At 37.0% G+C, this 72,089-nt stretch overlaps 5 protein-coding genes and 1 long non-coding RNA gene across 11 annotated transcripts in view; 4 read left to right on the forward strand and 2 right to left on the reverse strand.

The window, feature by feature from the left end:
• The window catches only part of LOC139114610 (ubiquitin carboxyl-terminal hydrolase 20-like), a 26,981-nt gene extending 24,804 nt beyond the window's left edge, over positions 1-2,177 (forward strand). The window contains exons 22-24 of the mRNA XM_070676425.1: positions 32-134; positions 681-749; positions 1,469-2,177. Of these exons, the coding sequence (XP_070532526.1) occupies positions 32-134; positions 681-749; positions 1,469-1,695 (399 nt within the window). The 3' untranslated portion in view covers positions 1,696-2,177. The remainder of the gene's footprint in view (positions 1-31; positions 135-680; positions 750-1,468) is intronic.
• A 360-nt stretch (positions 2,178-2,537) lies between these two features.
• On the forward strand, positions 2,538-5,937 carry LOC139113985 (myosin heavy chain, skeletal muscle-like). The gene is made up of 6 exons (XM_070675459.1): positions 2,538-2,594; positions 3,066-3,218; positions 3,447-3,611; positions 3,828-3,980; positions 4,330-4,482; positions 5,884-5,937. The coding sequence occupies exons 1-6, from the start codon at positions 2,538-2,540 to the stop codon at positions 5,935-5,937; spliced, it is 735 nt and encodes a 244-aa protein (XP_070531560.1).
• A 4,316-nt stretch (positions 5,938-10,253) lies between these two features.
• Positions 10,254-15,307, forward strand: LOC139114594 (uncharacterized). The gene is made up of 3 exons (XR_011547906.1): positions 10,254-10,356; positions 12,289-12,359; positions 14,618-15,307. It is a non-coding gene; the product is annotated as an uncharacterized lncRNA (long non-coding RNA).
• LOC139114593 (uncharacterized) lies at positions 15,307-39,228 on the reverse strand. Of its 3 annotated transcripts, XR_011547904.1 has the most exons (8): positions 27,599-27,761; positions 27,135-27,324; positions 21,906-22,048; positions 21,220-21,339; positions 19,609-19,866; positions 18,783-18,988; positions 17,102-18,457; positions 15,307-16,945 (listed from the first exon to the last, which is right to left on the reverse strand). XR_011547904.1 is itself a non-coding variant. In XM_070676407.1 (7 exons), exons 2-7 carry the CDS (start codon positions 27,311-27,313, stop codon positions 18,119-18,121), a joined length of 1,245 nt encoding a protein of 414 aa, XP_070532508.1. In that variant the 5' UTR covers positions 27,314-27,324; positions 27,599-27,761; the 3' UTR covers positions 15,307-18,118. The 3 variants fall into 3 exon arrangements, 1 of the variants encoding a protein (XP_070532508.1); XM_070676407.1 differs by having other exon boundaries at positions 15,307-18,457; XR_011547905.1 differs by lacking the exons at positions 15,307-16,945; positions 17,102-18,457; positions 18,783-18,988; ... (3 more) ...; positions 27,135-27,324; positions 27,599-27,761 and adding exons at positions 32,259-35,508; positions 35,990-36,938; positions 39,123-39,228.
• Positions 39,229-48,582: 9,354 nt separating this feature from the next.
• Positions 48,583-49,473, forward strand: LOC139113986 (neuromedin-K receptor-like). Its single transcript, XM_070675460.1, has one exon. The coding sequence runs from the start codon at positions 48,583-48,585 to the stop codon at positions 49,471-49,473; it is 891 nt and encodes a 296-aa protein (XP_070531561.1).
• Positions 49,474-61,682: 12,209 nt separating this feature from the next.
• LOC139114611 (contactin-5-like) overlaps positions 61,683-72,089 on the reverse strand; it is a 48,310-nt gene continuing 37,903 nt past the window's right edge. For 3 of the 4 annotated variants that reach the window (XM_070676430.1, XM_070676428.1, XM_070676427.1), the window contains 4 exons: positions 70,276-70,387; positions 68,096-68,475; positions 67,017-67,153; positions 61,683-64,926 (listed from right to left, as the gene is read on the reverse strand). In XM_070676430.1, coding sequence (XP_070532531.1) covers positions 64,768-64,926; positions 67,017-67,153; positions 68,096-68,475; positions 70,276-70,387 — 788 coding nt within the window. In that variant the 3' untranslated portion in view covers positions 61,683-64,767. The remainder of the gene's footprint in view (positions 64,927-67,016; positions 67,154-68,095; positions 68,476-70,275; positions 70,388-72,089) is intronic. The other variant, XM_070676429.1, reaches the window with a different exon arrangement.

The raw sequence follows: 72,089 nt of genomic DNA on the forward strand, positions 1-72,089 counted from the left end.
GTCACTTATCGTGAAAATTTTCTCTCCGTAGCTGAACACACAGTTCCAGCATGGAGAAGACACCAATGTGATCTACTTCTTGAGCATGTCTTGGTTCAAGCAATGGGAAGGGTTTGTCAAAGCCAAGCAACATGGTATGTACCAATCTGTCAAGTTCTTGTTGAAAGCCTCTGTTATTTGGTATACGCCTTTGTTTAAAACAGTAATTACAGTGCAGAACGTCCAGCATGTTGTTACTATGATTCTTTTCAAGATTTTGTAGTGATCATGTAGAGTACAAGGCTTCCACAGATTGCAGAATCAGCAGAATTGACTCACTGTCTCATTTTTTCAGTCTTACATCGGCATATCATTCAGAATTACCAGTATTGTTGATGAAGTAACCATTGCAGTGCGTACATGTAATTATAACGGTGAATTGATTGTTGAGATGATCCCTTACTCAGGGGATGATTGTTGAGATGATCCCTTACTCAGGGGATGATTGTTGAGATGATCCCTTACTCAGGGGATGATCTACATCACTGGGTTAGATATAGTGTTAAATATTGTCTTCACTACATCTCACCATTCAGTCAATATCAACAGATACTCAGCTATCAGATGTGTATGTTCACCTATCACAAATTTACCATTGAATATTACATATTAATCAGAGAATTTTCTTGATCTGTTCACAGAACCACCGGGACCAATCGATAACAGAGATATCGCTGTAAACAAAGGAGGGCAGTGGTTCAGAAAAAATGGTAAGTCAGTGCTTACAATAACTTTGATATTAAACTCCTACACTAGAACATTTGTATGGTCTTTGTAAGTCAGTGATTACCGTAACTTTGATAACTCCTACTATAAAATGTTTGTATGGTCTTTTGGATTCATATATACATCCAGTGAATGACAGGGAGAATAACAGATTAATTATTTCATCTTGTTTTTTTAATGTTTAATTGATGACAGTAATCATCTTCAATGGAAAATATTTGCAGGGATGAACGACTTCATTCCATCTTTTGATTTGCTGAGTTTACAAACATGATGAATGGTGTCTTCATAGCTGCAATGTGATTTCATTCTGTGATATGATAGAATACTATTTTCTCAGAAAAAAGGATACAGAACTACTGAATCAGAATAAACCAGAATTGAATTACGAGTATAGTGAAATTGATGATATTTCTTACTGCCAAATATGAAGATATTTATTTATGTATTTTATAAATTTTATTTCTTTATCCAGGTTTATGTTTATTCATTCACTGTTATTCAAATTAACTATTTAGATCAAGACTTTTATATCAATTAAATGCAATCAATGTGTATTGGTGAGAACACAAGCTAGACAAAAGACTAACTTTTTTAGGGTGCCAGTCACCAAACATAGTCTTTATTATAATATACTTATCAGTGAAATTTATCTGCACTTCAATTGATTTTAACCCTTGCAATGTTTGCTTTCACCAATCAGATGCTGACTATGGTCAAATCTCAGAAGACATGTGGAACTTCTTCCATTCAATCTACGGCGGAGAACCTGAGCTATTGCAGAGACAGAATAAAGCGCCCTCACCGACGCCCAGTGAGCCGGACAGCGAGAGTGATGAAGCACAGGACAGGGAGGAGGAAGATGCGGAGGTGGAGGAAATGACAGAGAGGATAGAAAAGGGACAAATCGATGAACAAGAGAAGGAATAATGAAAGACGAACTTGTGTAGTAACCCCTGAACCATGACGACATTTTTGTCTGATTTTCATCAGGATACTGCACAATAGTAGTCAAACAATGACCTCCAAGACCGGTTAAAAATGTCTCACAAATGGACTGTATGCACATGAAAACTTAGTGAAATGACTTTGCATATTTCTAAAAATTCTTCAACAAATCAAATCAGTCAGGATCATAAATCTATTTATCGCAATTGATGACATCTCACCTGTAAACATAGACAGCCAGCTTTCACCAATCAGACACTGACTTTGGTCAAATCTCAGAAGACATGTGGAACTTCTTTATTGAATCTATGGCGAGGAACCCAAGCTGTTGTAGATACAGAATAAAGCGCCCTCTTTGACACCCAGTGAGCGGGACAGTGAGAGTGATGAAGCACAGGACAGGGAGGAGGAAGATGCAGAGGTGGAGGAAATGACAGAGAGAATAGAAAAGGGACAAATTGATGAACAAAAGAAGGAATAATGATGGACGAACTTGTGTAGTAACCCTGAACCATGACGACATTTTTGTCTGATTTTCATCAGGATACTGCACAATAGTAGTCAAACAATGATCTCCAAGACCAGTTAAAAATGTCTCTTTGTCTCACAGTGTGCAGAAATGGACTATATGGACATGAAAACTTATGGAAATGACTTTACACATTTATAAAAATTCTTCAAGGAATCAAATCAGTACGGATCGTAAATCTATATATCACAATTGATGATATCTTTCCTGTAAACACAGACAACTAGCTTGAACCATACAGACACTGACTTTGGTCAAATCTCAGAAGACATGTGGAACTTCTGTAATTGAATCTATGGCGGAGATCCAAAGCTGTTGCAGAGACACAATAAAGCACGCTAACCGACGCCCGGTGAGCGCGACAGTGAGAGTGATGAAGCACAGGACAGGGAGGAGGAAGATGCAGAGGTGGATGAAGTGATGGAGAGGATAGAAAAGGGACAAATTGATGAACAAGAGAGGGAATAATGATAGATGAGTTTATGTTAGTACCCTGGGAACTATGACAATGTTTCTCTGAATCTCATTAGGATCTTGTTCAACAGTAGTCACACAAGAACTCCCAAGACTGTTTGTCTGACAATGTGCAGAAATGGACTATATGCACATGCAAACTTCATGAAATGGCTTTGCACAATTATAAAAATTCTTCAAGGAATCAAATCAGTCAGGATCATAAATCTATATATTGCAATTGATGACATCTCACCTGTAAAAATAGACAGCCAGCTTTCACCAATCAGACACTGACTTTGGTCAAATCTTAGAAGACATGTGGAACTTCTTTTATTGAATGTATGGCGAGGAACCCGAGCTGTTGTAGATACAGAATAAAGCGCCCTCGCTGTCACCCAGTGAGCCAGACAGTGAGAGTGATGAAGCACAAGACAGGGAGGAGGAAGATACAGAGGTGGATGAAGTGATGGAGAGGATAGAAAATGGACAAGGACTTCAAAGACTGATTATAAAAATGTCTGTTTGTCTCACAGTGTGCAGAAATGGACTGTATGCACATGCAAACTTAGAGAAATGCATGTTTATTGAATCTATGACGGGGAACCTGAGCTATTGCAGAGACACAATAAAGCGCTCTCACCAACGCCCAGAAAGTTTGAAAGTGGACTGAAAATGGACTGTATGCACATGCAAACTTAGAGAAATGCATGTTTATTGAATCTATGACGGGGAACCTGAGCTATTGCAGAGACACAATAAAGCGCCCTCGCTGACACCCAGTGAGCTAGACAGTGAGAGTGATGATGCACAGGACAGGGAGGAGGAAGATACAGAGGTGGATGAAGTGATGGAGAGGATAGAAAATGGACAAGGACTTCAAAGACTGATTATAAAAATGTCTCTTTGTCTCACAGTGTGCAGAAATGGACTGTATGCAGATACAAACTTAGAGAAATGCATGTTTATTGAATCTATGACGGGGAACCTGAGCTATTGCAGAGACACAATAAAGCGCCCTCACCAACGCCCAGAAAGTTTGAAAGTGGACTGAAAATGGACTGTATGCACATGCAAACTTAGAGAAATGCATGTTTATTGAATCTATGACGGGGAACCTGAGCTATTGCAGAGACACAATAAAGCGCCCTCGCTGACACCCAGTGAGCCAGACAGTGGGAGTGATGAAGCACAAGACAGGGAGGAGGAAGATACAGAGGTGGATGAAGTGATGGAGAGGATAGAAAATGGACAAGGACTTCAAAGACTGATTATAAAAATGTCTGTTTGTCTCACAGTGTGCAGAAATGGACTGTATGCACATGCAAACTTAGAGAAATGCATGTTTATTGAATCTATGACGGGGAACCTGAGCTATTGGAGAGACAGAATAAAGCGCCCTCGCTGACACCCAGTGAGTTTAACAGTGAGAGTGATGATGCACAAGACAGGGAGGACGAAGAGACAGAGGTGGATGAAGTGATAGAGAGGATAGAAAATGGACAAGGACTTCAAAGACTGATTATAAAAATGTCTGTTTGTCTCACAGTGTGCAGAAATGGAATGTGTGCACATGCAAACTTAGAGAAATGCATGTTTATTGAATCTATGACGGGGAACCTGAGCTATTGCAGAGACACAATAAAGCGCCCTCGCTGACACCCAGTGAGCCAGACAGTGAGAGTGATGATGCACAGGACAGGGAGGAGGAAGATACAGAGGTAGATGAAGTGATGGAGAGGATAGAAAATGGACAAGGACTTCAAAGACTGATTATAAAAATGTCTGTTTGTCTCACAGTGTGCAGAAATAGACTGTATGCACATGCAAACTTAGAGAAATGCATGTTTCTAAAAATTCTTCAATGAATCAAAGCAGTCAGGATCATAAATACATATATCACAATTGGTGATTTCTGTCCTGTGAACATAGAGAGTGGACTGTCAATGTTGTAAAGCTCTATCATAGTTGGAACAAACTGAGATATTTTGAGACTGATGTATGTATATGTACCATTCAAAGATGCAGTTGGAATAGATATGAGTATGTAAGGAACAAAGATGAGTTTATAAGCTTCTGTGTGTCTTTTTTCTGAATTTTACTCATCCTCATTGGTAACTGTGAGATGTCTACATGATGTATGCATACAGCAGAGAGAGAACCACTAGTTACACTGTCAGTAGCTATGCAGTCAGATGTAAGGCCATTTCTAATTGGTTAAAACAGTCTCTTTCTCCCACCCCCACCCCTTACTGATATAAAGCTATTTCTGATTGGTGTGATCAATCTCTGTATTCCATATTACCATTTGAAAGCCATTCCTGATTGGTGAAATCAGTCTTTCTATCTCAAACAACATTCATATAAGCTGTGAAAATGTTAAGCTGTTAATTTTTTTTTAAATATCCACAAAATTTGTAAGTATCTGACCAATAATATGATTAAGATGGCACTATTTGCGGCATTATTCAATTTAAACCCATTCCCGTTGCCAACTATCATGATGATGACCAATAGAATTTATTCAACAGTATTTCTCATTCCATAAACAGGAACTGTAAATTTAGAATTTCATCAAAATTCAACAAAACCAACTATTCATCCTGTTCGCTGAACAGTTATCTTCAAATCGATACAAATTCTCTTGGTAGATAGTGATTGAATTTTACCTCATTAGAATTCATAGATTGAAAACTTACCTGAATTGATTCCATAGGGTGCTAATATTCATCCCAAATATTTCATGTTTTTCCGTCAAAACGGTGTAGTGAATGTTGATAATGTTAAGTGAACAACATACAATTTCATTCTATCATATGTTTATATTTCTGAAGAATTCTGGAGATTTCTGAAGTGATTTTACTGTCACACATATAGTGAAGTAATAGAATTTAGCAAGTAAACCTGAACTATATCAGTCTTATTTATTTGAAAGAGTTTTATGCTCTGTAGAGCCATTAAGATGTTTTCAAGTGTCTGTAGAACGTCATTGTACTTAATAGTTGTAGCAGTACGCCGTGTGTAAAGCCATTCTGTACAGTTTTTCTGAGGCAATTCATGTGATGGTACCGTCTGTCATTGACACAATATTACAGTCATACATCTGTTTGCTGGATGACCGATTTCAAGAATATCTTTAATGTAACCCTTTCATCATCAGATTTTGGTACATTCCTATTGTTTTCAAGACGTTGGATGGACCCATAGTCAGGGATATGGGGGTGCAAGGGTCAAGCCAATAGGATTATATATCATAGCGTATCATGTAAATTAAGTATCATTTTTGAGATCTGCAGATTTCTTGCTGTGTAAGGACAAATGAGCTTTCTTCTGGCATAAATACAAATGCACAGGATTAGGAATTATTTCTTTCATGTGTCATAAATTCATGGAAAGTTAAGCTTCAAATTCAACTCACCAGTCAACCTGGAGACATCATGGTAGAATCACAAGACTCTGTCAGTCAACATTTCAGTATAATGTAGTGTGGCTGTGTAACACAAACACCACACCAAATTAAACGTCTTACCCTGTTTCCTTGTATATGGGTGCATCTGCCCTTATTAACCCATTCAACCCCAAATATCCCATAAACAGGTCCACAATCACCTTTGATAACAATGGGTTTGGGCCAAACCATGGTGGTGAAGGGGTGAAAATTACTGTCCCTGCAAGTGTTGCTGAGCCCTTTGACCTCTGACCTCCTGGTGACCTACGACATCGTGCTTAGATTTACATAGGACAGGGGTGCAAAAGTTTAATACATAAATAAGCATCCATTTGTGTGCTTTAGCCTGGCAGGAAAACTTAAGATTTTCTCAGCATCATATTTAATTTTCTTAATTTGCAGTTTATAAATAATCCACAGCATTCACAAAAGTGCAGCTTGTTCGATTCTTTTCACATTTAACATATGTTGCTATGTTTTTTACCTGAAATAATATGTTTAACAACGATAAACAATTGTTCTGAAATTATTAACAAAGTGCTGTTATGCTTGAATTTATTATTGATGTAAAGGATCATGGGAAATCACATTGGGGAATCTATTTGACAATTCATTAATATACATGTACAGTGATAGGTTGTAGTGTATTGTGATGTGATTGGATGTCGTGTTGGCGTACTGTGAGGTTGTGCAACTTGATGTAATGTTTATCATATTATATTAATATTTCTCTGTAGAGTTTAAAGAAGTTCATGTAAGCCATTTGAAGTTTGTTATCTTACAACTTAAAATATAATATAAAAAAAAAAATGACCTGTAAAACTGAATCATTCAAGAAGTTACATGGAAAGACCATATATAACAATGATTTTGTGTCTGAGGATGGCATTGAGGCCCTGTACTCTGTATGTAGTTGAATTTTTTACCGCAACTGCAACATTTATGCAAATAGGATACCTCACTAGCAATTATGTAAATAAGCCAAGATGTAAATTACCTTGATCTTGAAAGGTAAGATATTCTAGAGATCTTCTACGTATCATGGTGTCCTACTTTCAGCGTGCAGCTTTTCTGTTTAATGTTAAACAGCAATGTAGATCACCAACTGTTTCCATTTTTAGCTACTATAGACTATAGTCTATAGAAGCTATTGGGATGGGTATCCGTCCGGCGTCCGTCGTCAGTCTGTATGTATGTATGTATGTATGTATGTATGTATGTATGTCCGTCCGTTTGTGAGGCGTCCGTCCACTCAAATATCTTGAGAACCGCAGTACTTACTGATTTGATATTTGTTGTGTAGATGAAAAATACGATTTTGAGAAACTATTTTTTTTAATTTTTTGATATTGTTGAAAATAGGCAAATTAATGCCAAAAAGGTGTTTTGGTAAAAAATCTTCTTCTTCATACCGCTGGTCAGACAGCTTTGTCATTTGGTATACAGGTCCCTAGGGACAACCCAACTTAGATTTGTTCAAATCATGATGAAACATGCAAATCTGTATTTTTAAGGAATTTTTTTAGGTCATTTTTGATCAAAATTTGACTTACATTGTATGTAATTCTTGTACTGTATAAACCCTATCAATTCACCCAGAAAAAAATAATTAATATGATTTTAAATAATTGAATTAATTAGGAAATCATCAAAGCCAAAATAATTTTAGTGTAGAATTATCAGAAAGTTCAACTTTTTTGACAGTTCATAGTGAAATGCTTACCATCTTGGAGGATTAAAACATGTAAAGGCAACTTTCCTGAATCCCAACTTTGACATACATTGTATTCTGAACCGTCATTTATTGTGCCCTGTATGTTATCTAAAAGAAATTGCTCAAAATAGTCAATAGAGATAGAGATAGAGATAGAGAAAGTTCTAATTTCCATTTATGGTTGACTTGGTTAGCATAAAATAAAATTACTTTTTGAGGGAAAAAATAGAGTGGTCAATAAAAGAGTGGTCAAAGTGATAGGGTTTTTATGGTAAAGCTGGGCTGTATAAAGATTCCTCATGTGCTATTTATAGCAATTATGCAATCTGTGTAAACAGTGCAATGAAAGTGTAACATGATTCCTTATAATGCTTTTGATGACCTTGAACTTCTTAAGTTTCAAACCTTTGTCTCTTCAGTGTGCTTTCTCTGAGTATGTACAGTCTCAACTTATTAAACAGAACTCACAATGTTAATCAAAGATATCCACCTTCTTCATCAATACATGTGTCACAAAAGGTTATTCTCTACATAACTCAACAGAGCTCTGTCAACTGTTGAGTTGCTTGTTCTTTCAAAACCGCTGGTCAGACAGCTTTAATATTTAGTTTACTTGTCCGTAGGATGACCTTAGTGAGATAATTTCATACAGTCAGGAAATACTTAATTTTGTATCCATGTCTATAGTAGCTTCAGGGACTTTGGCCCATGTTTCTGTAATGTTGTCACAAAGCAAGTGTACAGTGGCCATATGTAGAAATAATGACATTTTTACATGAGCATTATTGCAGCTTTGAAACTTTGTACCTTCATGTAAAAGAGAGTCAAATTTGCCGAATATTTCGAATCACTAGATGTCAATTTAAAGAGTTTATTGTGTTTGTTGCATTGACGTATTAAATTGTATTTTGTGCAATAGGTATAAAGTCTCATCCCATTGTGAGCGAATTGCAAAAACTAAAATTGTCATTCTGTTGAAATATCTGTTTTGTGTAGCTTTGCTTTTCAAGGATTTGTTTCTGTGTTTGAGTTGAAATTTTGGAAGAGCAATGGAAGTATGCCCTCTATTGGCTGTTTCTACACATAATGGGGCACTGTGCTAATATATATCTGTATTCCAGAGAACGTATCTGAAATGACATTGACAATCTGAGTGGACGTTAATAATTAATGTTGTGGTGTAATGCTGCTTCATGTCAGTAGTCTATTAAAACTATTTATATCAGAACCTGAAGATAAGATTTGTGAAACTCCTAGCTATGTCCATCACACTTGTGGCAAAATTTCAGCTACTTATATCAATTTCTAACTTTACAGCATTGAAATCACTTGGTATCTTGTCCCTTGAAGGCATTACGTTAGGTGTTGAAGGCACCGTTCTCTCTCCTAGGACACTTCAAAATTTGATAAAAAAAAACATTTCAACAAGATTTGGGCCGACTCGCAGCGATTTCGAAGCTGTTATCCAATTGGTTGGCAGAATCGTACCATTATAATGAAATAATACAAATAAACTCCCTAAGTTGCTGTGAATAGTGACAATCGACCAATCCGATATAACCTTGCAAACACGCTGCGAGTCAGCCGCAAGATTTAAAGTCTGTGTGCAGTGGCTCTGATGGTTACAGTAGATTGTAGCTATTCACAGCAACCTAGGGAGTCTGAAAATAGGGCTTCTGTGTAGCTGATTGGCTGTTTGGAATTATTTATGAATGTTAATGATAATTTGGCCAACCAATAAGTTACAAGCTAGCGAGACACTGCACATTGCCAGAAGATTATATTGCTGGCATTCTAGATGTATTTAAGCTGTTCATCTGTGTCACATGACTTTGAAATTGTAGTGATATTCATTCTGTGTTTAGATAGGGCATAGAGTAATTATGTTGAAGACTTACCAGAATACTGTATGACTGGACTGTTGGCGTGAATTTGGTGCGAGGAAATATTTTGAATTTCTGTGAGTGTTCATGCCTTCTGATGAGAAACAAAGTTTGTATGACCACGCAGACTGAAATAAACTTGTAAAGTGAGAAACATGAATGGCTTGGTATCTTCTTTTGAGGAGTGCAACTTCACTCCGTCTGTAACTGTGACTGTGTTAGATCAAATATATGTTGGATTGTATATTAAAGGATGATTTGTTTGGAATACAGAAATCACCAATAATGTAGGCTATAATTGGAAGTGTTAATTTATGTTATGTGAAGTTATGTAATTTTTACAGACATATCGACTATAACTTTACAAAGACATGACACGTATATATATACCCTTCAAGTCTGAGCTTATCAGACAGTGCGATAAGGTCCATGGGAATGAGGAGCGCCCCATTATTCATGCAATTTCACCGCACCTACGTCACTAACAATTAATATAAACCGGACGAAGTCTGAAGTGTACACGGCTGCGCAGTAACATATCAGGCCTCTATCGACGAAGAGTTAATATATACCTAGAAACAAACGACAGATTGAAAACACTTCCAAGGATATCTAGGTATGGTTTGAAATCTGGTGAAATGTACTGACTATCTTTCATCGCCGCAATTTTACTGGTGAAGAAATTTAGTGGTAACACGGCTTAGTATCACAGAAATGCTTTTTTAAATATATTTTGCGTTGTATGAGAATTGTCCGCGGTATCTCGGCGAAGTGATTGTTTCAAATGGTTCAGTCTATAGGGAGTGTTGTTAACATACTTGTATGCCCCTCCTGTTAACATGATTACTTGAAACCACAGTTACGTGTGGTTCGATACATAGCGGCCGCCGTGTGGTATGCATAGAAAAATATTTTTCTATGCATACAATGCGGCGGCCGCTATGTATCGAATCACACGTAACTGTGCTTGAAACATATGAAAAGTTATGCATTTGACTTTTTAAAATTTCCTTCTGTCATGCCATACGAACTGCAAGTCTGCATATAACAATGTATGTTAGCAACACTCCCTATCAATGTTCACTAACTATACTATTGAAATGGTCGGACATACTCTTTACACCAGGCACGTAGACTTGTAAAAAGCTTATGTATTGTTGTTAATACGGAAGTAAAACGTAGATAGGAAAAAGAAACTTAACCGGCATATGGACATACTATGACATTTTGACTCCATAGTACCGCGTTAAAGGTGATGACATCGCTTATCGTATTTTCTTCCGTGACGTTAACGTGGCACCTGCAAGTTATTGCAGCAGCTAATTTAGAACAGCAAGCATCCATTTAGTTCATTGTATACGTAGCCCATTGGCCCGGATAACAAGGTCAACCGGCTAACGAACGTCAACTAAACCATGCAAACGCTTTAAATCGTAATTTATATATAGCTGTCGTAATCATCTCTTCACAAAAGTATTCGAATTCTGAGCCAGTGACACTTAGAAGTTTACATATGAAGGTCACTGTTCAAGAAAGGAAAAAGGAAATTTACATAGCCTGTATGATGAAAGGGGTGTGCCTGCCCAAGGAGCTGTTAAATGTCGTTCAAAAAGATTTTGACGTATCAAAAAAATTACCGTTATAGTTCCCTTTGAGTGCTGTAATTTTCCCACCCAAGTTTTAGCGTAATGTTTTACCAATTTTTATGATTTTTTTTTCTGTAATTGTCATGATAATTTTGGACTGAAGGGACACAACATTAAATCGGCTACAGGGTATTTATCACAACACAACATAATCAATCTGAAACGAAATCCAGTTTAGACCATTAACATGATTGGAACTAATTTGGGATAATTGGATTTCATATTTTGCAAATTTCTCAAAAGTGTTAGGTGCCGTATAGCTGAATGTTGCAATATTGCAAATTACTCATAAAACAAGTGTGTCATCAAAGAAATTAGATGAGGTTAAATTTGTAGATAAAATCGACATAACTTCACCATCCAATTATCCCAAATTAGTCCCGATCGTGTTAAATGAAGAAATTGAGAGCAGATGCACCCTCAAAATTTAATATACTTTTTTGAGCTGCCACCTTTGTGTGGGCTCATTTGAAGCTCGTGCAGTAAATAGAATTTTCATCGTCATAAAATTGAAAATTGTCTTTCCCCAGAGTTCACACGGATACCGCGGTCATTCATGTAAATATTTTGCGATCATTTGTTTCTGTACCATACTTTGCCGTAGATACCGGCTTTTCGTTTATTTCGAAAGAGAGTAGTTGAACGTGTCCTCGAGGGACGTTTAAGCAAAAAATCAAGTCTTTCACTTTCGAGGCACATACGGAATGATTGTAGAAACGCAATATCCAAGGCAACATTACGCTGAAATGGGAGTAATTCTCAACCAAGATATCGGTAGTTTTTCTCAAATAATTGATCTCTTTACTCGACAAAGTTAAAGAACAGGCCTAGGAGCTCATATTATACTCTTTACAATCTTCCATTATTTAATAATAGATTTTAAACATCTTGTTTGTTTCCAGGACAACAAAGGAATCAATTTCATTTGCAGAGAGTGGTAAAAGATTGAAGCATGGGAGGCATTTACTCAAACGTAAGTAAGGGATGGACCATTAGACCTTTGGAGGGGCGGGTGGTCACAATGAAATTGTGAAAATTTTTTTTTTACTATTGTAAATTTCTGAAATTTTTTTTTTCCAATTGAGATTAGCTGTGCAAATTTTTTTTTCAGAGTAAATTTCATATTTATAATTTTTTTTTAGTTCGTCGCTGTCTGAAGATAAAGAGGGCAAAGATGTGGTGTCAAGCCCACAAGCAGCCACGCAAGCGGTCACGGCGGGGGGGGGGGAGGTCAGGAGAGGGGTGTCCCCCTGCTGCTGTTGGAGCTTTTGAAAAATAGAGATTACAATGGTGTTATTTGGTGGCACTTGGGGGGTATTTTTGCGGGGGGGTGGTCAGGAGGGGGTGTCCCCCTGCTACCGTTGGAGCTTTTGAAAAATAGAGATTTAAATGGTGTTATTTGATGGCACTTGGGGAGTATTTTTGCGGGGGGAGGTCAGGAGGGGCGTGTCCCCCCTCCTACTGTTGGAGCTTTTGAAAAATAGAAATAAAAATGGTGTTATTTGGTGGCACTTTGGGAGCATTTCTTTCGGATTACACATCTTCCTCTGAAACATGGTCTTCTTGCTCCTCAGTAGCTTCCTATAGTTTTGAAAATTGACTATTTTGGTTTCCTGGCTTCCCTTTCTACTGCGTGGTGAAATGGCTACATGCACCCCACCAAACATCATGCATATCTCATGATTTACAATTGATTTTGACAAGCTGAGAAGCTAAAATAAGCTAAATAATATAGTTAAATTTGCATATTTGTGTTTTTAGAGCAATTGTTGCCCTTTTTTGATCAAAACATCTATTTCTCTGTAGCAGCATGTCCAAATTGATTGGATGTGTATAGATGTGTTGAAATTTCAATATTTGTCTTTTTAGGGCAATTTTTGCCATTCATGGTCAAAAAATCTGTATTCTCTGAAAGGGCTTGTCCAATTTCTTTGAAATTTGCTACACAAAAACGATTATTCATGCAGATTTATTCAGTATTTGCTATCGAGAAACTTTCAAAGTTCAACCCCTTTTGTGTGTTTTTGTGTTGGGATTTGTTGGATAGATGGCATTCTACGTAGTGTATTGTTGAATGTTAAAACATGTGTTGCTGTTGTTTTTTGAGGCTGTTTTTTGAGAAAAAAGAATTGAAAATGCCTTTTTAAAAACAAAATAATACATAATGACTTGATATGTTGTTTTATCATTATTGACGTGTTTCTACTTGTTCACCCATTCTTGCATTCATCATTGCAATAAAATGCTGTGAAAAAAATGAAACTGATGTGGCCTGCATCTGTTTACCTTGATCTTAAAAGGCAAATACAACTTTCTGTCTTGACAACCATAGCATAGTTTCAATGTTTTACCTAGTGTACCTGCTTGGTTTGTACGCAGGAAACAAGTAGAAAACGGGTTCTATAATTTCATAATTTTCAAGTGATCAGAATACAAAAGTCCTGAAAAGATAAGATAATCACAACTTCCAGTATAAGGGATACAGTCACTCTAAACGTATAAATTATAATTAAAAATGTGCCGGATGTACTAAAAAATACAGAAAGTTGCTTTCTGTCGGTAAAATCTAAAAAAAATTCAAAATTTTAAAGACTTTTGCAGATTTTTTTTTACGCCTTTGTCTTCTTATTATTTATTTTTATTTTGCAAACTAGTTTGAAGATTTTTTTTTCCTAACTTTCTGCTCTGAAAATTTTTTTTTCTGTTTTTGACCACCCCCTCCCAAGATCTAATGGTCCGTCACTAACTGACTGGGGCTAAACATTCTGATATTTTTAACTGTGTCAACAGTCACTTTTGTATAATAAATGGGCTGGGGGTTCGATATAGATAAGTCTGTCGGTAAGTCGTTGCCTAGGTTTGCATAATTGTTCTCATAATTCATGTACATGAGAGTATGTGTACATACATGTGTCTTTGAACTTAGTGAACTTGACTTATAGTAACAAAATAGTCAGTGACCGTCTGCACTATCTTATGTCTAGCCAACAAGTCCCATTTTACCCGATAATCAGCCTGACAGTTTCCTTAATTCAAAATATGTTTATCTGTATCTAATGTGAAGCGAAACTATTCAAACAAATACGGAAAAACTGTGTGAAGGTTCTCTTGCTGTCGACGACAAACACTAGCTACCTCCAGGAAATCGCTTAGAGTGTCCTCACTTTTCTATGCACACATAAAACGCTAGCCTATAAGGATTGTTATCTTGTCATGTTTTTTGTGCGATAGGAGCCAATGGAGGTAGGAGGCGCTGATTGTTTTAAATGCGCGCAAAGAACTTCCATGCAGTCGAGGGTGGCGCGACATTAAAATTAAAACGATTTACGGTAAACCGACACATGAGTTCCTCCTTGAGTTGTACTACAGAGAGAAGATTCCCACTGCAAAACACGTCTGCAGGATCTGCTTCTGGACTCCGGAGCATATCTTGAAAAAGCGTGAAGAGGAAGCCGACGCCGAAGCCGAAAAGACCCGGTCAGAAACCGAGATGGCGACACCAAAGGCACAAGCCGAAGGGGCAAAAGTTGACGGCGCGAATAACCAAGCGAGGGCTGTAATTGCACAGACCGATGCGGCCAAAACTCAGGCCTTGACAGCAAAAGTCAAACTTGTGAACTTGAACGCCGACTCCTCATCGGACATTAAGGCAAAACAAAAGATTAATAAATCTATTCTTCTCAATAGTCCTGAAATCATCGAAATCGAATGAGATGGAATTGCCTGAGATATGAATCGTAGTTGTGATATGATTTTCAATTATTTCATCTGTGTTTCTACTGTTGGTCAATTTTATTTATAGTGTTTACTCACGCTGTTATTCTACCCGAATAAAAAAAGAATACTAAACGGTATTTCACAGAGTCAATAATGTATCATAAAAGAGACTCGACAATATTATCTTATGGGAATTTGTCCGTGCAAGAAGGAGCTTATTTTTATACAAGAATTATTTTTATCGCTCCTGGAGAGTCATGGATATAAAAGATAATTTTAAATATTACGATCAAAATCCATGGATGAACATTTTACCGCAAACATTTATATATTTTTGTGCCTTGATATTTGTGTATCTTTTTGACACTAATGTTCAATATATAGTGTAAACACAATTTCAAGTATAATAGTGTAGAAACCTCTGAACTTGTGACCGGTTCATTGCTTATTCTGGATTGGTATATCCTTCAAATCGGACCAAAACGATGACATTTTGCATGAATTTAAATTTTGCATTTAAGGTAGTATGCGCCTCGAAAGTGAGACTTGAGTTTTTGCTCAAATTTTCCTCAAGGAATCTTTACACTATTCATTTTCAAAATTTATATTACTTTATGGACAAGAATGTGAGAAACGCAATTTGTGCTAAATACTGGAGTACATTACAAAGAAAATTTAGCCGACCCACTTACTTGAATGTCTTCCCGGCGAGATGTATCATACCGCTGTCACTTTACGTGATACGGCTTTGACCTGACTGCATCCTGGAATCATTCCGCACCGTATATACGCCCAGATATAACGACTGAGTTTTGTATTTTGTATTATATTTTAGTTATACATTACATTTGCATAGTAGGCAATTTAAAGAGTCGGAATAATCATCGGAGAGGGTATTCCATGACCTTCCGTTCAGCGTTATCGCTGGCAAAGTTCCGCGTCATATTACATAACAAATTCGATTACATGAATTACATGACAATTCAAAATGACCATCATTCCCGTGCTACCTCTATAGGGAATGTTTAATTTTCAAAAAATATGAGAGTAAAACTTTTCTTACTTGAAGAGCTGTAAACCCCCAAGAAAGTGGTAGATAGAAAAGAACTTGTAAAAATTTGAATTCTAACATCTGTTTTTCAGGTGCACTCCACCTTAGGCTTTAGAACAACAGAAATAGGGCTGGTCAAGTGTTAGAGCACAGACAAATAGAGGGACAGACTGGCAACGGGCATTGTTCAAGGCGTGAAGCGGTTACGTAAGCCCTCCATGTAGTCCTACACCTCGCCTCAGGTAGCTCTCGCCTCTCTTTTCCGAAGAGTGCCGACCATGTACCCTTCGGTAGTTTCTGGATTTTAGCCAATTTTTAAGCAAAAGTATGTTCGGCAAAGTTCGTGTTGTTGTTGTCGTGAGGCGCTGAGCGGAATTGGCGTGCTGGCGAAAACAGGAAAGTTTTGAGCTCCGGGAAGGTGAGTTTTACCATTTTAAAATATCCTCTCACATTTTTATGAATATATAATGAGTGTGTTTGAACCAAATTTGAAAGTCTTTCATCGATACTGTCTGCTTTTACTCAATGGTTTACGGTCATTCACATCGTCTTTTACAAGTTGGTCATGGAAGGACGTAATTATGAAACTGCTGGCGTGTTATGTTTTGATTCGCGTGAAGCAGTGTTTCTGCCCCGAGAGCTCACAAAGTAAGTATGGTTGCTACACGACTGGCAGCACGATGCCATCTCGTCATACTTTTCGCATAACCTCGTGCAATTATCAACCACAAACAAAGTCTCCAAAACGTCTAACACCTGTGAAGCTCATTTTAATATGAAAAGGGGGCCGACTTGCAGCGATTTCGAAGCTGTTATCCAATTGGTCGGCAGAATCTTACCTTTATAATTAAATAATACAAATAAACTCCCCAAGTTGCTGTGAATAGTGACAATCGACCAATCAGATATAACCTTGCAAACACGCTGCGAGTCAGCCGTGAAAAGGCCAGTCTACCGAGACGACAATTAAACAAAAGGCGTGCTATCTGTCCTCTATTTGTCTGTGGTTAGAGCAAGCTCTCTCCCTGACACAAGTGATACCCTGGGCCTGGTCATGCAGGACATTCAATTTTCACAAATACTTCTCAATCACTATTTCTTTAATTCACCACCAGTAGTTGAAAAAATAATTTTAAAAAGATTGCGAGTATTTATACGAAAACTTTTTCTTGAACGTTGCTTTGAAGTACTTGTACTTTAGACCATTGCAAAATCTTTCAAATCTGAAGTTCCCCAACCACCGATTACTATCAAAAACACTGAAGTAGACCTGACTGATATCTATGGCGTTTTTTAACAGATGTATTTGTTACCTAGCTTGAAAACTTTTATGGTAGCAAGTCCTTTTCAAATATTAAATGTGCTGAACGATCGTGGGAGAAGCAAATATCATCATTCATTTGCTAAATGAAAAGACACTAATATGATAGTGTAACATCCATCTCAGATCTTGAAAATAATTTTCTTTTCGTAATGAAGTATCGATATTGTTACAAATAAAATGTGAAATTGATTGTAAATCAAAATCATGGAAAAAAATTACAGGAAAATTCATAAAAGTTGGTAAAATGTTGCCCTGGTATTTTGACGAGGAAAATTACAGTGCTCAAAAGGGTTTTAAAGGTGAACTCGGTGCTATTAAACTGTTAAGTTACAACCTTTTAGAACTGCCCCCAACTTTCAATATGTGAATTCAAGTTATCTATTGATTTTTGACAGGTGTGTGAAATTCTTATTTTTTTAATATTTTGCAGATACTATTTGTAAACCAAAAGATTTGGTTTTTGTTTACCATACAAAGTAAATCGCTCATCACAAGTTCAGTGTGAAAATCAACTGTCCATCACCCAGAAGAATTTATCTTCTGTGTCTTGAATCTAGAGTATTTATAATGACAATCCTAATTTCCTTCCCTATAAAATGTATAACTAAATAATACAAAAATCCAAATACAAATGACAATTTTACTTCTTCGCTCCAGTATTGACGTAGTCAAGCACGGCATCTCTGAATCTGCAAAAATCATCCTTGGTAGTGTAGACATGTCCGGACAAGCGACACCAGAACTGTCCATCTTCAACATTGACAATACACTGTACTTTGTAAATCTCCCAGAGATCTTTCATGATGGCAATAGTTCCATCATATGTCATGGGATGTCTGTCGGTGTACGGAAAACCGATTGCTCTCATAAGCGGAGGTTGCATGTATTTGGGGATTTGTAAATGCTCCGTGCCCCAAGCTTTGGTCAGATTGTCTGCGGCCCATTCCACCAAAGGAGTGATGTAGCCGTACAGAGCATCCTGATATAAATTGAACAAACTTGCAATGAGGAAAAGGATGACTGAGATGTACAAGCGTTCCGACATTCAAAGCCCCCAAACGTTTGGCAACTTTCAAGAAGAGATAATCATTATTTTCTAGAGTGATTATGGTGCAATTGTGTCATTTTCCTGGACAGTGAATTCGACTTTTGCACTACTTTCACAGATCTTGCTCGTGTGGTCTATTCTGTCATACATTGGAATACAGTATTGATATGATGAAAGACTATCGTATATCCTGAATTGTCATCTGAACGTATTGAAAAAATAAGCACAATAACGATGGACAATGACTTATACATACCATACCCCCTATGTCATTGATAAATTTTAGACCATCGCCAGCAGTCAGGAAGACACTGTAGTCCCTAGTTCCTTGGGAAAAGAACTGTTGTCTCCAGTCTTTGTAATAGTTGTTTGAAGTGACAACTGGTCTGACAGTTTTCTGGTGTTTCGGATCAACCCAAAGGAAAGCACAGCGACCGGCCAAACACCATTTGTAGATATCGCCTGTAACATATATATATATATATATATATATATATATATATATATATATATATATATATATATATATATATATATATATATATATATATGTTAGTATACATTGTGACTAGAACAATTCAACCATCTGTTGTTTTGTTTGCTCTAAACTCAAATAATATTCATTTGTTGATATGTTGAAGCGTTGTTACCGAAAGGATCGTTTATAACAAGTGTGTTAACAAGAGTTGTGATTACGGTGGTTGTATCTACCTAGTTGTTTAGACTTAAAAAGGTTGAGTTTACAACTGTTGTGTTTACAAACGTTGCGTTTATGATGGTAAAATGGTAGCATTTACAAGGGCTGTGATAGTACAGATTGTGTTAACAAGGGTTGTGTTAACTGTGTCTGTTTGTAAAGGTTGGATGATTGTGTGTTAAGGGTAGTCTAAGGGTTGTCTATACTACAATTTTGTTTGTATTTACAAAGGTTGTGTTTATGATTGTTGGGTGGTTACCTTTCAAAGGGGTGTGATTTGAAGGGTTGTGTATACAAGGGCTGTGTTTAATACGTTTGCTTTGAAAAGGGTTATGGTTTACAAACTTAAGGTTGTGCGAACCATAAGCTGCATAAGTATTCTTACCAGCATAGTAATCAGCCCCTATGTCAGGTACATTGAGTCTGAGTTGTCCAGGCGCATGCGCACCATCTATGACCACTTCAACTCCTCTACTGTGACACAATTCAACCAAATCCTTGACTGGATTTACATAAGTCATGTAACTGACGATATGGTCAATGACAGCCAATTTTGTCCCAGGGTTGGCATCCAGAGCTGCTCTGTATGCATCTATCACTTGTTCCTTGTTCCTGATTGGGAAAGTGATCTTTACAACGCCAACTTTGTCACAAGTGGAAAGAACGGATAAAGTGTAAGCACAGACAAGAAAAAAAGTATAGCACGGAGGATATAATTTGAAAATTTTATCAATGAAATATCTTTGGGCATGCAACCATTCAGGGGAAAAATCAGATGTAGATATTTCTTTGTCGTGTCCGAGAGGCGAGGACTGCGCGAGAAAAGACCATAAAGCAATGCCGAAAAAAGGCGATCTACATATGATTGTAATTAAATCGTCATTTGCACAAACTTGATGTCAAAGAAGTCGACTTTGCTGAATCTTATATTATAAGGTCCATGTTTGAATGGAACATTGTTTGAACGATGGAATACAATTCGCCAAGATCAAGGCAAACCGAAAGACCTATCTGAACCAGCTTTCTATTAAATAGTATAAGCTCATGTGTTCACAAGAGTGAGCTATTGCCATATCACTGTCTGCCGATCTTCTGTACGGTTGGTGCGATTCCTAAAAATCGGCATGTAATCTGTTACAAAGGGTCAGTAGGTGAATGACATGAACTACATGGGTTTTGATTGGTGTGACTGGCAAACATTCTAATTTGTACCATAATGATATCAGAGAAAAAAGGACTTAAATCGAGAATGACGGTACAAAATATGTTGCGACTAGCTTCAAATATGTATCATACAAGGGTATATAACGTAAATAAAATTTTGTAATGAGGATGACATGGAATTTGATTGCTAATTTGGATATTTAATGAACTATTGCAATTAGGACTTTGAAAGTAAGAAATGCCACATGGATCAGAATAAAATCTGGTAGGTAATCGCAAGAGTTATTTTGTGGGAGTGATTTGCATAATTAATGATAATTTGCATAATTAGTTGTCTCGAAGTAAGATAGTCTCAGAATAAATTCATCAAATCTGATGAATCTTGCGACAGATATCGATCGTAAACGCATAACACAGTTTCAATGGTCATCTAGCAGTTTCATACAAATGATTAGCTGTGGGTCCATAGGTGTGGGATTTTCAGACGGGATTTCTGCCTTTTGCGGGCTAGTTTTGACTCTTACGACTTGTGGTGGCGGGGTTTAAAAGTCGTTAAAGTCAAAACCAGCCCGTAAAAGGCAAAAATCCCGTCCGAAAACACCACAGCTGTGGACCCACAGCTAACAAATGATATGCTCATCTCCATATTTAATGAACTTTATACAATTAGGAATAGACGTATGGAAGGACTTGATCAAAGTTAATTAAAACTTGCCATATATGGTGATGACACAAAGATGTAACAGCAGTGAAGAAAATGTAACCATACCATGTCAATTTGATTTGCTAATGAACATATGGATGATATGTAATAATTGCTATGGTAACTCACCATTTTCTTCACCGCCGCAGATATCATAACAGGTAAAACTGATGGCAGGAAAGGTCAAATTTGTAATGAGAATACTATCGCCAGGTTTCCATTTCTTAGATCTTAGTATACCATTAATAGCTGTGATATAAATATATGCATTCATATTAAATATGTTAATAGGAAAATGAAATCGTCATTGTTACAGAGTATTTAAATAACAATAAGAGAATGCTTTTATGAAAACCAATGTCACGTTTGTGTTTGATTTCTATGAGCAATTACGACTCTATAGCTCAAGTGGATAATATTCTATAAAGGCAAGGCTCCATGGGTGAAGGTAGACTTGAATTGTCATGAACGTACAACTCTCGCCTTTGATTGTTTCAACTGGCGTCATTTGGAGAATAACTTACTGACAAGGTACTGTGCTGCAGTGCTGTACCCAGTTAAAGTACACTATAACCTTAACAATGATTAACTTCTCGATAATTCAGGACTTAACCTCTTAGTTTTAGTCGTTAGTTTTAAACACCGGTATACTTGTTTGAAAACAAAATGGCTGACTTCACACTCTTTTTGTGTAGTAAAAGAAATTTGGAAAATACCTAGTAGTATAGGCAGACTTCAAAGAATGCAATGAAATACATTTAGCACATATACACTGTAAAAATTATTCTAGTTTCAAATATTTTTGGTTTTCTCACCTGTAGTAACGTTATTTGCAAATGCTAAATCCTTAGGGTCGGCACCAACAAAGTCCCCGATTGTTTTCAAAGCATCTTCATAGTAAGTGGGTGTTCGGTGTTTGTAGAAATAATCTGGAGCGCGCTCTGCTTCGTCTTCAAACCTGAAATTTAAGTTTGACGGTGATTTAAAAAAAAAAAACACACATGAAAATATTTTGAATTAAAAAATGCAAATATTGTCTGACTCAGGAAACAAAGAGGAAAATTTGTTGAATGAGAAAGTATGCGTGTATGAATTCTGCTAGGGCTCAGACATCAAACGTACTATTTTCTCGGTCTTTGATCAGTAACCGTAAACATGCATAAGCACGCAACTTTTTTTCGAAAGCGATAGCTGAAAAGTTGTTCAAAACTTTTCCCTCATTGCCAAACCATCTTGCTACCTTATGACAGTATTACACCGTACAAGAACCATGTAGTAAGCACCGCATTGAACGGAAAATTTACTTAAAAATAATTAAAAGTTTATCAATGCTCACATTCGGAATGTGACTCGAAATGCAATTATTCTTTGAAAAATCCCTCAATTATGTATATTGAATACTGTACATACACCAGCATATGAGATTATACTAGAAAGATATATTCATCGGTTGTTGAAATTTTTTTCACGGAATGCAGATTTGTCACACAGAGAAACAAAATTGGATTAGAAAAAATACTTTTCACTGCTCAAATATCTACACCACTGTGAAAAACCATTGTAACCGTGAATAAATTCAATTCGTTCACATTGGTTGTAATTTTATTACAACAGAGGTGTAAAAAGCTAGAGTTTCCTTCACTTAAACGAATAACAGTCATATCCTTGGATAACCCATTTAATACAATCAAGCGTGATTTTATGTTTTTTTTGACATTTCATGGGAGCTGTGACGGTGTATAAGATAAAAAAAGCTTTAGTAATGAAAGTAAAAAAAAATAATTGAAGTATGTGACCATGTCAGCCAGTATCTTTGATTTCTGCAGCTTCACAGAATATTCTTTCATTTTCCCCCGATTCCACTGATCCGATGGTTGTACCATTATATAGGAGAAAGTACCATGAGCATGCTCGGTTTAACCATATTGCATCATGGAACTGTATAGTACACACAATGTTTCTACACTGACTCATGCTATATGAGCATTAAATAAGTGTTTCCACTTCATTTAAAATAATGCTGTGCCGGCACATATGAAGGTATATGTAGTAGCTCAAACCCCTAACTGGGACCACCAACTGGGACTCCCAGTTGGCTCAAAATGCACTCTAGGACCTGTCCCAGTTGGCCTCAAAGACTAGTCCCAGTTCACTTCCAGGACCGGTCCCAGTTAAACTCTGCAACTGGCCACAGGGGTGAACAAGGATGTAGATTAACTGAAACCATGATATAAAATGAGAAAGATGTTTCCCACCCCACTATAATGTGTTTTTTTGTAGCAATAGTGTGCATTTGTTTTGTTCCTGTTCTGTGTGTTGACGTAAAAGTTGTATATGTTGTTTGTGTGGAAGAGCTAAAATCTCCCATTTTCATTCTAGGACAGTGTGGTCTCATTTCAATTCTGGGACTCATAGTTCCATAGAGCTATGACAGACATACAGATGAAATACAAAACAGTGAGACAGCAATTAACATTTGCTACTGTACATATCTACTAGCTATCAATGAAGTTTTGAAGCAGTGCATGTTATTGACTTGTTAATGTGTGTATTAAAAGTCCTTTGTCTTATATTATCACCTTATTGATGTCTCCTTCCATGTAACAGGAAATGATTCTGCTGTACATGCATTTCTATTGTTGTAGACCTAACCACTGATGGTTGCCTCTCTCCTGTTTATGTATATCTGTTCAGAAATAAAACTAGGTCCAAATTAAGATATCACTCATGCTTCAAATGAATTGCAATTCTATTAAACATGGCGAGTTTTTGTTAACTTTTGTTTGTTGTTTTTAATGTAAATTTGTATGCCTTGATGAGTTGTTAATCTTGCAAATTGTTTTCATCTCCTTTTTTCATCAGTACACAGTCTCTCTATGATCATGATCAGTACAATAGGATTTCCACACACACCTAAGGCCAAAGTAATCAAATTCTTTTTGTGCCCTCTCAAATGTTTGAAAATATAAGCGGTACAAAACACACACACACAAAAATTAAAATACACACTTTCTTGATTATTTCCATGTAACTACATAAGTATCCAGTCAAGATTTGTATCAGAAACTTCCTTTCATAACCTAACTTATACTTAAATAACACATGACAGTTAGAGCAATATCACGATTTGTGGCCTGCCCAAGGAATGGTGATTCTGGCCGAAATATCGATGATATCGGAGCCCAGGCGAGGGTACAATCAATATTTCGGCCAGGAGCATGCATCAGCCCGAAGGCAGGCCACAAATCGTGATATTGCCCGATCTTCATGTGTTATTAATTGTATTACACCAAACATTTTGAATCATCAAAAGACCAGCATTTGTACTGTGCGCATCGAACGACAGGTTGAAATTTCGAATGATGCATTTTAAATGTCTCAACAAAGAGTTGTTGGCAGAAAAGCTACACGGTAAAATCATATTTTTCATTTATATCAATTAAATACCAAACTGTACTGGTTTTTTCAATTTTAGACTTTATGCGGATGATTCAAACCTTTTCCACTCTTTTCACAAAAATCTAAATATCTTTACTCTCAACGAAGTTAACTTAGAATTTCAAAGGTGATAAACTAGTGTGATCATTGTAACAAATTAACTATAAATGCTGCTAAAACAGTCTATATGGTAATTGGTAACAAACGAAAGTCCTGCATGGGAAATCGAGGGTTTACTTTATTTAAAAGATACTGTATTAAAAGAAGTTGATTGTACTTCTTTTGTTGGAGTCAAAATGGACAACCAGTTGAATTGGAAACAGCACATCATGGATCTGAAAAACAAGATTTGTAAACTAACTGGTATTTTTTATAAATTGAGATGTATGGTTCCCCAAACAATACTTTTAATGTTGTATAATGCATTTGTTTTACCTCACATCTCTTTTGGTTTAGAGGTGTGGGGATCTACATACCAGTCATATTTATCAGATATTTTTGTCATTCAAAAAAGAATTGTGCGTATCATATCGGGTAGTAGCTATCACGCTCATAACTTAAAATTCTTGATGTGTATAAACAATGCAAGCTTCAGGTCGCAATTTTCGTTTACGATGTTCTACATGATAAACTTCCTATGAATTTCAAATCATACTGTTCCCCGTACAGTACTCGGTCCAAAGACAAAAATGTTCTCAACCCCCCTAAATCCGAAGCAATTTAGGACAAACTTCAATCAAATTTGTTGGTACTGTAGTATGGAACAGCATTCCAGAGGATCTTAAAAACATCACTTCCAGATTTAGATTCAAACGAGAGCTTAAAAATTATTTACTGGAATTGTAGTTTTGTTGATTTTGTAACTCAGACCGTTTTCTCTCACAGTTACTTTTCGCTTTTTTGCTGAAGTTTGTGTTTTTATGTATTTTTCTCCAAGGCTTCATGCCTAGTACATTAACTTTCTGTAATATCTGTCACTGTGATATATCGGAACAGTCGCCACATTTAAAAAACTGTACATCAATCTTTCTTGAGTTTGGGACTGAAGTCGATTAGTGCCTAGAGCAACTCTTTTTCAGTCCTTTTCTCAGTGTATCGCTTCAATGTGTAAAAATTATTGTCTTTTTTCAAAAGAATATGAGAAATAAATTATTATTATATTTAAACACATAGAATTTTTTTAATGAAAACTTCAAAAAACCTAATATGTGCGCACAGATGCAAAACAAAGAATTAAATTACTTTGGCTTGGGGTATATATAATTATTGCAGGTAAAAAAGATAAAAACATTTAACAGATTGTTGGTACGAAGTACCGGTAACTGGGTTCTTTCATAGTGGTCCCAGTTCACAAATTGGACTTGTCCCTGAAGCTAGTGAACTGAGACCTGTCCTGCAAGCGAACCGATCCATGACCAGTCCTGGAGGCGAACTGCATGGGACCGGTCCCAGATAGCCGTGGACCGTGACGCAGCTGTCTGTGCATAGGGTCCTCAATCTCCGACGTAGGGTCTTGCTAGGTGCAATTTTGGCGATGGGAAAAAAGTGTGTTGCAATGAAGTGACATCCGTTGGGTAAAGTTAGGCTGTATTGAATTTTGCAGCGCATAGTATAGTTAGGCTGTATTGAATTTCGCAGCGCATACTTTGTTCTTTTCTGCAAATACTATCAACAACAACAACAATAATAAAAACAACAACAACAACAAATTTACAGAGTCCAAATATATTTTTATTTTTCTCCATTTTTAAATATTTAATCATCATCATCATCAATATCATCGGAGATTGAGGACCCTATGGTCTGTGGCGGAGTAGGCTGTCTATGCGGGTCATCAAAAGGTCAATCCTCCCACGGACAAGAGCACTCAAAGTCCGCTGCCGGATTGAATCTTGAGCACTCCTTGGAAAATCAGCCGAATTACGTAAACGAACAAGAGATTTTGTTCACAAAAGGAGTTAGGGAACGAGCAATAATCAGAGTTTAGGCAGGTATAGGTCATTTTATTGAATTACACTCACTTGTGTTTATTTTGCCGTTCAAAGTCCCGACCCAAGTTGCCATTTTCCCTACCAGACTCAGCTTTCCGTGGCGGGGTTGACCTTTGATGACCTGTATAGCCGCTACAGACAGCTGCGTTTCCACACACAGTTACGAGTGTTTAGATACATAGCGGCCGCAGCGTAATATGCATAGAATAATATGCATATTACGCGGCGGCCGCTATGTATCTAAACACTCGTAACTGTGTTACCACAGGTAGTCCCATAGTGCATTTTGAGCCAACTGGGACTGATCACGTGCACAGAGTGCTTTTTGAGCCAACTTTGATTCCCAGTTGGCGGTCTCAGTTGGGATTTGAGCTACCCTTTCATACCTGACATATGTTAATTTTTGCAAATCAAACACAACTATATGTAGTCATAATATCATAGTGTTTAGTTCAACGTAAAATAATGTTGTATGCACATAATGTTCTAAATAAAACACCACTTTTTACACAGTTGTCATAGTGATTGCACACAATGCTGTTTTCACATAAAGTTTATAGGTCTTGCAGCCATTATAACCATTATCATTTACAGTATTTTGAAAACTACAATTACCATCTCTGTCTTTCCATAACTCGTCTCGGAATGGTTCCTAGAGAGCAGTGACTCGGAAATGCTGCTTCCTCGTCCAGCAAGAACTCTTGCTCTCTCATTTCGCGACCAAAAGTTGGTGGGAACTTCTTCACTTCAGAGGTGACTTTCACGATAGACTCGGTATCTTTGCTGTCAGACATTGTGGTATCCCCTGAAATACAGCACAGGTATACATAGGTATTTGTGAAAAATTTGGGTTGAAATCAGCACTGATATTTAATCAGGTAAAATATCGATGTGTCTTAATAAAGTGGAATGGTAATGTAGTGAAAGTTCATTGTCTTGTCAGTACATAGTAGTAAACTTTTAAAATTGCAAACACTGCCGAGGAACACCTCGCTCCCTAGGTGCTTGACATCCAGAAGCATAAATGAATCAGCCTTTAGAGGTATTACATTTCAAAATCAGCATAAAAACCAAGGTACCTCTGAGATCACTGTGACAATCACTGTAACACACAGTCGCTGTCGGGTCAAATCAGGACAAACACAATTACATGTATGCGTCCGCAGGACCAGTCAATGAAGCAGTAAAGCAGGCCAAAGCTGTGGCGGATGGATCTCGCTCGATATTTCACAGCAGCTCACTGACCTGACACTGTCGCACTCTCTCTTATGTGACCTTTTTCAGGTTCATTTCATTTCAATGGTCGACCCCTGTCATCCAAACCGCTATTCATACGTAGGTCATCCCAACCCTATGTATGTTATCTCAGTAACAACGTATATCATCGTAGAGCCACGGATATAGTGCGTGGAAATTCTTTCATCGTATAGTACGAACGAGAAGGCCAAGATCCTATTCTATTCTATACACGCACGGGCATGGTCATTGCAAAGTCGACATTAAAAAAAGTACGTTCTTTTAATTTTGACATCTAAAACTTTATCAGAAAGAGTAGAATTGACTTTCAACTTTGCAAACAGACTCTCAAGATAAACTGATACATGTCAACTCTTGGCAAGAATCTTTACTCTTGGCTGTGCGGCATTGTCCATTTTCGGAGGGTAGTGAGATCTCTTTGTCTACACATATATTTCCGAGACAGCCACACACACATACGTCTCAAGTGAAAAGCCTTAAATTAAATGTTTTTGCAAGCCAATGTTTTTGTAAGTATGGTAAGCCAGTAAAACTTACTGGGCACACTAAGTCAGTTTTTGCTGCGAAAACGAGCCCTGCCACTCCTTGACATGTTCTCTTGGGCCACTCCAGTAACCAAGCTACCCGAGTGGCAAAGGCCTACTACGGATTCGCAGCAAAGTCAGTTTATGATACTTTCTGAATGGTGTTATCTGTCCATCAGCTTACAGGAATATTTTGTAAACTGTCCCTTCAAGAAGTTTCAAAATGATAACCGACGTCACCAACTTTCCACAATATAAAGAATAGTCAACAAAAAGAGATTTTGTCAGTTTAAACAGCTGTGGACATATGCCGCCTGCACTTTCCTGGCGAAATGACGTACCTTCCTAAAGTGTATAAGTGTCGGCCTTATTGAACAAAGAAATAAATTACCCTTTTGAATTATTGTTGTCGTAAGTAGTCGCACACATGTTTTCAAATAAAATATTCTTCACGTACTTTAAGCAAGAATAAGCAAGAATGAAAACACTGTTGAACGGAATTGTTATATTAAATCCCTAATGCGATTGCAGAAAGATGTTTTTGCCGTTGTGATATTTCTGACTGAGGTGAGGGAAAATTTCTAGGAATATTTAACGATCCATTGCTGAGGGTCCCTGCCCGAATGAACATCCTTTGCAAGCGAAGTTGCAATATATTAGTGCATGATGTTCGATGACTCAGCCTGATTGTTTTAATGCTTGGACAACTTCAACACGTACAGGCCATTGAACTGACAATAGCAGTTTGTGGTCAAATGACTATTTAGGGGAGAAAAGAACGTCGGTGGCACATGCAAGCCTTTTACTAGAGATATCAAGAATTGAAGAGAGAAAGTAGTACCCATTCCTTCCCAGGGTCCTCTCTACAGCTCACTGGGATTCAACGGGCTCACATCCAATAAATCTGTACCTTTTGTATGTTTTGCCATAGGATTTTTTTCCTCGAAAAATCCCTTTTGTTCAAAACTTGAAAAATGAACCGAGTTTCCTCAAGCAAGTCAATAATCACTCACCCGATTCTTACTCACCTGCAACAAGTGCCGCTGTCGAACTATGCTTTGGATTTTGTACTTCTCCACTCCTAAATGAGAACGAGTTCACATGATATTGACCTCACCCAACCTGGATTTCGCGTAGAAACACGAACACAAGCGAGACGCGCATCAATAGAAACCATTGTTGTATAAGGCAGTTGGACGCCGACACTGACATTGAGATACTGAAATAGCTGAAAATGGTGCATGGCGCGAATGATACTTCCAAATGGCCGCTCTACTCACAATCATGATTATTGTTGTACATACGCGCATAACAATAGAACGACAAAATAGCATTTTTACGAAATAACGAGACGGTTGGACTCTCAGCTTCGTGAAAATTCTGATATTATTTGATATGTCATACTTTCTAACAGTGAGAGATGACCTAGCCCATTCTACTCAACCCAAATCCCAATCTTTCCGTCCCTTAACCGCTGCCTATTGGGATGTGCCATGTTATACCGAATGTAAGGGCGTCGTCATTATTTACGGCCGGGGGTGGAGGAATTTCATGGGAAACTCCGAAATTTCGAGTAACCCCCCCTGCCGACCACGATGAATTTAAGTAACCTCCCTTTCTAACGCTGAAATGTTGACTGACCCCCCACCCACGTAGAAAAGTTAAATACCAATACACGTAGGCCCATTTGTTACAAAATACAGCAATAGTAAAGACCTTTCAAATCCTGATCTACCCTGCAAGACTATGATCGGTTATCTTATGGTGTTTGAAAAAGGTGAAACAATCAAAACAAAATTCAAAGTCACAGCAAAATAGAGATATTAAAGCTCACGCTATAACAAATATCCAACAATCTAGTATCTTCTTGTAATTTGGTTGGCCATCATGACAGGGTATTCATTAGGATATCTGGCAGGGCAGCATTTGAATGTACGGGGGGGGGGACACGCGAAAGTCTGAGGGAGAAAGTGTCAGAGGGGGCTGTTCCTATCTTGCGTGGAATTGATGTGTGTAATGGTGCAATCTGACAGGTGTTTCAATTTAATTTGCACTGAGTAAAACTGTTTGAAAATGACATTGAGCACCGATATTTTTATTACAGTTTTTGCATGATCAGCTTTTGAGTCACAATATATTCAACAACCAAACAATGACAATACATCTTGTAAAAAAAAACAGTTCTCAGTTTGCCAGAGATTGAAGACAAAAGAATATGCAGGAATGGAAAATCTGTGACCTTCTTGTGTCATTTCTCCAGCTGCCAGCTTCTAATGAAAAGCTTAAATTTGGTATGGTTAACTGTCAAAATGGTTATCGAACTGAATCATTTAAAATATAATAATGTTTCCATGATAATAAATTATGAATTCACAACAGTTTAGTTTTGTCCTAGATCCTGTGAAAAATTTGAGAAACTGATGTGTGCAATGGTGCAGTCTGGTGCAATCTGAGAGGCATTTTCAATTTGTCTCTTACTAGTAAAACTGTTAAACACCCTAAGGGGGAGAGCACGAGAAAGGGGTCCCCTCTCGCATCGAAAATATTGAGAAATTGACGTGTGCAATCGTGCAATCTGAGAAGTGTTTCAATTTATTTCGCGCAAAAAATTGAGTTACCCCCTTCTTCCTCTCCACATTTTGAGCAACCCCCACTTGACATTTTCAAGTTTTTAAGTGACCTCCTCACATTCCTCCCACCCCCAGGCCGTAAATAAAGACGGCTCCCTAAAGTGCCATAATCAATAATTCCAGTGTTCGTGTCGATCTATGCGGACGTCAGCACGATTCCATGTATATGTACCTCTCAGACTGAGCGAGATCGCTCTACCAGATGAGTGACGTTCCTCCGTGACATTCCCCATTTGAACCTTCCCACGTGAGTATGTCTCTCCGATCCGCACTTAGAGAAAATACCAAAGATCCACATTGAGCAAATCCCCGATAAAAGGACATTTTGAAGACGGAATCTACACTATACTAGGTTAAAAGCGACCATGTATTTGGCATGTGTTTCAAACTTTCTTTTAGAGAAATGTACTTTTGCAGTAATTCTTAACTGAGATGACGGACGAACCATTTTGAAAACGAGGTCATTTTCTGTATAAAAAAAATCGGTCCATATCATAATTCTACACTGAGGGGACAGGAAGATGCCACGATTCTGCCATTTTCTTGAATTTTTATGAAGCAGTCTTCTAAAAATTCTAAAAAGTCGATATTCGCGCTGAACGGGAAAGATTTAATACATTGCTACATACGCGTCAAGAAAAAAGTCATTCAAAATTGGCGCCAATATTCAAAGTCAGGTTTTAATGTTGTTTCAATTTCAATGACGACAACATATGGGTACACACATCGCTGATATCTCAATTAAATGGACAGAATCAAAGTCTGTATGCAAAAGAGCAATGGAATTCTTGATCACATGATGTATATTTTGTGACATCTTTTACATTTGTATGTGACCTTTGACCCTAAGGAGATGTGATAAAACCAAAGACAATTAAATTTTAAAATAATATGATAATATGCACATATTGACCAGCCGTGAGGGTAACACCAACCCATATATTGGTTGCCTGAGGCCCTGAAGTTGCCTCAAAATAGTCTGAAGGGAGACTGTTTTAGGCAACTCTCAGGCCAGGGGGAAGACAAACATACATTTAACTGAACTCTAATTCCTTTGCTATCACGTCTTACTCACAGACAACACTTCTTCATATGTGTTCCAGAATGTGCACATGCACAAATGGTTTTTCATAATGAAAATGAAAATAAAGTGGATCTGAAGTAATGCAGGTTGAAAGGTTGTTTTTAGTAGTTCATTTTGACCAAACTGGAATAAAATAACCAAACACTCAGGCTTCCTCCACTAGACAGACATCCACAGTCAGTCATTTCTCATTTGCATGACAGAAAGGCATTATTTTTAAAACAAATTCCAAGGAAGACAGAACTCTATGTTCATATTTATACCAGAGAGATTTATTTCTTTTCATGAAATCATCAAAACATTGAATGAATAAACCTACACAATAGAAATAGCTGAGGAAAATAATTTATTATGTAAATATATATATTTGTTGTTAGCACTCTCTTTTTTTCAAATTCTGTGCTGGGGCGGGCTACCCAACCCTTCCTTCATGCCAAACAGTGAATTGAAGGCAGGGAGGTAGGATTTGACCAATGCTCTGACCAGCAATAGGGTGTTTACTCACCCTTTCAATGTCCAAAACAAAGAGAGCTGAAATTCCATCATCATGAACATTTCACAAAAAAAATCTTCAATAAGTGCTCATACCATATCATGCATTCCAATATTTATACAGGCAATAATTGGGGTCAGAGGTTACCAGCACTTGACCGACCGTTGGGGTAAGGTCTCTACCACCTTACCCATAAACTTCTCCTGTCGAGACAATATCTATCATTGTTGATGAATCCAACCTCAAGCTTTCCCTACTGTTGGGGTCAGAGGTTACCAGCACTTGGCGCACCGTTGGGGTAGATCTTTACCACCTAACCCATTAATTTCTCAAATCACCACTTATCATCCAGATAGCCATCAGATTCTAATGACATCATGCTTTACTGTTTTTGTAAAATAAAACCAAATATTTATGGGGTCAGAGGTTACCAGCACTTGACCCACCGTTGGGGTAGGTCTTTACCACCTAACCCATTAATTTCTCAAATCACCACTTATCATCCAGATAGTCATCAGATTCTAATGACATCATGCTTTATTGTTTATGTTATGAAAAAAACTTTATGGGGTCAGAGGTTACCAGCACTTGACCCACCGTTGGGGAAGGTCTTTACCACCTTACCAATGTTAAAACAAATAAATCCCAGCAATTGTAATGGTAAATCCTGCTCTTAATTCCTAAATGAACTAAATCTCCATGATACATCTTCTTTCCATGACACAGAATTGACAATCCAGTGATCCAATCTCCATCTGGCAGTCAATGAGCGAGTTGACAATATCACACTTCAGAAGGTTTCATTCAAGTAGCCTACACTTATCAATACAGTCAATACCGGTCATTTCAGGTGTAACTAAATTCGTCAGTTCTTCTTCCATTGGTATTGTCTTCCATTGCGATAGTCTTGCCATCGGGATAGTCTTCCTCAGGAAATCCATTCAAATCTATTGACTCTCTGAACACATTTCTATGCTGAATATATTATATATTATGTATGACGTTGATGTACTGTCATCTGAGCTAGTACTTTCAGTGCTTCTTGGGTTGGTTCACTGACACTTTCTCCAAAACATTACACAGACGCAGAGCATCAAATTTCTTCTTGTCATACCACTTTGACAAATTATGATAAAGAGAAATGGGGCAGCATTTGGCAATACAGGGCCCTTGAGTATTAATACTAATTTGTGGTAAAGATTGAAAGATAACTTTGGGGGTTGAGTACATTTTTTTCTACTTGGTAGTCAATACATTTTTTATATATTTTACAAACTTAAAAGTTGAAGCAAAATCACATTTTAGTCCTATTGTGATGGAAATTTGTATATCCAGTAAAAGTAAAATGTAATATACCCACCTTGAACCAAACAAACTAAAGTAGGTACATTTGCAAAGAACTGTAAATTTGTGTGTTAATACTGTTAGATATGCAAGTCAAAAAATTTGAATCAAGGTGTACCAGTTAACTTTAGCATAATCAAAACCAAAAACTTTTTAATTTTTTTAAGGTAGTATGTGCCTTGAAAATAAAAGACTTAAAACTTTTGCTCAAACTTTCCTCAAGGAATCTTTCAACTATCCTCTTTTAAAATAAAGAATAAAAACTGGGGGTCACAGTGCAAATTTTGTTACTAGAGAAATAAATTACCCAGGATTTACCAATATCTTAAATTCAAAATGGCCACGACCCTCATGTTAACTCTATGGGGATAAGTAAAATTTTGATTTTCAAAAAACTAAGATGGAGAAAACTTTTCTTACTCCAAGAGCTTTAAAATGAAACCCCACAAGTGGTAGACCAGAAAAGAATTGTAAACGTTTGAGAGTCTGAATATCTGTCCTCGAGGCGCATTCTACCTTGATCTCGCAAAGTGATGATAAAAAGTTAGTTGCAAGGATAATCTGTTTCTTTATGTGAATATTGCATGTGTTAACTTGATTCATGAATCTATTTTAACAATGGCTGTGGGAAATACTGAAATGGGAGTGATTGGAAACGTAATCTTGTGGATATTTTTAGTGAGAGGTTTTCCAGCTGTCCTATCCTGCGTAGTTTCAGAATCTAACTTCTAAGGTTCAAGGAACTATTTGAAATCCATAACCCCTGGAAAATCTTTTTCTAATTGCTTTGAAATTGTACCCCTGACAGGAGTTACATTTGTATACTTAAGATGGTTCAAACCTTTGGGAAAAGTGCGTAACAGATTCTAGAATCAGGTTGAGTTTGTTGTTTTTGAAGTGCACAGAGTATGAAGTGATCTTTACAGTCTACCATTGGTAGGCCTACACAGGATATACATCACATCATTCACAGTGCACAGTGAATGCATATAAAAGTGATGTGTATTTGGTTTTTCAGTAGTATGTCAGAAATGTGAGACAATCTTCTTATGAGCAAAACCATATCATGTTTGGCATGTGCATCAGATACCATGCATCAGACAGTAGCCATTGCTTTATCCCTGGGTTTATAAACATTCATTCATACATTTCATTCATTCACCTTGTTGTGATATTTTCTGAAATTTCTTGCTAGCAAATTTATCACCATTTTATAAATCAAATTTTCTGGTTTGATAGTTTTTGAACTGACATTATTTTGATTGGGATATTTGTGCACATACCAAACTAGAAAATGGTAGCTAATGTAAGTTATTAAAGTGGGGATACAATGAGCAGCTGTGATTCTAAAAAAAATGTTAAAATGTCCTCTGCACAGTGTTGAGGTTAAACCAATTCCCAATTGTTGAATACTGTGAACTTCTGACATTTAATTTTGTGAATATTTCTTCATTTTCTTATTTTGCAGCTGCATACATGCAATAAAATTATCGAGACTAAAATTCCAAATGTCAGTTATGTGGATATCAATACTTATAAAATTCGAGCAATATCTTGTATCCTCTCTTTAACAACTCAGGAAAATAAATTCACCTTTCAATCTTTACTCACCAACTTACAAGACATACAGAAACTTCTACCTTTCATCGAAGGTTTCCTGAAACGAATAAAAAACAATAAATTTTCCATTAAAAATTCATGAAACTCATCCTTTTTGGGGTGGTATTATTTCTGAAATTCCATGATGTGTTTTTCATTCAAAACAAGAGTAATGTATTGAGGGCTAAAGTTAGCTTCACTTCCTTTTAGAACACTCTGAATAAGTTGTTTATATGATGTGAAAAGCTGCTTATTATCACCATGAATTCATATTATAGTATGCTAAGCTGGAATCTGGACATCTGATTGGCTTGAGACAGACCCAACGTTTACCTGTATGAATTACTGATGAAACTTTTTTTGAGCGTTGACAATGTACATGTTTGCTGGCCAAGTAGACAAGCTGTACACTGAACAGATTCAAATGACAGATAAATGAATTGAGGGGGCAAAATGGAAATATTTACTGTATGATGGTTTTGAAACTAATAAATTAAAGTAAAATAAGTAAATAATTCAATAAAATGCCATAAACTCACCATTTCTGTTTGTCTTGAGGACAGCAGACCCCCTAGGCCTGTGTAGGTTGACACAGCTGTATGGATGTCTGGATGCAAGTCCAGTGCATGGATTGTTGTATCCCTGGTGGTGGGTTCAGGGGAGTGTAACTTTACTCAGAAACTTCTGTAGGTTTGTTTTCAAAGGTGTCTATGCATTTTTTTGTTTGTCTGTGCTGCTATGGCAATGACGGCAACAACATTGCAAATTGGGATTTTTGGCTTTCATGCTGGTCACTTTAAGGTCCTTTGCCAGACATGGTTTCAACATGATTGCTTTTGCTATATTCTGTATATGGAAAGTTTTAGTCTGTAATTGTTCAGTCTATTTTAGCATCTACTTTATAAGAAGAAAAATCAAACTGCAAATATTGTTATCATCATTTAAAAGTTTGTTCATGTTAATTCTCAACATTGCAAATCTCCTACTCAGAATGTTTTGAAAACTCAATTTGAATCATAGTAAGTTCTTGTCAAACAAGTTTTCTTCACTGTCAAATTTTCTTGCTAAGAAATATTACAAACAATGGTTTTCAATGATATTTGATGTATATATCAAGCTAACTATGATCTACAAAACATTTTGTTTTAATCAAAGCATGCCATTATTGTTTGGAACAGAAACCTTGACTGTGAAATCTCATTCTACAAATATTTTAGGTAAATTGAAATTTGATATAAAACTGTAATACTACTTTATGCAAAATGTTATCATAATTGATTATCTAAAATCAGTGACTAATTAAATTTAAATTATAATAAGGGTAAGATTTTGATCAGTTGTTAACTTTAAGGACATAGATGGGAAAAAACCCCTAAAATTTGATAGTTGTACATTCAAAAGGCCAAAAAGTGACCAATATGTGTCTGGACTTTTAAATTTGACAAAAGTTCAGAAACTAAGATTGTTCAGCAGGCCTTTCATGCTTGGCTGTTGAAAAAAGTAGAAGAAAAAGAAAGGAAATTTTACAACCATATGTTTACTATCGTACAGTGAACATGCACAAGGAAACTGGAATTGAATGCATTGAATGAATTGCTTTCCCTTTAAACCCTCGATACAAAACATATTACACAGCTTTGCATATGATACCCGTGTCTGAGGTCCCTAAATGGGATATTGGCTTCATCACCAGTGACAGGGGGTGGTATCTTCGGCAAGTTTGTGGTAAGCTCATCCCAACGTTTCGCAAGAGAACAGCACGCCAGTGACCTCCTATTCAGTATGCGTACGATAAGGACATTTCTATGCTTTCCTAAGCTAGTTTTAACCAGACTCTGGCCAAACTGGCAGAATAGTTCAGCCCGCTGTACACGTACGCGCATTCCGAACTTTTGTTTAGGTATCGTTTAAATTGATGCAGTATTTCCTAATTAACAAACAACGTGAAAGAAACTCCCATTCATAATTATGATCATAAAAAGTCAGATTTTATAACCCGTAAAGCGTCCACTCGAATGCGTTTTTGCCATTTTAAATAATTAAACTTTTATTGTATTTTGGTATTTGTAGTGAATGGAATTTCGAAATAAGAGCGCGTCCACATATTTTTCTTCTACGAATAGGGCCGTTCACAGTTTTATCATATACCTACATTCACGTGCCTGTGTAAAGCTATGGGAGAAGCGCCCTCAGTCCGTGCATTTTTTTTTAAGTATCATGCCCCGGCCCGGTGCCCAAATATGGGCAATCGCGTGCATTTCTGAACTACCTCGATTCTGGTTACTACGCGCGTTGCTATCCGCAAACATTCCATTCGTACACAAAGCCAGCGCGAGATTAGGAAAACGTCTGCTCGCTCAGATCGTAGTTGCGCGTGGCGACAGTGGAGCCGCGCCGGTGACATCGGCTTTTATTTCTAAATTCTAGTGAAATCCTGTGTATTAAGTGCGTGCCTGTTCATTGCAAGAAACTGACATCACGCTTTTGTCCTTCTTACACCTCGATTTCAACCTGGATCTCTGTTGGTCACGTAATAGTACGGATGTTGCATTGCGCGTTCTAGAATTCTGCAGGTAAACAAATGACGTCATTATGTATGTCAATCCGCGACGGGAAGCGGCCATCGTATTTATGAAAAACTGACACAAATGGCGATGAATTTCTGATATCGCACGCATTTTTATCTCCTAAACAATGTTGAATACTATGTAAACTACATATTCCATAAGGTATATGATAAAACCTTTACAGCCCTGATACGGCTTTTGCGGCCCTTGGTCGTAGGGCGTACGGGCCCTCGCACGCTCGGGCCCTTCCGCCGTACGACCTCGGGCCGCAAAAGCCGTATCAGGGCCGTAAAGATTATACGTCACTGTTCTCTCATTAGTATGCAAAATTAAATATTTGTCCGCATTTTTAGATTACGCTTTGAAAATTACGCATGCAAGAACGACGAAAATACATCTCAGTGGGCGACTGATAGTGTATTAGTGAATACTAAAAAACATATTCATGACTCAGAGTACAAGCTGCAAAAACAGCCACGCATGCAACATTGATAAAATTTGTCCGCATTTCAGCTGCGTGTCCGATGTCGCGCGCGTACAGCTATATTTAGTAACAACCTGTAACCATGAACAGCGCTATTTGACTTTCTTGTGTGTACCGGCACCTGTTTGCTGTGTTTTGCTGTTTATGTTTGCCATATCGAGTTTGTCACCATATGGAACGCATGACTATGATTATGTCTTGGTACTATTATGGTAGGGCATGCGGCACATGGTGCTTTACATATGGCGGCCATGAATATTCTTTTTTTCATACCACAGCCATGATGAGGAATCCGATGCTCTAGTAACACATATATTGCCTTTCATGTATGTATGAATGTGCACCTTATATCAGGATATATTTAATAGGTGATTATGGTGACATCGACCGTTCATAAAGATAGGTTTATTCCGAATGGTTGGCCACTGAGTATATTTCTGTCAGTCACGGGCAGCACAGAACCGCAGGCGTCATTACGAGAAAGAACCGTTGTTGCAGATTTGTACGTGAACATTTCAAAAATGTGAGTTTTGACGCAAAATACAAATAAGGAACAGTGCCTGAATGATGCGGAATAAGACATATCGTATTCACGCTCTCAAAACAGACCATTTAACTTACCTTTTCAAACGGTATGGTGGGTTATTTGATGATAAACGTGGAGACTTTCAAATCACGCTGTTGCCGTCGCCGCGCCGCACAGAGTCAGTGATCAGAAATGACAACAAAACAAGTTGCCCTTGACGACGAACTTTTTTGGCCAATCAGAAGGAGTGTACCACCCACCGACATGCATCTGCCTGGTACAGCCAATGAAATAGCGTTACTCTTACGTAACTGTTATTGTTTCGTTTGTTTGATCACAGAATTTAGCTTGCGCAGCACTTGGCACGGCCTGGGACGAATATACACCCAGGGCCAGGCACGGCTCACAGATGTTCGGCCGCTTGATTGTGCTCGCGCACAGTAAATACTACACCTGCGTTTTGATGAGTCAAAAAGTTTCATGTAGGCCCTAATGGATTAGAAAATAAATACGAAAACAGACCAAAATACCAGAACAAACAATGAAGACGATTTTCCTCGACAACAACCTACAGACAGGTCACCTCAGACAGCACTCCATGAACATCATGTGCATCAGAAAGATGCGTATTTGAGGCACAGATGCCCGACGAGGATTTTTTCTGTGTCTCTGTGTCTCTCTGTGTCTTTCTCTGTCTCTCTCTCTGTCTCTCTGTCTGTGTGTGTCTCTCTCAATGAATAGGCCTATATGTGCGCATTTGCATGTTTCTTCATTCTTGCAACGAATTATTGTTGTTAAATTTATTGAATCACGGTGTATCTCAGAAAAGAAGGAGATAAATATGCAGAAAATTGTAAGAGAAAGTTGAATATACCTTGATTTAATTTCGGTCAGATGGTAGTTTTGTTTTTATCCGTTAAAATACATTTTGAGAAGTCGCAGAGCTGACATTTGTTTTTTATTCTGTTGCGAGTACACTATTATGATTCCTGGCTTCGAGTACTTTCTAAAATCACACTGCATGATTTCTATGAACCGCTTCCAGAGCAAGAGCTCCTTGTAATCGCGTACGAAATGGATAAAACAAGTCAAAATGTGTACTATTTTGCCATGAGACTAATAGAATCCCACACCCCAACAGGTTGGGATGGAATGTCTCACACGAGTTGGGGAATTCTGTCTCACACGAGCCGAAGGCGAGTGTGAGACAGAATTCCCCAACGAGTGTGAGACATTCCATCCCAACCCATTGGGGTGTGGGATTATTTTTCTCACGTCCCTCCAATATCTTAAGAAAATTGCATTTTATTGTGGTAGGTTTATATAAGTACTATCAAGAACCAGCACCCGATTGCACTTGTTTCATTTGTATCATTCCGCAAAGAAAAATGAAGTTCCGTTCATTGATGAGCATATCAAACACGTTAACATGTATATTACCGACATGGCAATTTTGTTTTGTTGGTCAGCACAAAATTCTCCAGGTCATTTGAGGAAAATGTTGCGAAACAGCTCTGGTGGCCATCTGTTGATGACATTGCGTGAAAGCTGTCGTCTGCTACAGCCTCGTGTGCAAATGGCTCGCTCATCGAAGTCTTTCGCTAACTGTATCGCTGTCAAGGCAGTTCTTCTCCAGAAAATATGTCGACGAGCGTATAGCCGATAGGTTTGTAATGGCCTGAATTCTCCCGTTACAACATAAAAGCGGTCATCCTCCGTGTATTTGTTGCCGACGCCGCGCTGACCGTACTCAAATCTAGAACAACCTGTTCACTCTGCGGTTCAGTCGTCTGTCCCCTATAGTGCCAGTTGTACATTACGCGATGTTCTATTCGTCAAATAATTCGTACAGAGAACTGGGCGCTGAGCAGAATTGACCAATCAACATACGTTTCACATACGAGGTGTTCGGTCGCGCAACAATACAGAGTGTGAGAACAAATTGTTCTCACACTGTGTTCTCACACTCCCAGCGCACTGGGGACGTGAGAAATGTAGTTCTGGTGTTTGAAAGTGCACGTAACACATATCCATTGCTCTGATTTCTTTTTTGCAAACGGTCGAGTATTAAAAGGAACTCATTATCTAGCTTATACTCGACAAAACCCAGCGTGAATCGTGTCTTTGGTGAATATTGTAGTCAATATACATCACGTATGTCTCATATCAGACAACCACAAATTAACATCATTATCACTGTGGTCTACTTCTTGAGGCGTCGGCCGCCAGCATCGACGCTATTTCAGGGACGCCGACAGTATTAGGATAATGGAAAGCGGTGAAGCATTTGATATCTGGGAGAGGGGCTTGAGAAAAAGAATATAAAAAAGACTGCTTCCGTACCATACCGACGGCCATGTATTCTTGAATTCTACTTTCAATAAAAATCTTTTGAGAGAGTGCTAACCATGACGCTAAGTTTCGATGTTAATCAAACAATTCAAAATTAACCACAATCATGTTACAATTGAGACTTTTAATATCTAATTATTGCACCTTATGACATATTTTACACGTTACTGGTACCACATTCAGTCGTGATGAATTAAGAATGTCTTAAATAAATGCCAATAAGAACATATGTGAGAAGAGGGGAAAGTGAACTGCGGCGGATAAAGGAATGTTTACGATATATTGGCCGAACCGCGCCAATATCTGAATTCATACCTGAAGCCAACATCTGATGGCTAAGTTAGTCGTATGTATTAAAGGATTTTTTTTCACTAACTTTTCTCGGGAAGTAATTTTTTCTGCTGTATGTCAGGAACAAAAGTATGTTCTTATTTGATCATGAACATAAACCCGGCAACAATTTATCGAACCCCCTCCTCCATATGAAATGAATTACTCTTGACCCCCTCCCCCGGACCGGAACAGCGTCCCTCACAATCGCTCTCAGACACCGGCAGCGCCACGATAGTGAAATGAACCAAATTTTGAATCGAATCCTGGGATAATGCACTGATTTTCACAAGTACCCAATCACCAATTAGCCATCCGTAGAAGTCGAGAAATTATCAATGTCACTATCGCTGTCAATGTCAATGTCACTCTTTAGTTTCCTGATGGGTGAGATACGTGACGTCTGAAACAATATGTGACCATATGGCTAAGTACACGATTAAATATAATTCATCTGCAAATGTCAAGTTCCACTTGGTAAATTAAATTTCTTACCTAGCTGTACAAATGAGCGACAATGAAAGCCAAATCTGGAAATCTTATTTTTCTGTCTTTTTTCAATCATTTTTCGTAGCATACATTTTATGTCATATTTTGGTTGAACTGGAACATAGTCTTAATTGAACACAAACCAATGCTGAAGTAGCAGAAAAGATCAAAAGAAAGTATTTCAAGTTACGACAAGCATAGAGTTTTGAGGTTTTTAATTTGCGTTATCGTTTGATGGGGAAAGTAAACAATTGCAAAGTGATACACATCAATAAGATAAACATCAAAACTTTGAAACAAGTACAGTTTGCCGAGCGTCATCATGTAAGTGGAAAATGATGAATTATTTTTGTCAGTGTATGAAAAATCACACATGTGGCATGAATACCTGGATTTGAAAGCAATGACCTTGAACTCGACTCCTCAACCAACTAGTAAGGTGACCTTGGATTCCAGTCATTTTAGGGTTTAACCTAGGACTAATTGCAACAGAAATTATTTCTTCACCATGACCTTTGGAAAGGTCTCACTAATGACATATTAAAAGTATAGGAAAATCTAAGGGGTGCAAATCGGTTAAATTTGCATGTATTCAAATTAGCTATATATCGCCTTTAAAATAACTGCTATACTCACATTTTGGGCATGTAAACTAAATTCAAGTGACTTTTATCATTGCAACACAATTTAGTAAGGTTCAACAGGTTATTTTCTAAATGTCTTGAACAATAAAGATTATGCAAATTAAGTAATTTGCATATATTCGCAGTTTTTCCACTACTTCAGACAAAATGAATGTTTAAGCTCATATTTAAACAATTTTTTTTCTCTATGAAATTGTTAAGGTTTTGCAAGAATTACCTAAAACAAATGAGGTTGACCTAACTTGCATGCTAATTATTTTAATACAAAAGGCCTAATTTGCATAATTGACACAAACGGTCTTCTGAATGCAATAAGCCTACAATAGCTTCCATTGACATTTTCTGGTTATTCAGAAATGCAATGAATAAAGAGAAGAGTTTCAGAGCATTACTGTTTAAATAAAAGGAATCAGAATTCTTTCTTTGGATATTCTTCTTTCTTTTACGACGATAAGGTTATTCATAAGGTTATTCATAAAAAATCATTGGACGTGTTCAATAATTTGACATCAATTGTCATTTTCAGTCATTTTCTCCTACAACATGTTCAATTGCAGTAAAATTTTTGAAGGAATATTTTATGCTTTTGGTCACTATCTTCAATGATGATGGAAATATTCAGTTACTAATAAATGGTTCACCACACTTAACGGTTGTGCCTGTGAATCATCTTTCTCATTATTAAACTATCATTAGTATAAATACGAACATCATTTGAATCACCATGATGGTAGTGGGGATGACAATTATTATGATAGTCATTATCATATCAAAATTTCTTCCTCTTCCTCTCTGTTTACATCTTCCTCTAGGTGGTTCATTTGTTTACAGCCAGAATCCTTTCGTTGACAACAGAAAGTCTAGATTTTGCTTTCTTCCGGGGTTATTCATGCTGCTGCAGTTCATGGTAGAACCCATAAGTATGGGGAAGGGCAACTCAATGAAAAGATGTGAAGCATAGGATGATATAATTGTACTGCGTATCATATCAGATCTTAGATGTGCAAGTATCACTCGTGGGGCTGTTACGTAACGAACTTCCCATTTGCAGATTATTAGACTTTTGTATTATTACCAATAAGATCGATCACTCAAGGAATTGAAGTCTGGCCAATCTGAGGTGAGACTTCCATAAGGTTCAAAATACAGGATAACCAATTTTATGATGATTTGATGTCAAAATTTGATATCCTAATTGATAAACTCGTTAACGGCAGCTTCTGTGATGCAAATCCCTTCACATTTTGGTTTTCTTGTTTCACGGTTATAAAAATTAGAAAGAGCAGCTAGACCATGTAACATTATGAAAAGTATCTAGATTTGCTTTTACCAGTGATTTAGATTATCATGATTCAGTCAACAGATTTTTTTTAGTTTTTCCTCAAATGCTATGGCTGTGTACGGTAAGATTAAACAGGAAATCTCTCTCTTCAGTCCATTATATGACTTTATATTAATTTTCAATTGTTGTCTTCAAGAAATTTCAAAATTTTGAGAAAAGCAGTGTCCTTTGATTATTGTAATGTCTTTTAGCTGATAAAGGAACAGCTTTCGTTATCCATATTTCATGATAATTGGCAGTATAGTATAACAATTGTACCTCTATATCATCATGATCATTATAATTTATTTATCATTATTATCATAAATTTCTGTATGTGGCATGAACAGGCAAGATGCACAAAGTCAAAAGTATATCTGATTTACCAGTGACCACACAACCTGGTCTTTAATTACATTTTACCAACACTTAATCTATATTAGTAATACGGGTAAGGGTGAAAATAAAAGAAAATAAAGCTGAAACACAAATTTTCTTCAGCCTCACTTAGTACAAAGTGCTGGTTATTTGGCCAAGCAATTTGGTATGCATTAAGAAAATCCAAATCTTCCAGTAAGTTCCCAATGTTATTGACATTATGCAAATTCTCTAGGTAATTGAAATGAACTATACGAATCAATAATTGTTTATTTTTACAGGGCTTTTCATTCTGTAGGCCCTATTAGTATGTAATTATTACAATGAGTTAAATACACAGAAAATAAATAGCCATGTCAATTTCTTTGTACTGAGCAAAATGTTCATTCAAGTTATAAAATGGACATCTTTCGATAGGAAGAATTTAAAGTATTAAACAAGTAGTGTCTCTTAATGTAACTTCTCATTTTACTGATAACATAATTAATTAAAATAAGTTGACGTCAATTTGGAAAATTAAAGAAAATTGTTTTAATGGTCATCATATAGGATTTATGCACATGAGGAATCGCTCAAAATTAGGTAAAATATATTTAGCAATGTTAGTAAAAACTTCCAATCTCTCTTTACGATATTGTGTAACATTGCCAGTTTGAAGTATTACATTTAATAGAGTGTAGGCATTTCCTATAAAATCTTTTAAAATTAGCCCTGTTGGGCAATGTAGATTGTATTAGACTTTGAATATACCTTTTATTGGACCTTTTTAAGTATTTAAGGTGAGAAATAATTCATGTTCCAATTAGAAAAAGGAAGGGACATGGTTGAATTGGACTAATGCAAATAAGAACATTTTTATTTGACAACATTGTCTAAACTAAAAACACAAAAATGATCTTACATAGTCATACAATGCTAGCTTATCTCTTAAATCACTTTCGTAAATAGATTATCAGCACCAGGTTTGTATAGCATCTATGACCCATTTAGAATTTTGGGTAAATAGCTGTCTTATGCACAACTTCATTAAACTTGCGGTATGTAATTTCCATGTCCCTACTAACATTTACAATGAAGAAATAGTTCTAATGATCTCGGTTATTTTTTAACATTATATATAATCATTCATAGGTCAAAGAAAGGGAAAAGTTAAGTGGTAGGAAGGGCACATTGCAGTTATGTAAAATGAGGAATCTTAAATGATTTGATGCATTGCCTACAACCAAAAAAATACATTAAATAATCAAATTGCTTGAATAAAATGTCAATTTGGTCAATATATTTTTATGAAATCTATTAACAGCAACGATTTTGTTCCCATTACTGAGTTTTACATTTATTCAAATTATGCACTGTCTCACCCCTTCCTCTCAGGGTTTACTAGTCATTTTATTTATCGTCCTGAGACCCTTCCTTAATACAGAGCGCAAACATAAACTACTTTTGTTGTAGATTAAATATAACTTTTATGTAAAATGCAGAGAAAAGTGAAACACAGTGGCAGTCATACTTGATTAACGCCAATTGGGAATATTTCTCGGGCGATAAAATATATTCAAAAATATTGCCAGGCCAAAAAATAAGATAAATGCATACATTACTTAAACATAATGTCGCGTTTTTCTCAATTCAATATGCATATTTCTTTTATCAGTGAATGTATTGCACCCATTAACCGTTTATATCTATACAAATTAGGTAATGTTATACCTCTTAGATTGTATTGGACTTTTAGTATGTCATTCTAGGACCTCTCTAAAATACACGGTGAAAAAATAATTCTATTACTGTCAGAAGTAGCTTAAAATAGTTATTAATTAGGGATATACAAAGAAAAGCAAAGTGTTGTGGCGGCCATATTGGATTTATGCAAATGAGAAATATTTCTATGACAACAAAATATTTCCATCAACATTGCCTCAACAAAAAACAAGGCAAATAATCCAAAAACCTGCATATATCATGTTTAGCCAATTATATTTAGCAGAAACATTCTATCTGCACCAAGTTTGTAACCATAATCCTTTCACATCTATGCAAATTAGGCACTGTTTACGATTCTAGATTGTACTAGGCTTTAGTATGTTATTCTAGGACTTCTCTAAAATACAAAGTGAAAAAATATTCTGTTGCTGTCAGTAGTAGCTTAAAATAGTTATTAATTAGAGAAAATCAAAGAAAAGTGAGGTGTTGTGGCGGCCATATTGGATTTATGCAAATGAGGAATATTCCTATGATGACAAAATATTTCCATCAACATTACCTAGACCAAAAACAAGGCAAATAAGCTAAAATCCTGCATAACATATCACGTTAGGCAAATAGTTTTAGCAGAAACATTCTATCAGCACCAAATTTGTATCCATTATCTTAATAAATCTATGCAAATTAGGCACTGTTTACAATTCTAGATTGTACTAGGCTTTTAGTATGTTATTCTGGGACTTCTCTAAAATACAAAGAGAAAAAATTATTCTATTGCTGTCAGTAGTAGCTTAAAAATAGTTATTAATTAGAGAAAATCAAAGAAAAGTGAGGTGTTGTGGCGGCCATATTGGATTTATGCAAATGAGGAATATTTCTATGACGATAAAATATAGCCATCAACATTGCCTAGACAAAAACGAGGCAAATAAGCCAAAAAACCTGTATCAAAATCATGTTTAGCCACATATTTTAAGTAGAAACCATCTATCAGCGACAATTTTATACCCATGAGCCCCCTTTACATTTATGCAAATTAGACACTGTTGCACCCCTTAGATTTTATTATACTTTTAGTATGTTATTTCTGGGACCTTTCCAAAATGCATGGTGAAGAAATAATTTCTGTTGCAATTAGTCCTAGGTTTACCCCTTTTTTGCTTAGATTGACTGGACTATTGGTGCGTTGCGCAGTCAAAGCTGGAACAGAGACTTTGAGCCACACACACACACACACACACACACACACACACGACACTCATGCATGCTCTGGTACAGGAAAATATTAGGATAGAGTCGTGAAATAAACCATTTTAATAGCAAACTGTTGTATAAATTATATTAACTAAATTGTCGCCCCATTTTTGTATGTGATCGCCCTTTTATGGTCAAAAACTACTCGAATTACAGACGTTGCGCCTCCAGTTGAATCTGAACTCCCTGTTTGCAGTGCGCATGCGCTCTGTACTGACGATTCCTTGCGTGCGAAGACAGCAAAAGTGAGAACACTCATAACGGTATATGAATGTGGACATGTAGCGTTCAAAGTCAATGAGAAATGTTTAAATTAAGTTACTCTTTGCAGAAAGTTTGAACAAATCTACATATCTCGTACTTTATTGACCAATTGCATCAACGGATAGAAGACGATATTCTATCAGTATGATGACAAATGTGCGTATACATGGTATAGGAGCCGCTCCATTCGTTAGTTTCAGTGCTCAATGTCGAATTCATTTACCAAGTCATCTTTTCGTGGACAAGAATATCACGTAATCGAACTTATTCTAACATTGCAATAAAATTGTTCACACCGAAGCAATGAGTTTTAAAGATATTGTTGATTCTTTTCAAGCTTTTGCTTGTGCCCAGCTATACAGGAAAACATTCAAAACATATATAAGTGGGCGACATGAATATTTATATGGAGGAGGTTCAAGCGATTTCTGAACGTCATTTCATAAATTTGAACGATGCACATCGTCATGTTAGAAGCTCGGGAAATCTTCAAACATTAGCAACGGAGAAGAGGAAGAGACAGGATCAGCTGAAATCGTTTGAATTAGCCTACACTGCAGTCACGAATTTTAAGTCAATACTTAAGTTTGAGTCGTCGTTTTTCTCATTCATTATCGGATTGGTGAAGTGCACTGCGTTGAGTGCAAAATCTACACGGTGTTTTTATAGTTTCTCCTGTTTATCAAATAACAAACGGACATGGAAAGCAATATAACTGGCGTTTTGCAGAACGATACCATCTACGAGTTAAACAGTCACTCCGTCTTCAACACATTTTACGAAAAACCCCTCCTGATATCTGTGAGTGTCATAGGCGGGATGGGGATTCTCGGCAATTTACTGGTGATTTTTGTCGTGTTACGCGTCAAGCAGATTCGCACCATAACAAATTACTTCGTCACACACCAGGCGATCATCGATTTTGTGTCATCGACTCTGATTCTCTACCATTACGTCGTGCCAATACGGCAAGTACCGGACGGTGTCGCTGGCGATATTGTCTGCAGACTCTGGGCTGCTCGTTATCCGATGTGGACCAGCCTTCTTGCATCCACATATAACCTAGTGGCTTTGACATTGGAACGGTATGTTGCCATTGTGTATCCTTTTCGCTATGTAAATCTATTTACCAAGTTCAGAATCGTCCCTATATTCGTCATCACTTGGGTTTTTTGTTTCCTGTTCAAAGCCGTCAACTTGCCTCGCACCAAGGCTGACAACGGACAGTGTGTATTTACCAACGGAGTTTACACTCCGACAGAATATCGTGTTATTGCCGTCGTCAACTTTATAGTAGAGTATCTTTTCCCACTGTCCTTCATGGTCTTCGCATACACGCACATCGTCGTGGTTTTGAATTCCAAGATCCTCCGTGTCGGACCAGGGATGCCATCGACAGATCTACCCAAGGCACAGCAAGATTCGATGCACCGCGCCATGAAAAACACCATCAAGACCCTACTCGTCGTCTGCATCGCCTTCGCTGTGATGTGGTCACCAAACCAACTCTACTACTTCGCCTTCAACATCAACCCAAACATCAGACCCAACCGCCTGACGCATCACGTGTCGATAATAATTGCTTTCTTCAACAGTTGCATCAACCCGATAATATACGCCATCAAATACAAACAGTTTCGTGACGGAATGAAAGTGGCTTTCAACTTTGCAAAATTCACCTCTACAAATGCAATTACCTCAATTACATGACACGACCATAAGGTGAAATATCAAATCATCAACCGCCACAACTGTGATGCGTCTCGTACTTCACAACAGCGTAAGGAACAACAACAGGTCCCTTATGCGAGATGCCGCATTTGCTTCGTCCCTCGTAGCAGTGCTTCTTGCGTATCTCTGTGTATATGTCTTGTGTATATGTGATGACGATATCACCATTAATCAACCCATCTCTTCCCCCAGTTTTTGTAAGCATTGATAGCAAAACAATGGATAGAGTTATGATTCGCAGTATCCAATCCCTGCAGTATCCAATCCCACACACTTGTTAGTGTGTGTGTATAACACATCAAAGTATAGATAATTGGAACTGAAATTTAGGAAAACAAAGTTAGATCCAATATAGCACCTCGAGACGATGGAGTGTATCGCAATACGATCGATCTATCGAGAGATATAGATTACCTTTCATGGGGATACATGTGATTTTCTGTGTCACTTTCAATCACACATATCTTTATTTCATATGAGACCCACCTTTTCAGTGTTAACGTATAGAGGATTAGTTTCATGTATTTCCAATATCGAATATTTATTTACAGTTTATTAGATCTATAATACGTTGTTTCAAAATAATTGATTTGTTGCACCACAATTACGTGTACTTCTTTGCGTGATGTAATCATAATAGATTCTGAGACGGACGATTTTATTTAATGTGAATAATTCTGATGAATATCTTAACAATGCTATATTTCAAGACACTGTCATGCTGGCACAGGTTCGATCTTTTAAATTCTTTGTCAGCAATCACCGATGTGACATCAAATGAGACGAGTCTGCGGTGGATAAGCTACCAGTTGTCGCTCAGCTGTTGTCGGGTGTCGAATATCACCATGTTCCCATGTCGACTGTCTTCGTGAACGACCTGACTCCACCGTTATGTGAGTTACACTGTTACAGTCAGGTGATGCCTCTAACAGCTACGTTGTCGGGCCGACAAGCCACGGTCTTCTGATGTCGACTTCCATCGTTGTATGGGGGTGTCGACGTTCTCTGCGGCGCCTGCAACAATCATGCTTGCCAGTGTCACCGGATAATCGCAAGGAACTTATATACAACAAGTTCTGCAACCATAAGCTGAGTGTTGAGACACATTCAAATGGATGAACAATTTTACTCAAATAATCTGTTTGATATCAAAACACTGTTTAAAGTTTGACATTGACACTTTACTTGTCTGACATAGAACGCAACAAGGTATAGCACAGGGGCTCGTACTCGTTTGTTTGTGTCTGTTTGTTTGTTTGTGTGTATGTTTGTGTTTGTTTATGTTATTTTTAATAAAATAACAGCGAAAAGCTGTTTGTTAATATTTGTCAATAAAGAGCAGTTTATTTATTTATTTATTTGTTTGTTGATATGTATTTCCGATGGTTAAGGTTAGGGTTAGGCTTAAGTTGAGGTTAGGGTTAGGGTTAGAGTTAGACTTATTGTGAATTAGTCTAACCCTAACCCTAACTTAACCCTAACCCTAACCCTAACCTTAACCCTAACTTAAGCCTAACCCTTACCCTAACCATCGGAAATACATATCAACAAACAAACAAACAAACAAATAAATAAATAGACTGCTCTTTATTGACAAATATTAACAAAACAGCTTTTCGCTGTTATTTTATTAAAAATAACAAATAAACAAACACAAAAACATACACACAAACAAACACAGACACAAATAAACAAGGAGTACGAGCCCCCTGTGGGTATAGTTCTACGTAAGCAAGAAATGCCTACCCACGTATAGGCGTTTAATGGCAGGTTGTATAAATTAAAGTTAAAGAAATCGACATGCAACAAAACTATCATGAGCGTTGTACTCGTTACCTTTCATCTTCGTTGACTTATGGTTCTAATGACGTTGGCTGGTAAAGTAAATAAATTATTTAATTGGTTGGTCACTTACGGATTACTATAAATTTTACGATGGCTAAGCTTAATGTAATTTAATTTCAGTAATCGCTATTTTATTGTGATTTCCAACCTACTCAGGCAGGCGATGAAATTGTCAAGCAACGTAACAAAAAGTACTTAATTTTGCTTAGCATATCAACGTTAACTGTTGCTTTCGATCAACACTGAATATGCTAATTGTGTACCGGGTCCATAGTTGAGCTGTTGGTTTTCTGATGGGTTCTCTCTGTCTTTTGGACATGTCTTCGACGATTTTTCAAGCCGCCACAACGGCCGAAGGCTATGATAGATTCCATAGACAAGTCACCGCATCCGTGCGCAAGCTGATAGTCGCATACGAAGAACAGTGGTGTTCTGGTGACTTTTATCGAGAGTTTTGGGCATTGTGACTCCTTATAACCTGGCTATCGATGAGTGTAAACAGAGTATTGGTGGAAAGAAAGAATTGGTGAAAAAATCATGTGTGCATAGCAGGTTACACACTGATTCAGTTGCTCGTCTGTGGTATATTTCATAGCTGTGGTAGGGAAGGCCTATGAGACCATCCAGTCAGAAAACCAGCTCAGCTCTGGACCCACAGCTATGAATATGCCATCATACGGTAGGTGAGTTTCCGCGCCAGCATAGCGATCGAAAAATTCAACTGCCCTTTTCTCTCGCGATCATAACAAGGCGCTACGTGCTGGTTTTATAAATTATGGGTTCTTATCGTGCTAAGTAAGCTTATCAAGGATCGGTTCATAGGTCAACGAGCAAGATTTATTGACAGTCTTCTAAAAGGCAATAAAAATATTGCGTTATAATCATTTTGAAATCCTATTTTGGGATATGCACTTTTGAATCAAGGCTTGGCGTGTTGCAAATCTTAGGGGTCACATATTTTTGTGTAATTTCGAGACATGTAATCAGAAATAATGTATTGTGCTTTGTCCTAATTACAGTTTGAACTTGCACTATGAACTTCCTTGTAAATCATCCATGAAAGTCCTTATTTCAGTCGCCAAAATAAAGTCTAGAGTGTTTGTTCAGAAACAGTGTCATGAAAGAGATACGAAAGGAATGAGTTTTATGAAATGCCTGTTTGAAAATGACATTTGAAATAAGGATACCTCGCCAAATAATTAATCAATTGATTGTCTCATCTGGATGAAACTACATTAAGTGTATGTAGGACAAGTCTAATACGTAGGCTGTTGAGAAAGGTTAAATTCTAGGACAGGTGATATTAAAGAAAAAAAACGCTTATCGTATTACAAAGCTATCAAAATAAAGGATAATAGTCATTAGATTAACCTGCTATTAATCTATAAGCTCTAAGAACAAGACAAAACGTCATAAATTACATCATGGTAAAAGAAGAGAAAAATGGATTACTTTTAGCTTTCTTTTATTGTCCCTGTCTGTTTATAATTGTTCCATTTTTAAAGATTATCCCTAGAGCGATGGTGTGAGAATGGTGTGATTACATGTGGAGAGACGTGGAGATAGGACAGTCGTTTTGCTAGCTTCTCAAAGCCTGAAATGCTTATTTCATGTGCACACTATGTCTCACTGTGATTTTTCCTCTAAAAGCTGTATTCATCGCAATAAACTAATGTTCCAACATTAATGGGTATCTCCGTGTCTGAGTAGTTTATCTCACTTCCATAATATCATAAATTTCATAGAACGGATTGGTCAGATGTGACGTTGAAGCGTTATATGAATTGTTGATATGAATGAATGCAGCGTGATTGCTTTCCTTGAAGTGGGGCGTGATTGCTTTCCTTGAAGTGGGGAGAGACGCAGTACGGTTAAGAGTTCATTCTGTTTAGCGTGCTTCAAAATCAAATTAATTTTTCTTTTCGAAATAAGAAAAACTTGTCGTCATTGGCAACGTTTATTTAAGTGACAAATGTACCTCTCAGAAGAGCTCATACGCGACACGCACAGGCAGGTGACGCCAGAAAACTAGGAAATAGGTAGGTGGGATGTCTCGGAAACTAGATCACAGGTAATCAGCCCGAAGTAGAAGGAAGTATGCTGATATACTTTCTTTTCATACCGATTCAAATGCCGATCTTTTGCACGTTCACTGAGACGTCTAAATCAGCCGTATGGAAATGTGCGTGTAGTTCCGTCAAAATACTACTCGCATCAGCCGAACTGAATATTATTCCAACAGGTGGAGGTGACAGCTTAAGAGAAAAAGTAAACTTTTCAACAGCACGCTTCAACAGATACTGTAAAGACGAATCCATGGCCTGAAAAGATTACTTCACGACCGCTCTATTACCTTTTTAATCATCAATTTCCGAGAGTAGGTTTGCAAACCGATTTTTTTCGACGAGGAAGGTATGCTTTATAAACGAGAGAGAAAGAAGTTGAGAAGTTGGAAATACAAAAAATCAGGTCGACATAAAGACTTCAGGTTGAATGCAACATCCAACATTTGGACATTCATGTCGTCACAATGTTTTTCTGATATTCTGCACTACTCAGCATTGTGCATATGCGACCGTTACCTGGGAATCAGAGCCATGTGCCATACATAATAAACATCCATTACCTGGTCATGAGGGCTATAGCGCGGCCCGTTTATTATCCCGAGGAGCCGTGCATTACCAGAAACACATCGCTATTCCCCGAGGCTGCAAGCCGAGGGGTATTGCGATGTGTTTCTGGTAACACACGGCCACGAAGGATAATAAACGGGCACAATAGCCCGAATAAAGACCAGGTTATAGGTGTTTTATAACACACCACACACTCATGATGTATTATGTTTATGGTTTTTAATGTATTTTGATGTTATGCACCGCAACAATCCATTGTGATAAGTTTACGTGGCGATTTCTCCACAGCAGTAATATATGAACCACTGTATTCCAAAAAAATATTCTAGCAACATCCTTGGTTGCACTTGAGTCTTTTTCGTCGATGAGCTGTTCAAGTTCCTACGCTGTTGGAATGGAAAATCTTGCTGTTTTAGAGAGAGGCTCGTCGTACATCACGTTCGGGTCACCCGCTATTGTTTCAAAGCTGCAGACGACACTACGGTCACGTGACCGGGCACTTTTCCAAATTTGGTCAAAAACTATTTCCCTGGGGAAAAGCCTTTAAACGGGAAGTTACAGGACCGTGGGTGCACAATAGGGGATTACTGTTGACGCTAGGCGGGAGTTTTTGAATTTTCATAGCATCGCTTTGAACGTATGAGAGATTTGAATAATCATGATGGGCACTTTCGTGACATATGGAAAGAGGGGTCAAATGGTCCTACAGGGAGCACATTTTGAAACATATGCCTTCTCCGACAAAAAGCGGAACATTTTTTCACTTTATTTGCGACACAAGTTTAGTCGCTATATATTCACAGACATCATATGCAAGATTCAATGACGATGAACGCCTGACACATGGCAAAATTATTGGATTCTGGGACCAAACACGGCACGTCCGATCAGTAGCGTGGCTTTTTAACATTTGCATAGATTTACGATAATCCGGCTTTTATAGGGGAAGTTCCTGTACCCTCTTACGTCACTTTTGGGGTCTCTAGACGTATTCTGTCGAATCGAAACACGGGATAAGCATGTGGCCTGTTCTAACTCGGCATCACAGTGTATACGTACAAAAAGCAGTTTTGCGGCTTTAATGAAAAATCAGTGTACGTTGCCAGGCTTGTAAAATTATGAAATCAACTGCATCATTTTGCGACAGGATTTGTCGTCCACAAAGAAGACAAAATATCCTCTCTTTCAATGAAATTGCGGTTAACATATTCAGTCGGCGGCATGACACAGGGACTGTTATGTTGTACACCTCCTCCTCGACTTTCACAAAAATTGTGCTCCTTTTGCTCATTGTGATATACTTAGTACCTCGCATCATAAATTCTATTTACAACCTTCGGTACCTACCGACCGTGCTCACGTCAGAAACGGAATCAAAGTATGGCGCGGCGCGCAGGCATCTAATTTTGATGTGGGAAAGTTTTGTCTACGAAAAAGAAAGCGGTAAAACTGTTAAACGAAACTCTTTAACACGCAAGGAAAGTTATAAACGTTTGTGATTGGTTTGGTATCCCTCTGTACCAACGCCGTAAAATTCGCCTCCCCTCTGATGACCATTCATCATGCTGCTACCTATTACTAGGTCTGAGGGAGAGAGCGTATTTGTAAGGGAAATTAAAATCCAATATGGAGGACTTCATTGGAAAAGAAGGATAGGATTTGTTCTATCCATCGCAGTAATTGTCACTCTAGACTTTGTTCAATCTGATTGGCTGTTGAAAGGTGTCCGTCATGTAGGCCATAGCCACTGGGAAACCAATAGTAAACCACGCCCACAATCAAATAGGGAAGAGAATTTCAAGTTGGATCGAGTTTGTAGTTTGATTTTCAGCTCGGTACATTTACAGAGAAAAGTTAAACAAAAAAAAGTAAACGTATAGTTTTCTTTTCTTCAAATTCCGTCATTTCTATCTCTCTCTCTCTATCAGCCGACCGTCTGCATGCTGGTGATAATAAAACGTTCTCGCTGTTCAAAGAAAGTCGTCATCCATTCATGTGTCAGATTGAAAAAAAAGTCGAATACTTGCTAGATTAATCGTTATCTCTTGAGGGGAGACTGAACCAACAGCTGGCGTTTTCCTGCTTTTCCACCTTGTCATCAATACGTGATTGGTTCAAGTACATGCTTTCCTCGTTTCCGATCTGAAAACCATATTTTCCATTTTCCCGCTCAGCTGATTGTCCCAGGCAAAGTCTAGCAAAATTACGGAAACCATCATATTTTGCATTTTCCTTTGATCTCGTCATTGGCTCACAATCTGCGTCAGAGAAGACTGACGCTCCTTGGGGACAGATATTTTGTCTCACTATGATCCCCATTTGTTCGTTGTTCACCAGCTGTGCAGATCCTGTACCCTGCCAGCATATAATTGAAACTTATGCTTCTCACAGTGTGTCACTCACCAAGACATCGGGTGTCATTTAACTTTCTGAGATGGCTCCCAGTTGGATCTCATTCAAAGTCTCGACAAAATACTGGCCCTTCTTGTTGGTGCCCAAAAGTTACAGACTATGCTCTGTCATTTGATTTCGGTCTCTACGGTGTAAAAATATATTCAATGAAGCAGAAATCCATTTTGAAAACACGAAATGTACTGCATGGATAGCTGAATTTATGATTTATGACCTACAGTTAGAACTTTGTAAAACGAGTATTCTGATCTTACTCCTCAGCGATACTAAATCTTTCAACCTAGGCAGACTCCGATTAGCATTACAGTAAATCATAGACCCTGGGTCTATGAGTACATCCATATATGGTGATACATATATATATCAATCAGTAGTAAAACCCGTCTTTTTAATGTATTTGTTCCATATTCCAAGATATCATCTTTTACAGTCCCCTTCCAATGATGTTTAAGGCGATACAGTACTACTTCGACAGATCTTCATAGGGCACATTGTGTAATGTGTAGGGTACCTTATAGATCAAAGTCTGAAAGCTCGACACACCTTTGACATCATCATTGAACGTAAATTGGTCAAGGTTATTATCACCATCGTCAATAGTCATACATGTATTTTACCTTATCAAAATAACGCTACATGAAGCTTTAATAAGGCATGATAGCAAGAGCGAGATAACGATTTATTGCCCGTCAAAGGGATGATAGCGGTAATACTGATGATGCCGCAGCTCAGATGTTGGAGCCGAAGCAAAGCAAGGGTATCATTAATATCATGAGAACAAGCTCGAGGGCAAGCGACATATCGTGATCTTGCCCGTGTTATCATGTGTTATCATTTTTATTTGCACCGAACAAACACTTTTGTTTCCGATACCTTTTGTGTAGAATGTAATCGAGAATCAAGCAAGAGTCGCCTCTATGAACCGCATCATGTCTTGATCGCTATGCTATCAGAAGCTAATTCTGCATTCCTTTTTGAAGCCATTGCTGTACAGGTACAGAAAATAAACAGTGGAGGCACGCGACGATTTGGTACGCGCAGGCGACGCCCAGCTGCAATGAATGTGCCAGAACTCAGCAGCGGGCTGACAGTGACAGTGATATACCAACCACGTGGGGCCGTTATCAACCATTACAACCAAGCATGTTTATCACTTTTTGGCTCAGTCAATCATAACAACCTGAGCTGTACTAAATGTACGAAACGATATAAATGGACCCGATCTCATCCATCCCAGAACGCAGTGCAATTATATCAATGTGCATCGCGTACTCTTGTGATCGATTCGAATTATTTTTCATTTGCCACTATACACTTCATGAGCAAATGTACACAGTTACACTGCATACAAACCAACAACCAGATCTGACTTTTCCCATTAGGGTTTTCATTGGCATTCAGGACGAATACATTTCAGCCGGATATAGGCTGAAACATCGTTACATATAATTGAGAGTCAACCCTCTGCAAATACACTCAAGTTTCAGTACTATCTTATTACAGCATCGGCAAATGAGACCTGTAATACCCGGTATGTAAAAATGAGTAGATATAACAAGTAAATGATACTTCGTGACTGTGTAGTCTTACAAAGGATCACGTTTGGATCTCGAGGGCGAGATGCCAGCGACAGCTCTGCAGCTGGGACACTGACGCCTTGCGCTTGTAATGCTACCCTACTTCTTTTATACCTACAAGGTATATGGTAAATTACAAGTAATACCTTTCGTCTTCATAAACTTAGAGGGAATGGGGGGGGGGGGGGGGGGGGTTCGTCAGAATTGGGAACTGCGCCTGTGCGGCTTTCTTGCAATACATTTCGTGTCCGATATCTAGATGCATCGCATCAACAGCTGCAACATTTAAATTTCAAGATGTACAATATGACAAACATGTTTTAACTTTCAACAATCGGTCGATCGCCGACGCACTTGGATACAGTGTTCACAATAGGTCGTATGAATCCCATACAATCTTACGGCGCAGTTCTGACGACCCCTGGTAAAACCCCCCCCCCCTTTAAAGATCAGAACACCTTATTTGTTTGAGGCCCAAAAACATATTTGCTGTTCCTACAGCTGTTCCTATAACATGGTTTTCAAAAATAGGGTAGGTCGACAGGATTTTTTTTTCCCAAAAAATTTTATTTTTACAAATATGCACTTTTAGGGGTTCAGGACGGTCATATACTGGCCACAATATTTCCAGAAAAATGTATCATACATATAAAGGAAAAAAATCAAATGACATCCTCGTTCAAGCAACAATCAAATGCAAAGTAACGAACGCGTGATTTTACGGGTTTTATTTACTTCCGTGTTTACCTTACTCTAAAAAGTTTAGGATCGGTAGGTAAAAAATAGGGTAGGTCAGGTTATCGGCACACCTCTTTTTTTTTGTTCGGCCTGACGGGTGTTCTCACAGAGCTAACTGCAGACTAAAACAAAAGCTGTCTTACGCATACTATGTAATTATTGTACACCTCTGTCTTTAGCTGTGGGTCCATAGCTGTGGTGTTTTCAGACGGGATTCCTGCCTTTTAGGACTGATTTTGACTTTCACGACTTTTAAAGCCTCCACCACACCTTGTGGTGGAGGGGTAAAAGTCACTTGAATTTAAAACACCACAGCTATGACGCTATGGACCCATAGCTACTCTGTCTGTGTAACCTACGGAGTTTTATCATACAGTAAGTTTCGGTATCAATGGACGTGGATAACCAGGGGCAGCCAATAAAAGCCTAAAAGGTGTTCGCAAGCTGTTCGATGGCGAGAGGGTAGATATTTTGTTCAATCAGTGGGTATCTGTTACATGTTAGTGGGCGGTGAAGAGCAACTCTTTTTTTTGTCAGTGGTCGGGGAATTTTGTTTTAATTTAACAGTGGGCGACAGTCGCTAGTCAACGTAAATGGGAATGTGATTTTTCGGTACAAAGTGAAAAGAAGTCTTTACAAACCTGAAAGATAGCACACTTTAGGTCAGTATAAGTCATAACGTCGATGTTAGGGTAATGGACAACTATTGTGATGGGGAGAGGGGAGTGGAAGTTCTCGTTTTTGGGAGAGGGTCACCGGGGAGTTTTTGTTGGGGGAAGGGTGAGTGGAAAACATTTGCTGTGGAGGGGAAGCTTTTTGACATTGTGATGGGAGGGCAGTTGACTAACAGTGTTTACTTCCCCGCCGAATTTTATTTTTGCCAAAATTATTTTCAATGCTATATTAACACTAAAAACCAAACTGAAACTCGAACACCTTTTTTTGAAATCTCATGAATAAACTGCCCCTGAATGGGGGGTGGTGTTATCACACTATTTGACCTATGACGTCACAAGTATTATGTGAACACTAGGAGACGACATTCACTATTTTTTTGAAAATATACACGTAACCATCACTAAGTCATGCAGCCGATTGTCAAAAAGCATTGGATTTTTAAGAAATAATCTTGGTGAACTACAGCGCGTTGAAGTTTCGTTCTCTAGGCTGAACCTATTCCAAGTCTGCATGCGTTCGCGAGATGGATTACACAACAAGGCATTCTGAAAAAAATATTCTTTTTTACTTTTCCGGTAAAAATTCGACAGAAAAGATGTATGATAGTAAGGTTATTCACAAAATTTGTCGTTACAATATTTGATTTATGTACTCGATGACATGCTTTATTTTCACTCCATGCATTTATTTAGGAAATAGGGCAATATTGGCTGACCCTCAACTGTTGACTTTTTACAGTCAGACACTACTGGGAAATTTTTGCATAATGCATTTCATCAGTGTATATAAGCCGCTCTCTGATGCTATAAACGGGGCAGTGTGCAGCTTGATGCAAACCTGGTATTTATAGTTACATGACAAAAAGTAATGAAGTTGCAAGTCTAGTATCTCGCCAGTAAGCTTAAATATGTGGCTTTGCTCTCCTTTTTTTTGTTGTTTGTTTTTGTTTGGGGGGCTTGTCAGCACAGCCCTAGAGTAACTTTTGCTCTCCTGTTTTGGGGGGGGTGTTGTCAGCACAGCTGCAGAGTAACTACCTCTGACTCACTGTGAAGTTGTTAATGACCTTCAAAAATGAATACAAATGTATTGCATGTACTTTATTGTTAACAAATATTACAATCCTTTGGGCAAAATTGATGTAAAAAACATCTGAAATGTACATTGGTTTTCACAACGACATTTGCCAGTGTGCCTTTACTGGTAACATCAAAGTCCAGACAAAATATTTCCATTTACATGTAATTAAATTCGTACAATGACAAATCATACTCATAAATGCACATGGCGGCAGGTTTCTCTGCAGAGGAAGTGGGGTTTTAACTTTGTAAGTAATTCAGTAAAGAGAAAATATCACTACCATAGCATAGCTAGAGCAATCTCATCCTTTGGGAGGGGATTTCATTGAAAATACGGTGAGTTCAAGCTACCATTTGGTGGAAATTTGAGTTTATCAGGGTATCTTTCTTTAAGGCGTCCACCTAGGATGATGAATATAAATGGCAATATGGCTTAGAGCAACCAACTACACATCAATTTTTAAAATGACAATTCATCTAATTTTTTTCCCATTGAAACTAATGTTATTTATGCACTCGTTGTGACAACTCTAACAGTTAAAAAGGAAATAAAACATTTCAGAGCAAAACGGTCTCAACTTTTTTCGTGTGTATGTCATCTAATTGTAACTTTACTACATTGGATAGTTGTGTTGAATCATGGCCAGTTTATATTTCTTATTGTCGATGACATCATTACTATGCAAATAAAACAATCCATGATGATGTCATTACACATTCAAACTAAACTCACTTTCACATGTATATTCATGGAAGTTATTCCACAGTTGAGAAATGTATGAATCTTACACTGCATCAGACATTAGACTATAAGTGATGTCTGACACATTGGCTGAAAGTTGGGCAATATTTACAGAACACAGTGGACCATGTGGGAACTACTTGTTATATCTCATCCATGGAGGTTGTTCATTTTAATATAAAATTACAAACGGCATCCTAATCTAATCCTTTTACAGACCTCATTTGATTACATTTACCGGCAACATATATTTCACACGGAGCCAAAATTAGCCTTGGGTTAGCCTTGTCATTTGAGAATAACAGAAACCGTGCATGCTCAGCTTACACTGTGTATGCCTCTGTGATTGTTACAGCAATCATGGAGCTGTACATAGTGTGAACTGACTGCCCATCAAAAACACATACACCCTGCTGCTGCATCTTGATCCATTCTCAAGATTCTCTGGTGAAATAAGGATATGAATATCAAAATACAAAGGACTACATTCTACTCAATTTGACTGAGTACCAAGGAACATGGTATTTATTTTATCAAAAGAAAATTTTGAAATTAAACCACAGAAAGGTGTCACAAAAAATCCTTTGAAAAAGACTCAAACAAATCACAATCAAGAAGACACTAAGAAGATGTGTCACTCAGTGAAATTGCATGAAAATTATCAAATTCATATTTGTAATGACACAATGAAACAAGGATGTGTTGCAAAGAAATACATAAAAGCATGGCCTACTCAGAAAAGGATATACATAGATTTTTCCCATTATTTTTTACTGATAAAAGGTTTTTTCATGACTGAAAGATGACTAAAGCTTGTAGATTAAGATCTTTGAATTTAAGACATATGAAGGTACTGGGACATACTTGTCTTGATCAGCTGTCCCTGTAAAAGTAATATTACAAAGTCCAACTATGCAATACACCTATGTTTGTGTGTGAACTCATACCTTCTATGTTTGACGGCATGCATATTAATTGTGTAGCAATGTTACTTTCAGTTTTAGTTTCTTGTAGTCATATGATTTATACAGTATTTTTGTTAAATACAAAATGTATATAGCGTTATGCACAGAATGTCAAAGCATGTATGGCATCTGCTACGTTGAACAGTGTGTAGCTTGTCCAATGCGTCACACATGGTCCCCTCATCCATACATGATTGTACATGTATTTTGTAATAATTTGTATCTATACAAGTGTTCACACCAAATCAAGAGTATTAATATCATGATTGCTGTGAATTTACATTGTAATCAAAAACAATTTGTACTTAATACAAAGTATTCTTATTATAAGTTCTCTGTATAAAAATCTGAATGAAGTCTCCTTCAGACCAGGTAGAATAGGTTGGAATTTGATGTTTGAAACTGTGGCAAATATATAATTCCACATTGTCAGTGATGGTATCCTTTAGTCTCTTGAGCTTTTGAGCACGCCTGACTTTGAATGAGACTTCTGTGTGGAGTACGGGCAGGACAACTACTAACCCTTTGAGTGCTGTAATTTTTCCTACCAAAATTTTAGTGCAACATTTTATCAAGTTTTTATGAATTGTCCATACTTTGTTTTGATAATTTTGGACCAAACGAATTTCACATTTCATTGACTACAGTTTTTCATCAAAATTTTGCAAAAATATGAAAAAATTTGACTGGGGTACATTTCATAAAGCGACAAAAATTGACTTTGTGCTCAAAGGGTTTACAAGTTGAATAGCATCACATTGATTCAATAAGTTGGTAAAATCAAGACAACAAATCATCAGTAACAATGTAACTAGTCAGAATTTTGGGTCGCTTTGACAAAAAATCAAAGGCACAATTCTCTCTCTGGCCTGACAATATGACTTTTGAAACTATGCAACTGATAACTATAACTCATTCATAAAATATTTTTTTTTTTTTTTAAATTTACATGTATCAATCTTCACGTAAAAATCTTCAGCCTATTTGCAACTCGGATGTCAAAATTTTGAAAAAGGAATTTGAAATTTGTAATTTTTTTCTAGGTTTACAAAAGTTTATTAAAAAAAACTTTTAACCAATAATATGCCAAATAAATAAGAGCAAAATTAAAAATCCAATTTTGTCAAGGCATGCAATAAAATTTCATCATTGCTCATTTCACACACTCATTGATTATTGAAATATTCATCATATATAATCAAAACATATTAACAGGAAAACATACCGGTATAAAGAGTGCAATTATATACAAGTGTTTATCAGTTAAAAGATGATCTTTTGCAAATATTAAACTACATATTATATCCATATTCTGAATAATTATTACATGTAAAGTTATTGTGCTCTTATTAAATGAAATATGAATAAACATTTCAGTCAGGCATATGAAAGATGAAATGTGTTTACCATCTGATTTTACATGTGTCAATTTGATAATATATTTAGAAAAAATTGTGTTTCCTTGGAAGGGATAGGACCACATTGTGTAATATGGTAAAACATATTACTGCTATAACACATACAAAATGTGCATTTCTTGAATAAGTTGAGAACAAAACTTTGACTCAGATATTTTTTGCAAACTGTACAAGTAAATCTGACATTGAAGTCTTGCCTCAGTTTGTCAGCAGGGACAATGAATGAAAGTCATAAAGCTCATCTGGAAGTTTTCGTATTGAATTGAACAGTACTATAATGCATAGGATTCATTGACAAAACATGAAATGTTGTAAAACCCCTCAATTCTATCAGAGGGGTAGGAGGGAATACTTTTAAGGCACATTGTTCAGATGAGCTAAGAGGGCTGCAGCTTCATAACATTTCTGAAAGTTTTACACAAGAAGCTGTAGCATGGTGGTGGAAAGACATGCATAATAAAATCTAAAACACTTGTCTAGACTTTATCTATTTTGTTCAAAAATAAATGTAATAACAATGTCTACCAAATCTATTGCTTTGAAGGGATTCTATCAGCACTCTCTGTTACCTACAACTGACTACTTGTGTACGTGGCTCCTAAAAAATAACGGCACAAAGCAATCCTGCTTTGTAATTACAGCCGTGTCTGTGTTCCCTACATCTTCAACAAATAGTAATGCATCGCCTAGGGTAATGCAAAAATTTAGGAACATGGCTGAATGCAATATTTTCTAGCTATGCCCTGTTTTTATTGAAGTTAGTTTCCTTTATATGGCTTGAGATAGCTGAGCCATCAGTTTGTCAGTGCACGATCAAAAAGGCACATTATCATACTTTGCATACCTTTTGAAATTGCACTACATATATATTAGCATCACTTGATGATGTCAATATACCCTTTTTGCAAATATAGCAAACATTAAATATTTATATATCTGTTATACGGTATATTGGATTAAACATAAAAATATTGAAAAATGTATTAAATAGTTATATGCTCCAACTTGCTCCTACTGATTATGGGCAAGAAATTACCTTTGGTGAAAATTCATTATCAACAATTAATTTGGAGAAAAGTTTGTGTATACTTTGAATTACCATTTGTCAACCACAATACAATAAACTGCCCTCGAAGGTGGCAGACATCTTGGCTAGTGAATTATGGGTAAATGCACGAATACAAAGTCATCAAAGTGATGTCTTTTCATTGCTGAGTAAAATGACAGACATGTTAGTATCATAGTCTTGGAAATCAATATTTCCAGATTCTTCTCTGGTTAACACGGCAGCTATGGCGGCAGCACTGTCTCGCTTCTTTCGGTTTCTCTTCTTCATACTAAAGTTTACCTGGATAGAAATGAGGAAAAACACAGCCCTCTCAATAAAATACACAGAAACTTTAGCACTGCCATCGCAAAAACATTTCACACATGATAGATGATGACAATACCAAGGTTAGGGAGCAAATACCAAGGTTAGTGGAAAATGCCTGAAGGATGTTTATCATTTTTGTGACAGATGAATTACAAATCTCTACAGGAAATACAGAAATAAGTTTTCTTTCAGTAAAGCTACACAGTTATACTGATATAAAAGTGGAGTGTTTCAAAGCTTTGATTTTTTGAGTGTTCTGAACTTTCAAAGTACATTCCCTTGGTGAGTGTGTTCCAAACTGATAGTCTTTCTAGAAATATTCCTCTGTGAACTATAATGTTCAGTTGAAAGAAAAGAAGAAAAAATTATGAAAAAAATCAGTGATGGCCTATATGTCAAATAAATGAGGCTGTTTTGAGACAATGACAAGCTAATGAAATTTTAAATGAAATCATAAGGCATACTGATTGGGCAATGCTCAAAGCAGTCTTTTCTATCAATAATCTCTGTTCTCTTATCAGTTTCAATGTTTCATGATCTGTTATCACCAGAAGCTGAGCACTTCCTAATCTGCTGAAACGCTGGCAAAATTTCATGGCCTAGAAGCATACAAGCAAACAAGTACGGTCAAAAACCTGTAACTTGGAAAAGTCAGAATCACACGTATTTTGAACTATGGACAATCTGATCTAATCAATAATTGAAGGCTTTTTCAGAAACCTTTAAACTGTAGATTTTCATTAACACTGAATGCTACATGTATAAGTTCATGCTGGGCCTTCTAGAAATCACATCTACCGAACCACTACGTTTTCCTTTTTGAAAATACCACAGTCCCCTCCACACACTGTGAGTACACCAACTCTTAACTTGATTAATGACTTTAATCAGTATTAAGGTTCCAAGACAAGAAATTTGACCTTTTTAATCTAACAATTCTTTAACGGTTAATAAGCTCAGAACCCCTGTAAAGTATACATTTTCTGAAGCCTAGATATACGGGAACATTTTGGTAACCACAGTGTCTCCATTGTTTACATAACTACTAGTGACACGGTAATTTGCATAACCTTAAAAAAACATTTTTCCCTATGTTTTGTCTCAATGCTTCAAATATCTGACTCAAACTTGCTGGAATGCAAGCTGTCACAACGCTCCTCCAAATTGTGTCTCAGATTTTTATAATCTTGCTTAGTTTTTTTGGAGCACAATTTTAAAGAAATCAGCTACGCTGAAATTCACTGCTCTGGAAGTTTTTCTGGCATAAAAAACTGTTGTAAGAAGGTTTAAAAAAATTCTGAGACACAATTTTGAAGACACTTAGGACAGCTTGCACTCACACAAATTTCAGCCGCATATCTCAAAGCATTGAAACAAAACATAGGGAAAATCGATTTTTGAAAGGTTATGCAAATTACCTGTCACGTGATAGTTATGTAAAACAATGGTGACACTATGGTAACCAAACTGTTCCCCTATATCTAGGCTTTCCGAAAATATACAATTTACGGGGGTTCTGAGCTTCTTAAACACTAGAGAATTGTTGGTTTAAAATGGTCAATTTCTTGTCTTGGAACCTTAAGCTATATCAATGCATTGTGCATGTGTACTCATAGCAAAGCTACAGCAATCTGTAGTTTTCAGTGCTTGATGGTGTGATAATCAACAGAGGAGGGACTGAGGATAATTTGAACATTGATGTGAGTGATGCAAACATTTAAAGCTAAGAACTGGTGAGAATTTACACAATAGTACACTGTTGTATGACATATCTTTATAGTTGTAAAATATTTAACCCATATCATGTGCTAATCAGGCACATCACTCAATAGAAAGCAGACAGGTTATCACAAACAAACACTGCTGGATGAGAACTGGGAAGTTTCTGAAAGCTAACAGTCAATTGCAAGACAAATTGTGATATCTTGGTAACTCGGGATGAAAAATGCAAGGAGCAACAGAGAAAACTAACGCAAGCAGATGGAATGATTCTGAGATAAGTAAGGTGCAGGATGGGTATACAATATACCGGTATGTGGACCTGGATTCAGTCATGCAGTTACCTTAGAGTAGAGTGAATCCAACTCAGTGGCAGACAGTGATGACATGTTGGTACCTGTAGACAATGCAGGTGAGGGGATCTCCCTTGGGGTCACATTCTCAGAGATAGATGGAGGAATATTGATATCTGCTGAGGAAGCTATTGGGGTAGAAAAAGGAAATAAAGCATGCAGGGGTAACTAAAAACATGCAGTATTTCAACATTCCCATCAAAATAAAAGTCTTTGAACACAAATAGACTTAAGACACTCACACAGGATACCAATGACCATGAGAACAGAAATGTATAGTAAACCTGACTATTCAAATGCAAACAAAAGTCAGGCAACAAAATTATACATGCAATGCAATCATGCAGTGCAAAGTAACATAACACAGACTAATCTGTCAACATATTTGTGAACTTTGCCCATGTGTAGAAAGACAGCCTGACAGTGTAACAAAATAATGTGACAACTACCGTTTACAGTATGGGTATATGGATTATACTTCCATGTTGAACGCAACACCAGAAAGGATATTGATTTGTACACTTTTAAATTTTACAATACTTTGGTGGTAGTCTGCTAATTTTGTGGATTTATTTTGTAGTATATCTTCTGTGAGTGACGTTTTCCTCGTCTTGTTTTTGTGAAAATAAAAATTTACTTTCACCCCATGGAGTTAGCATAGGGACACCATGCCATTCTGAATTTTTAATGTTGGTGATTTTTAGATATTTAGTTGTTTATCTAGTACTGAAATTTACAGAGTGACCTTTGGTTTCTATTTCTGATTATGAAAGAAAATGGTTTTCAAGTTTCATTGAGGAAAGTTTCAGGAACAGTTTAAACCTATCAGTTTCAAGTTTGTCACTGCCCAAATTACAATATTTGCTACAGCTATGACTACTTGAGAGAGTACTGATCAAGATCATGGAGTTATAGACTGTAGTATCAGAAATAACATATTCGTCTTTCAATGTAACAAGTGGAAATATATTGATTGCTTTTTTCCTCTGTCCTGACAACAGCACAAGTGCATATAAAAAAACACACCAGATGTTGTACAGATCATTAAAATGGTCAATGCCATAACTTACATGCACTACCAGTATTCCTGTCTTTACTCTCTGGCAAGTATTTCATCCTGATTTCATCCAAGGAGCTATATCCAAAGTCATTCATAGGATAGTCAACTTCCAATGTCTTCCATGGCCCTGCTTCCTTGTTCATATTATTAGCATTTGAGTTTTTGTCTTTGTTGTTGACATGTTCTTTCCCTGATTTTTCCTTCTGATCATCCATTCTGGTCACATGCATGGGTACAGACTGGTTAGATGCACCATCCATTTTCATGTTATTGTTTGGTGATGTGGAAGTGTCATTCTCAATGGTTGCCCTGACAGCAACATCACTTCTTGGACTGCTGTGTCCATCTGCTTTTTCTCTCTCCGCTACACTCTCAGAAATTGTAAGTGATCTGAAGTGGTAAAAAACAACATTAATTATGTAAAATATGGGAATATTTCATGATAATTTATCTAAAACCTTGCAATCAAAAGTTTTCTGGGCAAAATTTTCAACAAAAATTTGCAGACAATTCATGAAATTTCCAAGGATGTTCTGCGCAAATTCAGTCAAATAAATCAAAATTCTACAAAATCATGGAGTCATTTCATGCAGCAATGGAGTTTCAACTCCCTTACCTAAACAGAATTTCTGGAATATTTCTAGAAAATCTCACACTTTTAAATTTTTACTGCCATCTAATTTTCACACAAATTTTTGGGATGGAATTGGCCTGAAACTGATGTCTGGGATAGTCATTTATACTTCCTACCAATAAAGTTAATTTTCTTTTACGGTAACATTATTGTTTTTCTGTAATCACAACAATGTTTCCACTTTGATGAAGTATCATTGTATGGTCATATCAAAACAAAGTGGGGTAACCGCACTGCCTCAGTCAGTTTTTCAAACTTTTCAGTAACTATGTTTTGTTCCAAATCCATTGTTTGCTTAGTAAGGTTGGACCTGTCTTAGGAAGGTGTCAATGAAAGGGTACAACTACCAGGCAAAATTTAATTAAAGATAGATTTCTGGAAGACATGTTTCACACGAGTGACAGTTTCCTGCTGTTTAATCAAGATCTTGTCTAGGAGTTTTGTCTTTTTCTGTTGATTTAAAACACCAGATATGTTTTGGTAGACAAGAGATCTTTACCTGTCTCTTTCAACGGTGACTTCATTATCTGATTTGCAATCTGTCAATTTATCAGTGACAGTCTCATCAATTCACTTGTTAACAATGTTACATTTTATCTCTTTTACTTTTACTTTGTGAATGTACCAGTATGTAATTTCACAAAATTACATTTTACTTGATCTGCATATTCAGTACAACATTTACACTCCTGCACTGCTTTTTGGAGTCTTTTTTCTAGAGTGGGAGTAGTATGAACAGAGTGTTGAAAACTTTTTTAAAGTGATAGCAATATGTGATTGATAGGTGATCATGTCGGGCAGTATGGCATTCATTGAAAATAAACGGGGCAAAAAACTTGTGAACTAATGTATCTTTCACTCACATAGCACAAAAATCTTGAATCAAAAACAGAACTTGGATTGTAGCTTTGCCGATGAACTTCAATGACGTTTGTTGCTGATATTACAGACAAAGATGAACACACATTCTAAGACCACAGAGAGAATCTTCATTCACTTTCCACTTGAGAAAGTTAATGTCACAAAATAATAATAAAAACTCTGCAACAACATCTTCAAATCACCAGACATAGGTAAACATGAAGCGATGTCACCAATAAAATGGACAATGTGCTCACTTATGAAATAAAGATTTAGCAAATGTGTCAATGCTTTGGAAATGTATTTTGATGGAACTTCCTACATGTAGGTCTGATTTTGAAGGATATCAGTATTTTATCAGGATTGATTTCTGCAATGCATGATCAAAACTATTGCCTTTGTTTCATGGATGACTGACTTTTTACACTTCAAACCTCTTCTCCCCTCCCCCTCCCCCATAACGGTTTCTGACTAAAGACAATGTAATTTGATATTATGTGTAACCCAGAAGGTGATGCGGTCACAATTCCAAGGCAATGTGAACTAATTTACGTGTGATACAAAAGTGACTGGCCAAGCAAAATATGGCAGAGAAAAAGATGTGATGTGGGTGGGTGCTGACGCAGAGCACTAAGGATGTGAAAAGTGCAAGGACTTTGGCAGAGGCTGTACTTTCACATCATTTCTCAGCTTACCCTTTGGAATAATGCGCTCTGCTTTCTTCAAGTTCAACTGCTCCATAATTGTCATTACTTTGTACGGATGATGACCGGTTTTTTCGAGACTTTTTCCCAGATGGAGCAATTACTGTAAAAGAGGAAGTGGAATTGTGAAAATCATATTAATTCTATGACAACATCTAAATTTAAAAGATTTTTTATTTCTCTCTGAGTGCCTAACTCATCATAAAATCATGGAATAACTCACACTATATAGAAGAAAAATCTTTAGGTTTCATCGGGAAATATCAGAAAATTGCGATTCTATCCCGTTGAGCTTCAGGAAATATCAAAATGGAAAACATTGTGATAGTTTTCTGTCAGGAAGTAGCATTCTGTGATAGTTTCCATGACAACCTGGCAATGATGTCATCACTGCACTACATGTTCTCTTTTTGTCAGCCTTTTTACAAAGTCTTTGGATGGTTTTTTTTTTACTTCAAGCGAATTTTACAAAGTGATTATAAGTACTCTAGAAAATTCATCAAGTCTAGAGGCATAGGATTATGCTTTGACAGAGCCGGCAAACTCGAACGCCACAAAATTGGGGTCAAAATGATTATTACTATAAAGATCTTGACATTACATTCAACAACATATTCTTGATTGCTGCAATGCCTGTAGCCTTACATTTAATCAGTATACAAAATACCATGTACACACATCCTCAAGACATTTTGTATTTTCCATATTTAAACTGTTGTTTGACATTTATCCTGATACATGATAAAATTTTCAAACTTGTGGCACATTTGAGTCCTAGATGTTTTTGTATTCTGATATATATTCATATCAGCCAAATATATTGAATCAAACAACATTTTTCTTCAAGAAAGTGATTTACACTTGATAATAGATCATGGAAGAATTGTACAGGGGTGAAAATTTTCTGGAATGACTTTTATCTTTGTATTTTTATCATCTGGTGATAAAAATCTTCTTTCAGGTGATTAATTGAACATTCTTCCAATTGTTTTTCTCATAATTTTTGCTTTAATTATAAGTAATTATTTTCTGCATCCACGACAGCAATACCTTGAAGGCATGTATTGGCACCAGATTGTCTCCTCAGAAAATTTACCCATCAGATTACAATTTCAATGGAAAACAAAAGGCTATCACACTTCCATAATCCTCTTACAGACTAGAACAAAGGATATCCCAGGGATCGCGAACAGTGCCTTGGCTGATATGAATAAATATCTGAGGTAGGGAACTCGATCCCAAGGATCAAGTTTGTTCTAGTCTGTAAGAGGATTATGAAGGTGTCACAGCCTTTTGTTTTCCATTGAAATTGTAATCTAGTGAGTATATTTCCTGGCAAGACAATCTGACGCCTGACACAGGCCTTTAATCACAAACAACATTATGTTTTAGCTACACTGAAACAGTGTATTTCAACCATAATAGTCAACACACACTGTCATGGACACAATGTCCACTCATAAATTGACCACTGATGTACAAGCTGGTATTCACAGATGATGAAAGACTTAAAAATTTGAAAGAGCTGCTCAGCAGTGGTGACATTAGATTCAAGAAGTTCTATTAACCCTTTGAGTGCTGTAATATTTCCAAAATTTTAGTGCAACATTTTACCAGTTTTTGTAAATTTTTCTGTAATTGTTTTGATAATTTTGGACCAAACAGACATCACATTTCATTGGCTGCAGTTTTTCATCAAAATTTTGGCAAAATATGCAAAACTTTGACTGCGGTTACATTTTATAAAGGCGACAAAAATTGACTTTGGCGCTCAAAGGGTTAAAAAGAGATTGTTTGAATCCCTC

Source organism: Ptychodera flava, chromosome 16 (genome assembly GCF_041260155.1).
Source record: "Ptychodera flava strain L36383 chromosome 16, AS_Pfla_20210202, whole genome shotgun sequence".
Taxonomy (NCBI): Eukaryota; Metazoa; Hemichordata; class Enteropneusta; family Ptychoderidae; genus Ptychodera; species Ptychodera flava.

Excerpts from the sequence above, each read along its gene's own strand:
- LOC139113985 (XM_070675459.1), top strand. The coding sequence starts at position 2,538 with ATGGCGGAGATCCAAAGCTGTTGCAGAGACACAATAAAGCACGCTAAC. Across the intron at positions 3,612-3,827 it reads AAATGTCTCTTTGTCTCACA|AGACACAATAAAGCGCCCTC; the intron begins GTGTGCAGAAAT and ends GAGCTATTGCAG. Across the intron at positions 3,981-4,329 it reads GACTGATTATAAAAATGTCT|AGACACAATAAAGCGCCCTC; the intron begins GTTTGTCTCACA and ends GAGCTATTGCAG.
- LOC139114593 (XM_070676407.1), bottom strand. The coding sequence starts at position 27,313 with ATGTCTGACAGCAAAGATACCGAGTCTATCGTGAAAGTCACCTCTGAA. Across the intron at positions 21,340-21,905 it reads TGCAAATAACGTTACTACAG|CTATTAATGGTATACTAAGA; the intron begins GTGAGAAAACCA and ends TTTATATCACAG. Across the intron at positions 19,867-21,219 it reads CTGCGGCGGTGAAGAAAATG|TTGGCGTTGTAAAGATCACT; the intron begins GTGAGTTACCAT and ends CTTGTGACAAAG.
- LOC139113986 (XM_070675460.1), top strand. The coding sequence starts at position 48,583 with ATGGGGATTCTCGGCAATTTACTGGTGATTTTTGTCGTGTTACGCGTC.